The 61,114-nt window shown below is 43.6% G+C and overlaps 2 protein-coding genes across 3 annotated transcripts; both read right to left on the bottom strand.

The window, feature by feature from the left end:
• Positions 1-557: 557 nt before the first annotated feature.
• Positions 558-5,193, bottom strand: ttpa (tocopherol (alpha) transfer protein). Its single transcript, XM_056293601.1, has 5 exons — positions 4,995-5,193; positions 4,106-4,259; positions 2,937-3,130; positions 2,570-2,680; positions 558-1,729 (listed from the first exon to the last, which is right to left on the bottom strand). The coding sequence occupies exons 1-5, from the start codon at positions 5,175-5,177 to the stop codon at positions 1,409-1,411; spliced, it is 963 nt and encodes a 320-aa protein (XP_056149576.1). The 5' UTR covers positions 5,178-5,193; the 3' UTR covers positions 558-1,408.
• An 11,637-nt stretch (positions 5,194-16,830) lies between these two features.
• Positions 16,831-60,726, bottom strand: LOC130123592 (xenotropic and polytropic retrovirus receptor 1 homolog). 2 transcript variants are annotated; one of them, XM_056292810.1, is made up of 16 exons: positions 60,237-60,726; positions 42,238-42,289; positions 31,247-31,348; positions 30,843-31,066; positions 24,963-25,112; positions 23,958-24,041; positions 23,606-23,687; positions 22,446-22,532; positions 21,674-21,771; positions 21,153-21,332; positions 20,807-20,972; positions 20,138-20,332; positions 19,303-19,469; positions 18,253-18,392; positions 17,590-17,811; positions 16,831-16,885 (listed from the first exon to the last, which is right to left on the bottom strand). In XM_056292810.1, the coding sequence occupies exons 1-16, from the start codon at positions 60,303-60,305 to the stop codon at positions 16,831-16,833; spliced, it is 2,073 nt and encodes a 690-aa protein (XP_056148785.1). In that variant the 5' UTR covers positions 60,306-60,726. The 2 variants fall into 2 exon arrangements, with proteins under 2 accessions (XP_056148785.1, XP_056148786.1); XM_056292811.1 differs by lacking the exon at positions 20,138-20,332.
• Positions 60,727-61,114: the final 388 nt, after the last annotated feature.

Below are 61,114 nucleotides of genomic sequence, written 5' to 3'. Positions count from 1 at the left end.
AATGCTCGTCTCCGGGTCAGTTTCCCGGCGATATCTGACAAAACAACATGCGGCACATGGACGGGATACATAACCACAGCTAAAGCTATATTACTTCATCACTGTACAGTACATCTTTAAAAAAAAACTGCTGTTTTCCTAAAACATCTCTCACTGTTCTTCTTCAGAACAAATACACACACTACCAGAGGGTGAGTGTGTCTCTTTGCGACAAGAGAAAAGGCTTATTTTTGCCCACAAGGCGTGCGAAGTCAACAAAAACCCAAAAGCTGTAACTAACAAGTGTTTGTCGGGGAGTTGTTTCATTGGGGATCTGCCACAAGGTGGAATTACTAGAACGATTTCAGACAGCTCAATTATACTTCGCTTGTACATCTGTAAACACAAACAAGCCTCAAACGAACCACAATCTCATCAGATCACTCTGTTGAGCAGCTAGTCACAGTCAGACTTATGATAGTAACCAAAAGGAGATGGCATATAAACCCCCTTTTTTAACTTCCCTTCATGGGCCATTAATACAAATATGGCCTGATTTAAAAAAGACATTGCATTGATCCCTCTTAAGGCACGGTGTAGTTAGAAACTAGCTTCGAAGGCCTGCTTTTACTTGATCTATAATGTATATAATCATTTCAAAAGAATTGAATTATATATACATTATATATACAAATGTATATAATGTGTATATAATATACATTATAGTGTGTGTGTGTATATATATATATATATATATATATATATATATATAATCATACTATTTGCTCTTTAGTATTTTATTCTCTTATCATTCCTCTTGATTTACCGCGGATATTTTCATTTTACTCAACAGATTATAATATTTAAAATGAATAAACCATAAAACTATAAAAACAAGAATTCCAGAACAGAACAGAAAAGAATGTAACATGTTGTGTTGGATGTCAAACTTCTGATTAGCGCGTACGTATGAGTGGCTAGATGGATGGATGGATGGATGGATGGATGGATGGATGGATGGATGGATGGATGGATGATATGCCTGCAGGGTGGATAAACACACCGATGGAGCGAGAGAATCGGGAGCTCTGATTGAGACGCAGCCTTCAGTCGAGTGATTCCTTGATTCTTCCTTCTTATTGTGTTTCCCCCTCCTGAGATGTGAAGAGCACAGAGTGTTTGTTTAAAGGTGATGTTAGGCGTCACCGTGGCGGCTGAACTGATTCCTGGAATGATTTCAATGCCTTAAGGATGACGTCCATCTAGCCAAAGCTTTCGCCGACATCAACCCCTTCCAACCCCAGAGCAATACACATCCATCTACGAATGTGTACGTAAGGGTGAGTATCAGTGTATACATCAATGAGCGATGAACTACATGGGTGTTTTCAAAGTGTGCGGATAAGTAACTCGGCCAACATCTGCAACGTCACCCCTCAGAGAGTTGCACCACTGGAGGCGTAGTCTCCGTCTCTGTCGGCGTAGTCTCCGCCTCTGTCGGTGTAGTCTCCGTCTCTGTCGGTGTAGTCTCCGTCTCTGTCGGGACTGAGTTGCCAGGGTCAACGGCGATGTCACCCGTCGGATGGGTGGCGATCTGCTCCAGGAGGGCCTCTGATCGAAGCAGCTGGTTTGTCCACTCTTGACACACCTCCTCCACACTAGGCCCCTCTCCTCCGTACTCAGGAGGGAGGAGCGACGGTGTGAAGAAATCAGTCAAAGTCTCACAGAAATCAGCGCCGTGCATATGAATCTGTAGAGGTGGGGGGAAAGGAAAGCGTATTAACAGCTTTTCTCTCTGCAAGAGAGTTAATGGTACATCCACCCATCCATCCATCTCAAGGTGGAGTCTATCCCAGCATGCACTGGGTGGGAGGCAGGGACACTCTGTGGACATGCTGCCAGTCAGTCCATAAAGGGCCCAAATACAAAGTCGCACATACATCATTCACACCTATGGGCAATTTAAGGCATTTTTACACAGAGATCCCACGGCCGTAATGAAGACCCGTCTTTACACCGGCTTTGTTTTTTTACACTAAGCCAAACAAAGGTGGCATGAAGGCGCCCCAGTGTGTGATCTTACTCAGCATGGCGACGTTCCGGAAGCACAGGCGGCGTGACGTGTAACACAACAGCGTCAGCTGTCCCGTCCTGCAAAGTCCCTTTTACATAGACATCAGTTCGGCTCTGTGACTACCTCTGTTACCGGCTTAACGCCGGAACAACAATGCCCCCCCCCCCAATCCGTGTTTGTATGTTTTACACTGAAAGGCGAGGCGGATTAATGGCGCAATGTTCCCACCTTGGAAAGGCTGTGTAAAAAGGCCTCTTAAGAGACTCGAATTCACCCAACATGCACGTCTTTGGACTGTGGAAGGAAACCCCCACAATCACAGGAATAAATAAAAGTGCAAACTCCACACAGATGGGTTAGAAGTCAACCTGCCTGCTGTGAGGCAACAGCGCAAAACACCAAACCACCGTGACACCCTCCCTAGTGTGTTGGCAGGTATATCATTAAGGTTTTCATTATAAGTCCCATCATAGCTGCTAACTAGAATGATTGTAGGGTGACTGATGGGGCACTTACCCTCTGTTTGATCTTGTCCGGCAGGAAGGGGCGGATCATGGCAAAGACGGGACGGAAAAACATGGGCTCATTGATCAGATGGATGCCCCTCACCTTCAGTGGGAAAGAGTCCTGCCGAAAAAAAACACCAACTAAAAATATAAGGTGGTGTAAGAAAGAGGAAGGCAGATAGAAAAGCAGCAGCCAACAAGCCAACCAATCTGTCAGCCACCCAATTCTACCACAAGGAATTATTTGGGCTTGAAAATTATGGGGGGGGGGGGGGGGGGATTAAGTTCCCTTTACAACAATGGGTTCACTTCTACCCATCAGTTGCTACGTTTACACCAACTGTGACTCGTCCGGGTTATAGTCAACACAGGCCTACCGTAAGTACAGAGGATATCTTCCTTGCGAGGGAGGGGTTAATCTGCATGGCGTGGCCAAAGCTCCACCCCTTTAGGTCAAATATGGCCTTCAGGCCCCGCCTCTGGGTCTCAATTTCCATGGAAATTAGCTCTGATGTCATCAGGCTAACGCGGAACACCTGGAAAGCGGACCAGTCCTTAGGAACCCACTGTCCTGGAGAGAGAGAGAGAGAGAGAGAGAGAGAGAAAGGGCAATCAAGCATGGGAATGTGTATGCTGCTGCAAGCTCTATGTGGCCCGCCAACACTCCCACCAGTCCTGACCTTTTTTGCCTAATATGTAATTTAAAAAAAAAGAAGAAGCTCCTATCTCTTTCTCTCACCCATTCTCTCTCTCTGTTGGCACCTCTTTGTTGCCAACATGAGTATTTAAGATCAGAATTGCAGAAGTTAGCGCAGCATCGAACCACACGTCACCCGTCTCAGTAAGTCTTTCCACAGGCAGTCAGGTTGCTGAACAGCTGACGCACCCCTATGCACCTTACACTGTTGTGTTATTGTGTCCTGTATATTGTGTATATAATGTATGAATTCATTGCATACATAGTCTTTAAAGGTCTGTAGTATTGTCTTTATTTATTTGGGATAAGCGGCTTGGATAATGGATGGATGGATGGTGTGTCCTTGTGTCCCTTGTGTTAAAGGCAGAGAGAGACAGAATGACAGAGTTCCCCTGTATTCTGAATACACTTGACAATAAAGTTGGACTTGAGACTACGGCACTTTGCTGTTGTGTTCTTTTGGTGGCTGAACATTTTAGTTAATCCATCCATCCATCCATTATCCAAACCGCTTAGTTAAATCGAATCCTAACCAGTCATAATCAGCAGCCACACTATCTGGAAAAGATTGTTCACCTTAATGATAAGTGTATAAATATGTCCTGCGCATTTAAATAACCAGGCAAATATCCGAGTATAAAGCCATCAAGTTTTTAAGATGTTTTTAAGAGCTCTTTTGTAATGACCACATTCACATATGCGCAGGCGTTCTCTAAAACCTACTACTTTGACCAGCCATCCTCTTCACAAGGGCCCAGGACTAACTACTAAAACAAAAATCACATAAAAATAAAATGATATGCATACATAGAAGTGAAAAATAAAAGTCACACACACGCACACACTTACCAATCCGGTACACCAGCACCCTACTCCCGCTGTGATCTCTTTCAGGGAGGACAGCGTGGTAGCAGTTGTTGAGAAGGCCCAGGACTGAACTAGGAGACAGACAGCTGCTGATCTCTGGACTCACCCTACGCCATTGCTGGTAGTTCAAGAACAGCTGGGGAAGAAGACCAAGACTTTGCTTTAATGAATGAGTGAACTAACAGGCTGAGGGGAAGGCTAGACAGGCTGGCGAGACACACGCTGCTGGTCTGCGAGCTTGTCTAGATTGCTGTCTTTCTGGCTAATCAGCACACTAATGTCCATCTGTGAGATACATTTAGATATACGCCAGGAGCTCGTTATCGGTGAGTATGGAAAAGATGAAACTAGATGGACATCATCACATCGGCAACCCCAAGCGTAATGAAATATTGCATGCACTGTTACAACCCCATCTGTTACACACACGTGCCCTGTGCCAGGCTTTCTGCAAGTAAATAACTATTGTTTATAATGGTTTCTGTTCAGTGTTTGGTCTATATTAAACAAATGGAAGAGAGAGAAAACTTTAATTTATAGAAGAAGAAAAATGCAAAATGCAATTTGTGACTTCTGTTTCTTCTGGAAAAAATAAAAGAAAAGCTTATCTTGGTGAACGTTTCAAGCTGTGTTATAAGCTATGTTATGGGCCTGTCTATGCACATGCACCTGGTTCAGTCTCGCAGGCTGCAGTTTAAAATGCACCACATGGACGCAAATGGCACAGTCACAACTTCTGCCAAACTTTAAACAAACGGTTCTGTCCAGAGACGCCCACACTGGACCATTTCGCAGACACCCCTTAATAAACATCTTCACGACTTTGTAGTAAATAAAAAATAAAATAAACCCCTAGGGGTCCACCACGCACCTTTAACGCCAGCTCCACCTCAAAATCCCTGGCTCGCAGAAACCTGAGGAGAAAGCCGTCGGAGAACTGCGGCGTGTGGACGGGGTCCAGCTCAGCCTGTACCAGGTGTCTCAGCCTGGACAAGAACGGTCTCAGCGCGTCCGAGTCGTCCGGTAACTCGTTAAGTTGTCCGGTAACGTTCATTTCGGACGCGGCTTACATTCACCACCGCTGACTGCGAGGACAAAAGGCAGAACCAGAAACATTTATAGCTTCTCCGTCTCGCTTAGCGGAGGTTTGGGTGTGCCGACGCATTTCGTGTCAGCCGAAGAAACGTGTACCCCAGATATCCGTGGCGCCGCGGGACGCGCTGCGCATGCGTCCCTGTCAAGTCAAAACGCGGATCTGCCTCGGGGGGGGGGGGGGGGGGGCTTCACAGCAGCGCGAAATCCTGTCCGTAAACCCCCCCCCCCGCATCGGATAAGGATCAACTCCCTAAAAAGTGGACCTCGATTAATACGTTTCAGTTTTACGTGAGGAAATGAAAAATAGCAAGTTGTGGATTGTTTTATCTTTGGGAAATTGAGATTATCACGATGGTTTTACAAAGTACAATACCATGAAGACAGCACAAGCGTTTTTTCCCCAGCTGGAATTCGTCCACTGTTGGTGTGTTACACTAATAATAGAAACGAGGGATGAGCGGTTTGGATAATGGATGGATGGAGAATCTTTCCCGCAACGGATATATGGGAAACATTATCTTGGGGATGCAAAATTTGGCATAACGTGCGGGTTACCGTCGGGCCAATGAGTTACCTGCTTAAGTGCTGGTTTCACACGCACGCACACACGCACGCACACACACGAGTGTGATGGATTCTCCTGTCACGCTGTGATGAGCCAAAACCGGGGCAACGGGGGTACGAACACAAACCCCGCTAAATTCAGTCAGCTGAACCACTGATTGAAGGCCCATAGACACAGCGGACGTGCTCTTACAGCCAAACGGGGCAGTTTTAAAGACATGCCAAAGATCTTGGAATAAGGCCTCATCTCAGACTGCGCCCCCGGCGTCCTCCCATATCATAGACATTATAGACAGTTGTTGCGAGACAGATGCAGGACAGTTGTTGGACATGTTCCTTCATACGGAGGACTCTGGGTTGTCCACTGCTGCACACAAAGCACCAGAGCAACACTTCAAAAGGTAAAGTCACCGAACTTTCCAGATGGTGAATAATTTTTTTTAGCCAACTATCACGTTTTTTTTTTAATTTTTATATGGCTATCTATATGTATTATTCACTTACCAGCTAGCTTGAGGCTCACAGTGCCCAAATGGGTTGAGAGAAACCTAAGCGTAACATTTTGCAGCCTAAGTGCCAATATAGCAGTCAAGACAAATCAGTAAAGGTGCCAGGTAATATTTTGGTGTTCCTAAAGCATTATTTGACCAGCAGATATCAGCAGCAGAGGTTGCTGAGGGCAGGGGTCGGGAACAAACCAAATGAGCAAAGACCCCCAAATCCTGGTGTCTGCATGCAGACATGCCTGCACAACTCAGCCAACTGACAGCGTTGTTGATTTATGTGAAGTCTGCAGAAACCTCGGTGAACTGATATCTACTGAGAGCAGCTGATGGTAAAACTGGTGTATCTGCCACCTTTATTTTTGACTTTGCATACTCTGATGTAGCATCATAAAAAAAGAGTCCAGTGTTAAAGTAGACTCATGCGTAGCGCCTTCGACTTGAGTTCAAATAGCCTTTAACTGAGAGCATGTGTGAACAGTTGATAGAGGACCATTTTAACATTACAGGTTTCCATTTAGCAAAAAAAAAAAGAAAGGAGGACCTCCTCTGTGCTATGATGCTGTGACACCCACTGCTCACAATGTGGCAAAATCATACATAAATGCAAAGTAATGCAAAAACAGATACAAGACCAAACCGTTTGACTTTAAACTTCCTTTTTACTGAAAAAAAAACAAAAACAAAAAAAAACAAAAAAAATTGTAACAGGGGAGGGTTGGTGAGCCAGGCACCTACGTAGCATCACGTTGCTACTGTTCATACAACAGGACAACATCCACAGTACAGTCACCGATTATACATAGCTTATAATCAATATATTAGTTATGATATACTGTGTTGTATTACCGGCTGGGGTCACACCAACGTTTGATCACAACGTGGATTAAAATGCCGTCCGCTTTTGATCGTCAGTCCGCCGGGTCAACAGCGCGGCCATGGCTGCGGTGGCTTTTGTTCTACAGGTATCTTAACTGACTGCATGTCTCGCCTCGCCCCCCGGGCCCACGCCCATTAAAACACACCGGTATACTTGTGATGTGGGCAAACGCCGAGGTTTATCCGGGGCGTCGTGACTCGCACCCAATAGGATATAATTAAATACATACGCCATACATTTCAGCTTTACATCGGGGTCAGAGTTGTGTTATCAAAACGAATCCAGGTGATCGTTACTGAGCTACAGTGACGGAAACACCTTTGGACCAGGATGCAGCTAGCGTCTCAGAACAACACTACCGATCTGAGTCAGTTTTGCCCGTTTTTTTTTTGTTTTTTTTCCAGGATGAAGAGTAAAATTCTTGGTCTTGGGAGGACCAGTACCGCTATTCTGAGACGCCTCGTGCACGGGAGGCCGCGGCGTCCAGGGAGTAGCAATAGATGGGTTGATGCGCACGCTCTTGATGGTAAAACACAATGTGCTCATACACAAAAAGAGACAGAACAAAGTCCCACACGCAGGAGGGGACACAAGACACGTGACCGATTTCCCAGCCCGGGGTTGGGAGTTCATGGTCCTTCAATTAGGAGAAAGCGTTCAAGTAGTTCACGGCATGTGTCCACGGGGGACGTTTCAGATGTGGCAAAGGGAGGGGGGGCGCCGGCAGGACACAGGCGGCGGGAGACACTGCGAGGTGTCTCGCCTTCTTCCTCGCCCTTTACATCTGAAACTTGCTCGATGTTAATTTTCTCGCGTTTCCCGTAGAAAAAAAACAAAACAAGGGAAAGCAGCAAACACACGTGGAGCTCCTTTGACATTCCACAGACGCGCTGAACGAGCTCCCATTTTGTCCCGTCTCCAGGAGCGTCGGAGGTCACGGCTCCTCTTTGATTGACAGCTACAAATGAGGCGACGATCCAACGATAAAGCGAGAAAGGGGGGGGGGCGTGTTCCGCCCGCTCCGCCACGAGTCTCAAATCGACCCGGAGGGTTCGAGAGACACGTGAGCACCGCACGTGCAGACGTCCGCATAAAAACGCCGGGGGTGAAAATTCAAAACGGGAGCAAAATATTTACAGTGAATTGTTCATCTGGATTTTCGAGTTGTTATCATCATCATCATCATCACCTGGAATGTAGAATGAGAACACAACTGTGCAGAACAACGAAAGACAACAACAAAGGCTGTGACAGAGAACACAATGTACAGCAAAAACAGTCTGAGGACAGTGACAGCGAGTAACAAGTGGTCTTTCGTTTTGGCTGACTTGAGAAGATTGTTTGAACAGTGAACATGGTACAAGATCTGAGGCAGCACATGAGTTAACAACAAGACAACCTGTACTTTTTTGGTGCCTTTCTTAGGTTTCGAAGTACAGAGTCGACACATTTCAGCAGACCAGCAGCTTTTGTGTAAAACCCTCCCGAGTCCCGGACTCTCCCCGACCCGTCTGGAGAGATGGACTTGCAGTGCATCGCGACAACGCGGCCCCGCCAAATGTAAAACGACTCGAACACAGCAGCTGCGGAACGGTGTCTTTGGTTGTGATGATGGCGGCTCTGAACCGACAGCAAGGCGTCTAAAAACCCTCAGGTGGCACTGAACCGGGGATGGTTGGGGGAGAGAAGGAAAGAGGGCACAGGAAGGGTAGAAGATAGAAGTCAACTTGAGAGAGAGAGAAAAAAAGACAAGTTCTCTGTTGCCATAGTTACTGATTAGGCAGATTGTATGCTGTTTGGTATGTATTTGCATAATTGGCAACATCATTATCCCCCCCCCCCGCTTTTTCTCCCCAATTGTATCCGGCCAATCACCCCGCTCTCCGGGCCGTCCCGGTCGCTGCTCCACCCCCTCTGCCGATCCGGGGAGGGCTGCAGACTACCACAGGCCTCCTTCGATACAAGTGGAGTCACCAGCCGCTTCTTTTCACCTGACAGTAAGGAGTTTCACCAGGGGGACGTAGTGCGTGGGAGGATCATGCTATTCCCCCCCGTTTCCCCTCCCCCCTGAACAGGTGCCCCGACCGACCAGAGGAGGCGCTAGTGCAGCGACCAGGACACATACCCACATCCGGCTTCCCACCCACAGACACGGCCAATTGTGTATGTAGGGACGCCGAACCAAGCCGGAGATAACGCGGGGATTCGAACCGGCAATACCCATGTTGGAAGGCAACAGAGTAGACCGCTACGCTACCCGGAAGCCCCAGCATCATTATTTTCATTGGCAAACTAAAGCAGACCTCTGGCTGTGGTCAGCGGTGGTGGAAAATAAAACTTTTTGTTTCACATTCTAGGAGTGAGTGTAATACATTCATCAAAAATGGGGGACGCACTATGAGGACAACACAACAGAGCAGGGAATAAAAGAAGGGCTGAAATGTTGGAAACGTGAGTAGAAATGAACGAGAGACATCCTTTAAGCTCAGTGGGCTAAGGTGCGTATGTGCTCGCGACGTCCTGAGTTTAAATCCGACTCAACTTTTCTCAAAAATACCTCATAGCTTTACAAAAAGACATGAATGAGACTCAAACCTAAAACCCTGAGGAAAACAAATTATATATATATATATTAAAAAAAACCTCATCCCTGACCAAATATCCTGAATAAAAAAGTAGAAAACAGCTTTTTTTGGATGGAATGATTGTTTTTTTTTTCTGCAACAAGAAAGTGACATACGTTCTGTGAATCACAGTTGGCAAGTAGTAAATGGAAAGAGGGGAAACCGCGTTGCATGCATTTCCTCTCGCTCTTGGTTGGCTGAGTGTGACCCTGAGTTTCAGCGATAAGAGGCAGACCTCAGGAAACTGAGACGTACTGCTTACAGATCACACAAAGACAGACAAGTTAACTGTAGTCAGAAAACTACAGACATCCTACCTAAGCACCGCCGCCGGAGCCGTTCTGGCACACAACGGCTTCTCGGTGACCAGAGACACTTCTGACCGGGGCGTGGCCGGTTTTCTCTTGCTCGCGTTAAAACACATTTACTTTGTCCTGCGGCCTTCTCGTTTTTGCTTCATGGCTTTATCCTAGACAGACAGACAAGGATCACCGAGAGCTGCAAGACAGTGGCTATTCCTGAAAGCTCATATTTCAACAGTCTTTCCTCTCTTATTGAGCAAGGAGCTGCCAGCCCACCTAAAAATGCATGAATATTGGCTTCAACAGAGAATTTTACATGCTTTAAATAAGGTCCTGGAAACTCAATAGATAAAACCTCATAGAAATAAAGTCAATGTGTTCATTTTGGGAAAACAAATCTGCAGTAAAGAGGGATGAACTCTGGAACTGGTTCATTTTGTGGCCCCTGAAACGCAACAAATCACTTAACCTGCAATGACAAGTAGGAAGTTGCAGGTTTGCCACACCCGTCCTCTATCTAGTACATTACAATAGGCAGTAGGTGCTCAACAACACTGTACTGTACGAGCTGTGCTATGAATCAAGTTGGTCCTTCTGCACTGCAGTGTCTACAGCAACTCTACAGCCTCAAAGATGCAGAATCTTGATTTGGCCTTTCAGATATTCTTATACATGGAGAGACTACATAAAGAGAGGGAGGTTAGAATACATCTGTCCATCCCTGCTCTTGGGGTCCCACCCATACCACCTGTCTTAAGACCCTCCACGAACCAAACGCAAATCCATTTTCTATGTATTTTCGCTGACGTGCCATGATGTCATTTGTGCCAAAAGCCAGCATGACTGCCTCCGCTGCCCACACAACGCAAGACTTCTGAAAACTGGATAACATGAAAATGTGACCAGATGTTCAGCAAGACTGGAAGTGACATTTTTAAGATTCATCCAACATGTGCCCAGTGTGGACTAAGAAAGGATGGGATCCTGTCTTTACAGCAGATGCAGAAGAATAAATGTGCATGTTAAATAAACTAGAGAATAATGCTGGGGTGGGGCCAGGATAACTTGATTTTAACCTAGACTTCATTAAAACATTGTCGGGCATCACTGAGAATAGCAAAGACCAACACCCCACCGATCACTTCAGTACTGAGAAGCTTGCTTGGCTTCAACAGTCCAGCAGGGCAATCACTTAGGCCTCCTTTTTTTCAAAAACAGGAAGCTCACAGTACAGCAAGACATGTCTTAATACGTTCCAGTGAAAATAGTCAAAAACCACCTCTGGCAAAGTGGTGAGCTTCCCAGTGAAACAGATAAATGATGTTCTTGTCTGTATAAATCTAAATGACGCCCGACATTGCAACGAGGTGTGGGTTCAAAAAAAGCAAACCGACCCTTTCAGTTCAACTGGCCCGTGAAGTGGATCTTAGTCAAGAATGATTATGAAACATATTTAGCACGAAAAGGCAGTCATTTGATAAGCTATAAAGTGCATTAAACAAATAAATTAATATCAGATTGGATGTTGAATTAATGGATTTACACAAATTCTGCAATCCATGCTACATAGGTTGGTGTCCCCTTTTTCGCCAATATGCAAAAATCTTGTCAGTGAGACCCAAAAGCAACAGGCTCTCCGCCGTTTTTTGATTGACAGCTTACTGTGTAAGAAACAGATGTTAATGTGCTGAACATCTCAGTGCTTACAGGAATGTTCTAGATTTTGGCAAGCTCCATAAAGAGCATCTGATGCAAGATAATAATATATAAAACAAAACCCAAATGTCTGCGCTGTGGACATATAACCTTCATCAAGACGTGGCCAGAGACTGCTTTAGCTAGCAATAAGAGCAAAACACAGTAAAGTCAAGAGACGAAAGCGAAGTTCATCATTACAAAGGTAAAATGTCTTCCAAGTAACTTATTGCTCCCAGCTGAATAACTTTCATCTTACTGGTTTGTGTTGGAAGAAAATATCTGAATACCTTTCTTCAGTAGTTGTGGTTCTGAGAAAACGAGAAGAGGAAGGGAGGGGAAGGGAAGGGAAGGGTGGGCAGAGCCTCGTGAAGGTTTTTAGAGACAAGTCAGTGTCACACAAGTTCAATTTTGCCAACATGAGAAGTTAACTCAATCTTACTAGGATGGATGGAAAGCTGTTACACTAATGTAACAGACTGGAAAAAAAATTGGTCCATATGCAAAGGCATGGAAAAGCAAGTGGCTAAAAACAGTAGCAGCCTGAAACTGGAACTAGAACAAAACGTAAAACCAACTTGGATGATGTCGTTTGACAAGTCCATTTAAGACCAAACACCGGTGTGCTACACCAGCGTGCATCGTTTTGAGTGATGTAATCAAAACGCGGAGGCTCTGTTCAAAGCTGCTAAAGAGCACCACCTTTTACAGAGCTGTGTTAGCACATTGAAACTGTCTCCTTAAAAAAAAAACTTCTCCAATGCAACCACGACCTCCTTTTTTTAACCTTGCTTTGTCAAGCAACATGAGCATTTAAATCGACTGACAGGAATGCTAGCTGAGTAGAATGCCAGTCATATCTGTAATGATGATTTTCATTTCCAAAAACTGTTCAGACATGTGCTGGTGACCTGATGATTTGGTTTCCGAGAACCTGTAACATTAGGAAACGGGCAGCTGATTTTGGTTATATCACATCTTGGACAGCTAAGCAGAGAAAACTACAGCCAAATATAACTTAACCAATACCCCTCAGTCTTAAAAAACCTGCTCAATGAAGGAGATGTGCAGAAATAACAAAGACTGACTATTAAATATATACATACACACACACACACACACATATATAATTAAAATGACCTTTGCTTAAGAAATCTTGGAACCCAACCACTGAGGATGCACAAGCTAGTGCATTCTTAGTGCCAGCCCAAAACCCGCATAATGGGGAGGGCTGCGTCAGGAAGGGCATCTGGCTTAAAACTTTTGCCAAATCAGATATGGGGCTCATAAATCATATTTCCATAATGGATTGGTTGAGGCCTTGATTACCAACGACCGCCGCCGTACTGTTGACCAGCAGGGTGCCGGTGGAAACTATGCTACTGTTGGGGGAAGGAGAGGGGGAAGGCATGTCCAGAGGCAGCGGGAGGAGGTAAGAGTGTGGAGGTGGGAGTCGGAACTTTGAATGTTGGCACCATGACTGGTAAAGGGAGAGAGCTGGCTGATATGATGGAGAGAAGGAAGGTAGATATACTGTGTGTGCAAGAGACCAGGTGGAAGGGGAGTAAGGCCAGGAGCATAGGAGGTGGGCTCAAAACTCTTCTACCTTGGTGCAGATAGGAGGAGAAACAGGGTAGGGGTAATTCTGAAGGAAGAATATGTCAAGAGTGTGCTGGAGGTGAAGAGAGTGTCAGAAAGAGTGATGAGTATGAAGCTGGAAATCGAAGGTGTGTTGATGAATGTTATCAGCGCATATGTCCCGCAAGTTGGGTGTGAGATGGAAGAGAAAGAAGAATTCTGGAGTGAGTTGGATTAAGTGGTGGAGAGTGTAGCCAAGGAGGAGAGAGTGCTGATTGGAATCGACTTCAGTGCGCATGTTGGTGAAGGGAACAGAGGTGATAAGGCAGTGATGGGTAGGTATGATGCCAAGGAGAGGTAGTATGTGGAAGGACAGATGGTGGTGGATTTTGTGAAAAGGATGAAAATGGCTGTAGTGAATATATATTTCAAGAAGAGGGAAGAAAACAGGGTGAGGTATAAGAGTGGAGGAAAGTGCACACAGGTGGACTATATCTTATTTAGGAAACACGATCTGAAAGGGATTGGCGACTGCAAGGTGGTGACGTGAGAATGTAGCTAGCAGTGTGACAGTGGTGAGGTGTGCGGTAGGAATGATGGATGGGTTCAAGGTGGAGGTGGGATTACATCAAGGATCGGCTCTGAGCCCTTTCTTGTTTAAAATGGTGATGGACAGGTTGACAGACGAGATCAGGCAGGAGTCTCCGTGGACTATGATGTTTGCGGATGACATTGTGATCTGTAGCAAGAGTAGGGTGCAGGTTGAGGAGAGCCTGGAGAAGTGGAGGTATGCACTGGAGAGAAGAGGAATGAAAGTCAGTAGGAGCAAAATGGAATACATATATGTGAATGAGAGGGAGGACAGTGGAATGGTGAGGATGCAAGGGGGAGAGGTGACAAAGGGGGATGAGTTTAAATACTTGGGGTCAACTGTCCAAAGTAACGGGGAGTGTGGAAGAGGGGTATAGAAGAGAGTTGAAGAGAGTGGAGAAGCGTGTTAGGGGTGATTTGCGACAGAAGGATACCAACAAGAGTTAAAGGGGAAGGTTTACAAGATGGTAGTGAGACCAGCTAGGTTATATGGTTTGGAGAGAGTGGCACTGACAAAAAGACAGGAGGTGGAGCTGGAAGTGGCAGAGTTCAAGATGTTAAGATTGGTAGTGACGAAGGACAGGATAAGGAACAAGTATATTAGACAGCTCGGGCTGGACGGTTTGGAGACAAAGCAAGAGAGGCAAGATTGAGATGGTTTGGACATGTGTGGAGGAGAGATGCTGGGTAAATTGGGAGAAGGATGCTGAATATGGAGCTCCCAGGCAAGAAGAAAAGAGGAAGGCCAAAGAGGAGGTTTATGGATGTGGTGAGGGAGGGCACGCAGGTGGCTGGTGTGACAGAGGAAGATGCAGAGGGCAGGAAGAATGGAAACAGATGATCCACTGTGGCGACCCCTAACGGCAGCAGTCGAAAGTAGTAGTAGTATACTTAAGAAATCTTGGACATCTGAATTTGTTTGAGCCACTTGTGTCCAAAGCGGGTGCGTTAGGAGAAAAAGATTTGAGCTATACCAGCACATATCTTATAAGGGTGTAACACTGTATCAGCAAGTTCTATACAGCAGAACATTCAGCAATTTCTGTCATTGTGTAACTGACAGCCCATGTTCATTACTGCATACCCCGCCAGTTCCACAGACATGAATTAAACAGTACAGCAACTGTATTTTTTCAAGCTGAGATTGCGTTGACGGAGAAAAAAATTATTGTGGACCATAATAATGAATAAGGCTTAATTCCGTTACTCAACATCAGGGGGTTTTGGCAATCTAAGTCATACATGCATACATACATAACATACATTCAACGTAATGATTTGACCTTTCTGAATGGAGAACATTTCTTTTCACATGTGGCGACAGGATGCTACTCTGGAACGACAAGATAGTTTCCTTTTTCTCCCAGAGAAGTTTTATCAACAACGAAGTACAATTTCATCTTGGCGCCGTAGCCGATTAACTGATTTGATTGTTGTCACTCATGGTTTGAACTAAGGAACATATATTTTTAAACAATTAGAATATCTTATGATATTCTCTGATTAATTATTCAGAATATTCTCCTGCAGGAAGTCACGTCCTTTGCTTTTGGTCCTCCATATATTTACAAACATGTTAGCGTGTACTCTCTATGTAGGTATTTTCTTGCTTTCTTTCCAGCATTTGATGCAGAAAATAATAATGAATGATTGGTGTTTATTCTATATAGCGTGTCCATGAACAATAAAACGAACTGAATTGTCTGGGTGTGAGTGTGTGCATATGATGATAGGCATCTTTTTCCTCATTCTTTCACTATCTCTTTAAAGCATTCATGTCTCTCTTTTGCGTCTGTCTGTTTGTCTCTAAAGCATGTAAGGTGCAGTTAGGCAGCTTTGTGACGATCTGGCTAGGCAAGATGAAGAGGAAGGAGGAAGGAAGGGCTGCGTATCTGATCAGCCAGCCATATGACTGATAGGTATTGCCAGTGGACATGTCTATTATGAGGCCTGGTCCACTCAAAAGTTTCTAAACCCAAGCTGCATCATTGTGGAAGGTTCAACAGCCAAACCATGGTTTAAGTGAACTTTACCAGGTTGAGTCCCAGTAGGTTGCCAAAGAGCAGGAGGTAACCTCTCAACCCTTTTTATAGTCCTGTGAGAAAAGGGTTTTAGGCTAACTTTATGGTCCAGATTATAGTTTGTCCCGGGACCTCAACCAGCTCCTTGAGTTGGGAGGTTCCTATGGTAGACTGTATATTTAAGGGCTTCACCCACACATGATGGTGCATTGGGACTGTTGGTCCTGGGTTTTGTGCCAACGTGGAGCTGCATTTGGAGAGGAAAAGGTAGGGGGTCATTTTCAGAAGAAGTACAACAGTTCATCCCAGCAAGAGTAGACAGTAGGCTCTTGGCCTACCTCTGGGCCAGGAGTAGAATTAGGTAGGCATCCTTTACGAGGGTAAGCAAAAAAAAATATTGCAGTGTTCAGCAGAACCTTTAAGGTTGTGTACCCATGCAAGGGCTAGTTTGGGGTTGAAAATTGGTGTCGGTAAATGTAATCTAAACCCAACCTTGGATAAGAGTGGATGAGAGGGGTATAGGTCTTTCTACCCGTTGCTTAGATAACTCCTAAGCCCACCACATGGTATTTTTGAGAACAGGAGTAGGGTAAGAGTTGAAATGGCCATCTTAGATGGTTTTTTTCCCCATCAAGGGGTGGGGGTGGGGGGGGGTTCCTCCTCTGAATTAGTTCTGGAACCTGCAGAGGACAGTGGGTTGGAGACAGGGTAAGGAAGGTCTTGTGAGTTCAAAGCTCATCCTTTTCATTTTTTTGAGAGTTCAACGCCACACTCGCAGGGTTATTCCAATATTAGGAGGTGGAGTTTCCTCCTTTGAATAAATTCTGCACCCAGGCGAGGGGCGTGGCCTGATGTCAGGAATCATCGTCTGTATCCTCGATCAGGACCTTGGTGTCACGAATCTTGGACCTGGATGGAAAGAAGAGAGAAGGGGCATAAATAATCAGCTTCTGAATTGTATGTAACCTGAGAGAAGGGGCATACGTAATCAGCTTCTGACTTGTGTAACCTGTTGACTTAGAAAACAATAAGTGGTCTCTTGTTCTCATATCTGAGATCAGCTACCCAACCCAGCTCTCCGACAGTATCTGTTTTGCCTGCGTGCATCAGCCAGCCAATCAATCTAACTGATGCAGCAATCATATCACTATCTCGACAGCATTAATCAATCAGCCACAAAGATCTTCATCATCTGCCAATTTATTTTTGGCTAGTTTGTTAAAAGTTAAAGGGGAAGACAGAATTCAAACATTTACAGTAACATTAGTTTTTAAAATTTAGGTGACAGGATTGTTCTTTTATTGATTTAATTGAATGTCAAAACATCTGTTAGTGCTGTAACTTGGAGAAAGTTAAAATACCACAAACCTGAGAAGATTACATTGGCTGCACTAATGCTTTATATAAAATGTACTGAGGTACCTATTACCCATGACTGATGATGGCAGCTGATGGCTGTTCAAGGCAAATTCCGGCAGGGCATTCTTACATGATGCAATGAAAAAGAAACCTCACCATCAATTAACTTTCTGAATGAAGTATGTAAAATAAAATACCTGAGACCACTTGACAGTGAAATGTGGGTATGTTTCGCGTCCAATTTTTAAACGTACTGTGAGGCCAGCCGGGGCCGGCGTAGGCTCATGCTGTAGCTCCTCTTCCAGCTCTTCTTGCCTTGTCGGTTCCTGACTCCGTCGTCCTGGTCCATCATCTGCTCCAGCAGGGTCTGGTCATCTGCATTGAGAGGAGCCACGCTGATGTCTCTCACAGCCCTGAACTCACCACAGTTATTCAGATGCTCGTTCTCCAAACGGAAGAAGTTCCACACAAAACGCCTGGGGGAGGAAGAGAGGATGGCTCTATTTGCTTTGGCAACTTATCTATTGCAGAGTTAAAAAATGTGTGCGAGAAAGAAGAAGACTGACCCAAAATCACTGGTGGGGGGTTGGGTGGGTGAGGGGGAGTAAGGGCGAGATGGCAGGAGAGATCAGAGGGATGAACGAGACCAAGAAAATGAAACAGACGAGGAGACGATGAGGATGGGATAAAGTAGAGAAGACCAGAAAAGAGAGGAGAGGGAAGAAGAGTGGTGTTGAGAGAGGTTAAGATCAAGGGTTAAGAAGGGGAAAAAAGAGGCAAAGGTAGGAAAAAGTGAAATCATAAAGAGTGAACAGGTTTCTTTAAATTTCATACACTTAAAACGAGTGTGTGTGTGTGTGTGTGTGTGTGTGTGTGTGTGTGTGTGTGTGTGTGTGCGTGTGTGTGTGTGTGTGTACCTGAAGACTTCCAATGGGGCCAGAATAGTAGCCAGTATATCAGAGATGTGTGGATAACTACCGACTCTGGTGAGGGAGACAGTCAGAGTCCAAGCGAAACGCAACAACACATCTTCTACTATGGCGCTGTAGTAATATGCCTAGACAAGAAGACAGAACAAGTGGTTCTGAGGAATAGTAGACGGTACATTTTCACTTTTAACACAACATCTCTATATCATCAGTCACTTACGTTTACAGAGAGAAAGGCTTTTTTAGGGATGTTATGTTCTAAATGTAAATGGCCTTTAAAACTGGTCTCGTAAAAAAACATGGCCTTTGGCACCTATGAACTTTGTAAAATATGTTTCTCGACGTTATTCAAAGGCAAAGCCTAATCCTGATCCTTGATTTGTGATTCTGTTTCAGGTTTTGATGGTTTTCAGATAAAAAACCGCAAAGCTGCCTTTCAAGTACCAATTTTGAGAATGGGTAACTTTTATAGGTTTCTGTATACTGATCATTGGCTCTACCTAGTGTTGAGTTGACAGAACTACAGGCAGTTCCTACTGAGGTTAAACCTGGCGCTAACTTGTTAAGAGGAACATGACCTGTTACCTAACCAGATTCAAAGGACAGCTGTCTTCAGCATGTAGCTGTTGGTGGCAGGAGAAAGCTTCATAGATGCTGGACCGTAAAATAACGGTTTGGACTTGACTAACACTACAAAGGGTATTGACCCCCGTCTGTTTTTGTAACTTTAATCTGTTACCCAGAGGAAGCAGGTCTTGTACAGAAAGGACCTTAAACAACAATAAAAACTACAAAAAGAACAAAACTGTTGTGCTTTCTTTATTTCATCTTTCCAGTTCGTTTTTCAAAAATAAAAGTCCCTTGCTTCTGATTTGTGACAACCTGCAAGTTTCCTTTGTTTCATTATTGTACTATCTCAATGGTCTTTTAATCAGCCCATTTTTAATCTTGATATTTTGGCCAGTGTGGGGAAAAGGGGAAAGAGATGGGAGTAAGGCACTCAGTGTATGAAGCGGTATTATCCCCAAGTATACATACCTTTTGTGGGTAGACAATCTCCTCTCTCAGAAAGGTATTCTCTCCAGCATTTCTGTCAAACAAGCCCCAGTCCATCTTTAGATCCCAGATCAGTGTATAGCAGGAACTGATCACTAAACAGCTAATGTACAAGTAGAAGAAGACGTCGGTGTCTGCATGGCCTTCGGCTGGGGTTGAGGGGCATGAAGGGTAGAGTTTGTAAGTTATATTGATCAAAAAACAGGGTCATGTATTTCAGAATGTCAGTGGCAATGATGAGTGAAGGTTTTGGTGTTGTCAGTCTGTCTGTTTCCAGCTAGACCAGATTAATGTTGTTCCCTCTTGAATTGACATATTTTCAGCTCAAACAATAGAGGCTCACAAATAATGAGGACTTGCCCATCTGTGTAATATTTGGACCCTGTAGAACCTCACACAAGACCTTTTCCAGATTGCTAATCTAATGAGAAATTTGTCTTAGGAGCGATCCACCTAACATGTCATATTTCTATAAAATCTAAATCTATCAGTTTTGTTGGTTATTCCTTTGTGTTGTCTGATTTTGTATAATTTCAGGTACACTAAATAAATGTCCCCACTATTACCGATACATTCTTAAATTTAGGCCAGCTAGAATCTGAACCTGTGAGGAAGCTCGTGTGAGGTTTGGTATTAAGATACCACGATACAAGAGAGAAAGTGTTTTGAGGCCAATCTCCACCTCACTTTAAACTGCTGTTCTGTAACAAAAACATATCCATGTCTGTGTTCTTTCTGTACATGGAAGCCTGGCTCTTTCCTCCAGACTTTGATGGTGAGGTTATAATAGGAGCCTTCACGCGTGTCACCACCCTACCTTTATGAGTTTTGTAGAGGGCGCCTAAGGTGACGACAAAGAAGGACGTGGAGTATTTGCCAGCGTTGACGAGGTGAGGGAAGGCTCGTTTGGTGTCACGGTATCGTCTCAGACACTGGACGAATCGGAACCAAGCGGGAAGGCATTGGATCACGGCTCGCACGCCATAGGAGTAGGACAGGCACACATCTTTACCTGAAGAAGATGGCAAAGAGAAATTAAATCATACCATGTGAAGGTTTTTTTCTGGACTATAACCTGCAAACTCTAAAATTGGGAGTGAAAAATATTATCATGAAGGAGCAGATGCATAGAGCACACAGTGCATAAAAGGGGAGGGAGCATTTATCTGAAAAACCATATACTTTTTCATGTTTTTGTTTATCCACATTTCTTTAGTCATTCAGCAGTGGTGGGCTGCAGACAACTGCAACCACTAAATATATATACATGAACATAAAATATTTCACATAAATACAACAGACTAGTTCTTTACACCACAATAAAGCTTTAATCTGTATTACAATGGGAGCAAGACGGGGCTGTGTATAGAAAACCGATACCATAATAACTCCCACCCCTGTTGTGAAATAAATAGGGAACACTGAGGTGAAGGTGATTTACTTGAGTGGAGTAAGTGCCTATGAATTTAAACTGACATTTCTTTACCTTTACTTCTAATGAGTCCATCATGTTTGGGCCAGTCCAGCTCAAAGCTGTAGAAGCAAATCATATATTCCAAGTCCATCAGTACCACCACCAGAGAATTCAATTGGTCAGCAAGCCAGAAGTCTGCGAACTCCACTCGATGGAACGGAGCGGTCACAACGCGAAACTATGGGAGGGAGAATAAGGAATTCTGGGTGATGAGGTTGTTTCCTTTAAAATAAACCAAGGCAAAACGCTGGCCAATGAAGTTGAATTTAGCTTATTCCATAACTTAGTTTAAAATGTTCATAACAAACATAAGGCAGTTGTCAGGGATGAATTAAAAAAAGTAACATAGTGATGTTACCAGTAGTTTTAATAGCCAGAAGCGTGACTTGTAGTAGCAGGTCTTGAATGGGTTGATGAGGAAGAGGAGGAAGAAGCCGTACAGAGCCAGAGGGTTGGCCTGCATTGGCACCAGGATACTGTCACTAAACAGGCAGGACAGCAGGCTGACACACCACAACACTCCTAACAGGCCAGCAATCTGTACAGATAGCATGGAGATATACGCCATCAGCTTGTACAGTCATAATATATGAAAACGTATAGGAGTGCATTTAACCCTCAAGAAAGATAAGATGACCTTCTATTTTCATCTAAATACCGCTATTAAAGCAGCTTCTGTATTTAGCACAACCACAATAAAATCTAATGAGCAGCTATACCACAGAATGATTCGTTCTGCTTCCAAGTATGAAAAATCCATAACAAAATGACACTTCCTTGTCCTCACTTATTCACAGAAATGAACCAAAAACAACATCAAATCAGAAGGAGCCATTTGTTACAAAACTGAAATGTGTTCATGCGTCTCACATCACATACCTCAAACAGATGTTGATGAGATAGGTTATTCCTGGGATTGAGTTCAAATATGAGTACATGATTGACTCCTGCCTGTCTCCAACCATAGGTGTTGATGCCTGGACATACAGAACAGAAGGAGAGCAGAAACAAGCGTGCGCTTGTGTGTTATCATTGTACCATCCTTATGACTTCAGCAAAAAGATTAAGCTTAAGTATAATTTAAGTATAGTTTTAGTGTCTATTAAACCATTTATAACTTGCAAATTGTACATGGTTTTGCATTTTAAACGAGCCAATAAATTCATCATTTTGTCAGTATAAAATAAAATAACACATTCTCTTATCAGTGTAATGAGTCTCCTATAAGTGTACCACTAAACGAATGACTACTGTACAGAAAAGTCCTACTATATGCAGATGTTACCTTAATGGGATTTAGTTCTTACTTTTTGCACTCCACAGAAGAAATCCATCCTTCCCTTTTATACCCATCGCCCTGATTATATCTTTCATTAATTTATTTGCAAATTAAATATCTAAATACATTAACAAAGGGCATGCATGTTTTTATCACGTTAGAGATGTGTGGTATTTTCTACTTTAAAATGCTGTGCTCATGTCTTTGTGTCTTTATAATGAGCTTGCCACCTACACAAATTCCTTGTATGTCCAAACTTGCTTCAGTTGTCAATAAGAACTTGAACTTAATATCGGAGGAAAATGGTTACAGGTGAGGACGTTTGTTCGTGTATGTGTCAGTGAGTGTCCAGGTGACGGTGTGTGCACGTACCCAAGAGGAAGAGGAACTCTATTAATAGGAATCCTCCTCTGTAAATCCTGACCATAGGCCAAACATTTGCGTCACGGATCATCACAGCTCCTAAAGACAAAGATATAGGAAAATGTAGTAAAAGAGAGAAAGAAAATGAAGAAAAAAGATTGAAGACAAAGAGAAAGAAGAAGAGAGTAAAAGTAAAAATGGAAAGAGAGAGATGGAGGGCAAAGGTGAGGGGCTGGGTTTGAATGCTGCTAAATTTGACCTTTTTGTGTGGTCCTAATCGTCTATCTACGGACTGCATTTTATACAGCGTTTTTCTAGCTGCAACAGCCATTCAAAGCACTTTACAATTAATTCATGCCTCACATTCTCCCATCCGCCGACACATACCAACGGCAGTGTCAGCCATGCAAGGTAACAACCAGCTCATCGGGAGCAGACAGGAGGTAGGCGTCTTGCTCAGGGACATCTCGACACTTTTGCCAGGAGGAGCCACGGGTTAAAGCGGCAACCCTCCAGTTACCAGACGACCTGCTCTACCTCCTGAGCCACCACCATCCTCATCATCTGTGGGCTTACGGAGAACAGTACTTAACCCTTATATTGGTTGCACGTCCAATATTGTTATTAGGATCACTGCAACACCACTTGGGTAAATTTGGGTTTCCTTTCATATCCAGTTCCATTCCAGTCTCAGTTTTGAAATCATACAGCTTGCACTATTAGCATTTTGAATACTATTAAGAGATAAACACTTTTCAAACATTAAGCCTATCATTTTTTTTGGGGGGGTGGGGGTGCTGTAGTGACTTTAATGGAATTTGAAAATTATAATAGCTGTTGATTTCACATTTTCTTGACTGCATTGGCAGTTTTCTTGCTGTTGCAGAGCAACATTTCTAGACGAATGTAGAGGAAAGATATCAATTTAATATTGTGGGGGCAATTTACAAATTACCAGTAACTAAATTTTTACGTCGCGAAATTATTTTGTTGCTAGACATTGTTAGCCAAAAATACTGGAATTGTGTTTGTTGTCAAGGAATACAAATAATAAAATTCCAGGAAATACAAACTCAGAGTCTGAATGACCTAAGTGTTACAATTTTTTGAGATGTGTGGCTTTGGGATACACCACAGACTGGAAAGAGTGAGTGCGTTTGCCTGTTTACCTGTAATGATTACAGTGACCAAAAGAACGAGGAGCACACCACAGTACAACCCAACTCTAAAGGTTGTCCAAGCAGGAGCAGGCTGCAAAGACACAACAGATCATTAAAGTCAACATTTCCAGCATCAAAAATATGTGATCAAAACCATTTCAGCTAAAAACCACTGTTTTTAAAAACATTCCACGTTCAAAGTTACATTAATAACCCTGACATTTCAGCAATTTTAAACATAAGGAAACCAAGGTTTTCGCTATTGTGTTACTTTGTCATGCTAAATGTTTGTGGGACAGAGACATGGATGATTCAAGTGTGAGGCATCAAACAAAAGCTAAGAAGAGTGGGGGTTTCCAACCTGTGCAGCTCCAAGGGGGGGTACTCTGAGCCTCTTCATGGCCCTCTGCCTGTCACCCCCCTCCAGCTCTGCTGTAACCAATGCCTGCGATAGGGAGGGACACAGACGGACAGACAGACAGACAGACAGACAGACAGACAGACAGACAGACAGACAGACAGACAGACAGACAGACAGACAGACAGACAGACAGACAGACAGACAGACAGACAGACAGACAGACAGACAGACAGACAGACAGACAGACAGAGAGAGAGAGAGAGAGAGAGAGAGAGAGAGAGAGAGAGAGAGAGAGAGAGAGAGAGAGAGAGAGAGAGAGAATTTACAACAGCCCTTTATTTAACAAGAAAAAAACTTTAACAATGAATAATGACATCATCAGACAGTCTCATCTCATCTCATCATCAGCCGCTTCTCCGGGGTCGGGTGACGGTGGCAGCAAGCTAAGTAGGGCACTCAGTCCCCACCTTTGCCTGCTGCCCGGCCTGCATTGCACCCTACCCCAATGCTCATCCCCGCGGGTGGTGGGTCCACGGGGTGCATCAGACAGTCACTACTTTACATTAACATGCACAAAAAGAGTTCAACTTCCATCATTGAACCAAGATCGATTTAAAGAGAGAGAGCGAATTGAATTGAATTGAGAGAGAGAGAGAGAGAGAGAGAGAGAGAGAGAGAGAGAGAGAGAGAGAGAGAGAGAGAGAGAGAGAGAGAGAGAGAGCCAGGGAAGGGGGATGGGCAGAGAAGGTTTTTGTTGTGTTGGTACAGAGCTATAGTCACAGAAACAGTAACATGGACCCAAAGGTCTGGCTTGAGTCTGACATCACATGCTGGTCTGTTTATCTGAGTGAATACCATTATGTATGTGGGTGTATGTGGGAGTATGTGTGTCTCCGTCTCTAATCTTAACGCAGGTATAAAATAAACCACGTTGGTATGTGTTCTAGTGATTTAATTTCTGTTTGTCTGGGATGTAGGAAGCAAGCCTTTACAGCATGTGTGTACCTCAGTCTCAGAGATAATTTGCGTGATTTTCTTGCAGGTATAAAACGGAGCCACTTCAACATGGGCCACCCTCCAGTCTGCCCCCCTGGACGTCTCCAAGATTTTATCATGCTTCTTCAGAATCTTCCTGAAACCTGTGAAGTTCAGGTTCTGCAGACCGTCGCAAAGAAGAGGTGAAAGAGGGAAAACAGAGAAAGATAGCATGGAGAAAGAAGAGCAAATGCATTAAAAGGTATTAAGTGTTTCTTTTAATTGCCAGCCTGAGTTGGTGGTGGCATTTCTGGCAGAACATCTTCCAGGGTGATGCAGAAGGCTAAAACTCTCGGGCTTCTTATTCTACAAATAATACATCTACAGAGTATGTTCCCGCTTGTTCTTCATTTCAGCAGGTAGTGGTACCCTACTCATATGGCAGCAAACCATGTGTTCAAACATGATATTCAAAAAAGCTACATTTGCATTTGAATCATATAGATAAATAAAGTGAATTGGCAGAGTCAAATAGTAAATTAAAAACCAATCGTGTGCTCAAAATGGCAATTTTACAGACAAAATCCACTAAAATTGACCATACCATAATTCAAGTTTGACAATTATTTGCTTATGTATAAACAGAGATGAAGATGAGAATCATGACCAGACTAAACAGTCAACCTCACCACACTGGTGTCTATATTCCACCCCAGGCCTGTGTTAGTGAGGTGCTACAACACCTAGCTGACCAGATAATAAACATGGAGCACAAATATCCAGACTCTCTTCTTCTCGCTATCCTTGGGGATTTTAACAAAGCAAACTTCAGCCGTGAACTGCCAAAATACAGACAGCACATTAAGTATCCCACTAGGGACAAAAACACATTGGACTGTTGCTACACAATATTAAAGGACGCCTATCGCCCTGTCCCCCATGCAGCTTTGGGACTCTCTGATCACTGTCTGGTTCATCTTCTCCCAACCTACAGGCAGAAACTATGACTTGCAAAGCCTGTGGTTAAAACTGTGAGGAGATTGACCACAAGTCAAAACTGGAGCTTCAGGCCTGCTTTGACTGCACTGATTGGAGTGTTTTAGAGGCTGCATCTACAGACCTGGATGGACTTACTGACACTGACATCTTACATCAGCTTCTGTGAGAACATGTGTGTCCATCAAAACTTTCTGAACCTTCAATACCAATAGGACCTGGTTCATAGCAAAATTCAGGCAGCTTTGTCAGGTTAAGGAGGAGGCCTACAGGAGTGGAGACAGGATCCTGTACAATCAGGTCAGGAACACACTGACAAAGGAGATCAGAGTAGCCAAAAGGGGCTATACTGAAAAGCTGACAAACAGGTTTTCAGCTAACAATTCTGCATCTGTGTGGAGAGGCCTGCAGGACATCACCAACTACAAGAAACCTTCCCGCCAAACTGTAGAGAACCTTCAACTAGCTGACGACTTGAAAGTGTTTTATTGCAGGTTTGATCAGCCTACTCCCACACCCCTCACCTGCTCCAACACAGACATTACACGACCAACTACAACCCCTGCCATCACAGATGTGTGTCAGCTCTTCCAGAGACAGAAGATCAAGAAGACACCAGGCCCAGATGGCATGTCACCCTCCTGTCTGAAATTCTGTGTAGACCATCTGACCCCTATCTTCACACTGATCTTCAATAGATCTCTTGAGCTGGTGAAGTCCTCACCTGTTTCAAACGCTCCACTATCATCCTGGTCCCCAAGAAATCCTCCATCACTGGACTGAACCACTACAGGCCCATTGTCCTGACGTCTGCGGTCATAAGTCCTTCGAGAGACTGGTGTTGACCCACCTGAAGGACATTACAGGTCCCCCGCTGGACCCCCTGCAGTTTGCCTACCGGGCAAATAGGTCAGTGGGTGATGAAGTCAACATGAGACAGCACTACATCCTGCAACACCTCAAGTCCCTAGGGACGTATGCAAGGATCCTGTTTGTGGACTTCAGCCTGGCATTCCACACCATCACCCCTGAAATGCTACTCATCAAACTCACCCAGCTCACTGTCCTTGCCTCCACCTGTCAGTCAATCACAAACTTCCTGACAGACAGGAAGTAGCAGATGAGGCTGGGGAAAATCACATCCAGTACCCAGACAGTCAGCACTGCACTCAGGAGACCATCTGTTCAACTCCTGAAATTTGCAGATGACACTACAGTCACCGGCCTCACCCGAGATAAAGATGAGTCTGCATACAACGGGAGGTAGAAGAGCTGGCCCTGTGGTTCAGTCACAACAACCTGGAGCTGAACATGCTTAAAACTGGAGATGACAGTGGATTTCCAGAGGAGCCCCCCATCACTGCCCCCACCCCTCAACATACTCAACAGCAGTGTGTCAGCTGTGGATTCCTCCCGGTTTCTAGGTTCTACAATCTCCCAGGACCTAGAGTGGGAGTCCAACAGCAACACAGTCATCAAAAATAGAGTAGAATAGACTCTGTCATTGTACATACATACAATGAAATTCATTCTCTGCATTTAACCCATCCTAGCTGTGTAGCTAGGAGCATTGGGCAGTCTCCGTGCAGCACCCGGGGACCAACTCCAATTATTTCTTCCTATTACCTCAGTCAGGAGCACAGACAGGAGTATTAACCCTAACATACATGTCCTTTGATGGTGGGAGGAAACCGGAGTGCCCGGAAGAAACCCATGCAGACACAGGGAGAACATGCAAACTCCACACAGAAAGGACCTGGGACGGCCTGGGGTTTGAACCCAGGAACTTCTTGCTGTGCGGCAACAATGCTAACCACTGGGCCACCGTACCGCCCAGCAGTGGATGTACTTCTTATGCCAGCTCAGGAAACACAACCTGCCTCAGGAGCTGTTGATCTAGTTTTACACTGCAGTCATTGAGTCTTTTCTCTGCACTTCCATTACTATCTGGTTTGGATCGGCCACCAAACAGGACAGGAACAGACTACAACGGACAGTCAGGTCTGCAGAAAAGATTATTGGTGCCGACCTGCCCAGCATCCAGCACCTGTACACCTCCAGAGTCAGGAGACGGGCAGGGAAAATCACTGCAGATCTCTCACACCCTGGACACAACCTAGTTCAACGTCTCCCCTCTGGTAGGTGCTACAGAACGCTGTACACCAAAACCACCAGACAAAGGAACAGTTGTTTCCCCCTTACTGTCACACTTATGAACAGTTAACTCACTGTGGCACTATGCAATAATCCTGAACACTATAATACCCACTGTACCTACAAATAATTTCTATCTATTTCAGTCTAAAATAAAAATGTGCAAAATATTTCACTTACGACTGCATATCTGAACAGGATGTATACAGTACATCGATGAAAAAAATCCACCAACTATGTGTATATAAAGTAACTTTTTTTAACCGTTTTATATTTATCACAGGACTCCTTACACTCTTCACTTTTTTGAAACATTTGTTTCTTGTTTACAGTTCACAGAAACAGTTTCACCTGTATATAGTCATTCCTTGTATATATTCCTTGTATATATTGTTTATATTGTATATATATTGGGCGGCACGGTGGCGCAGTGGTTAGCACGGTGGCCTCACAGCAAGAAGGTCCTGGGTTCGAGCGCCGGGGTAGTCCAACCTTGGTGGTCGTGCTCTGTGTGAAGTTTGCATGTTCTCCCCATGTTTGTGTGAGTTTCCTCCGGGTGCTCCGGTTTCCTCGCACAGTCCAAAGACATGTAGGTCAGGTGAATCGGCTGTACTAAATTGTCCCTTGGTGTAAATGTGTGTGTGGGCCCTGCGATGGTCTGGCGGCCTGTCCAGGGTGTCTCCCCGTCTGCCACCCAGCGACTGCTGGGATAGGCTCCAGCATCCCCGCGACCCTGTGTATGATAAGCGGTTTGGATAATGGATGGATGTATATATTCCTGATGATTGCTGTTTGCTGTGTTTATTCTGCAAGTACACTGAGAGCCACTAAACTGGATTGTCCAATTCCTTAGATGTGCAAACATGGCCAATACTATTCTGATTATATATCAATTATGGCCTGCAGCCATACCAACATGTACCCTGGCTCTGCCGAATGATGGATGCTAAGCAGGTATGGGCTTGGCTAGTACTTGGACGGGAGACCTCCCGGGAAAACGTGAGTTGCTGCCGGAAGTGATGTTGGTGGGTCAGTCTTCCCTCTGGTCCTCCATTCATCCATTATCCCAATCACTTATCCCAATCGGGGTCGCGGGATGCTGGAGCTTATCCCAGCAGTCATTGGGCGGCAGGTGGGGAGACACCCTGGACAGGCCGCCAGGGCATCACAGGGCCGACACATTCACATCTAGGGACAATTTAGTATGGCCGATTCACCTGACCTACATGTCTTTGGACTGTGGGAGCAAAGCGGAGCACCTGGACGAAACCCATGCAGACACGGGGAGAACACGCAAACTCCACACAGAGGACAACCTGGGATAACCCCCAAGGTTAGACAACCCCGGGGTTCGAACCCAGGACCTTCTTGCTGTGAGGCAACCGTGCTACCCTCTGCGCCACCATGCCGCCACTCCCTCTGGTCCTAATTAAAAAAATAAAATTTTTATTTTTTAAAAACCAACCAAAAAACCAAATATTAAATCCCAATGCCCCAGTGCCAGCGACACTGTGCTGGAGGAGACGCTGTCCTTCGTACGAGACCGAGGTCCTGACACACTGTGGTCATTAAAGATCCCATGGCACCTATTGCAAAGAGTAGGGGTTCCCCAGTGTCCTGGCAAAATTCCCAACCTGGCTCTCTCCATCTGGCCACCTAATCACGTCCCCATGTAATTGACTCAATGATTCCTCCCTCTCCACCACAAGCTGATGTGTGGTAAACGTTCTGGCACAAGATGGCTGCCGTGCATCGCCCAGATGAGTGCTACACATTAGTGGTGGTTGAGGTGAGTTACCCTCTTCAATGTGAAGTGCTTTGGGTGTCTAGAAAAGTGCTATATACATGTAATGATTATTATTATCATTATATATATCACATACAACTGCAGGTCCTTCATATTTCTGTGATTACAATCCCTTTATTTATTCTTTTTTTTGGGGGGGGGGGGAGATTTTCCCCCTTTTTACTCCCCAATTGTACTTGGCCGATTACCCCACTCTTCCGAGCTGGCCCAAGTCGCTGCTCCACCCCCTCTGTCAATCTGGGGAGGGCTGCGGCCTACCACATGCCTCTTCTGATACATGTGGAGTCGCCAGCTGCTTATTTTCACCTGACAATGAGGAGTTTCGCCAGGGGAAGACAGCACATGGGAGGATCACGCTATTCCCTCCAGTTCCCCCTCCCCCCCGAACAGGCGCCCCGACCGACCAGAGGAGGCGCTAGTGCAGTGACCAGGACATATACTCACATCCAGCTTCCCACCTGCAGACATGGCCAATTGTGTCTGTAGGGACGCCCAACCAAGCCAGAGGTAACACACGGATTCGAACCAGCGAGCTCTGTGTTGGTAGGCAACTGAATAGACCGCTACGCTACCTGGACACCCACAATCCCTTTATTGAGATCGGGTTTCTGTGTGTGTGTGTGTGTGTGTGTGTGTGTGTGTGTGTGTGTGTGTGTGTGTGTGTATATACTGGTGCTGAAACAATTTGTCAACTAATTGATTAGCCGATCGACAGAAAATTAATCTATTGCAATTTTGGCAGTTGATTAATCGTTTGATTCATTCATCTAGCAAAAATATATTTGTTGGTTGTTGCAGTTTAATAAATGCCAAGATTTACTTGCCTCCCACTGACTTATATCATTATGAAATGAATAATTGAGGGGGTTTTTTTTGGCTGTTGGTCAGACTAACGATAATCAATAGATTAATGTGTGATGAAAATAATCGTTAGTTGCAGCCGTAGCGTATACCTGATAATTCTGCAACAGTATCAAGCTGAGGTAGAACTCTGAGAAAGCCAACTGCAGATCCTTTATGTTTCTGTGCTTGCATCTCTCCTGCTGGGACAGAGCAAAGACCGTTTTCCTCCTCCTCAGGCCCCGTGCATGGGCGAAGCTCTCTCTCTGGGCATCCAATGAGGACTGCAGCTCATTTTGCAGTGTGGCGAACCGGCGCTGGGCCTCGGCAAGTTTTTCTGGAGGGAAGACAACATTTCAATAACACTGGACACATGAAAAGTAAACTGATAAAAAAAAATGTATGAATCAAACAGGTGACTAACGCTGATGTAATCCTGCTCGTGTATTTATTTTTGTGTATCGTGCTTTTGTGTCTGTATGCGTGCTGCATCAAGAGTATTAGTAATAGCCATTACCAGAATAGAAAGTGTTGATTTTGGCCAACTCCTTTTCACATGTCTGGAAGAATTTCTCCTCAAACTTGGCATAGTACCTCTTAACTGTATCCTCATCTGTGACTACAAGAGAAGAGAAGATGCTAGATTAGAGATACTTCAGTACGTAGGCCAAGTAAGGCAATTTCTCACACAACCCAAGTCAAATCAAAAACCATCATAACAATATAGTATTGTAAAATAGATGAGGAGAGGTTGGAGAAGAGTAACAGGGGGAAGTAAGTGAACAACGTCTAACATACACCCATACTTTCAGACACACACACACACACACATCAATCTTTCCATCCCTTAAGCTTTAGTGCACCCTGCTCTTTCACTATCCTTTTTTGACCAGCAGATGGAGGAGCAAGACAGAGCAGTAAGAGGTAGGTCCTGGTTCCTCAATTCAGCCCTCTGCATTTATTGGTTCTTCCACTCTCCGAAACCCAAGAAACACCCAACATGGTTCCTTAATGGGCAACGGTAAATAAAATTGAAAAGATATTAAAATATTATCAGCTTAAGATGAGCTTGACTCAGTTTTCCTACCAAGTATGGATGGGCTGATACGATAAATCTACTTTGTCTAGTATATGCTATGTCAAAGGTATAAAACCTCCCTGAATAGAGGCTGGAATAATGAACAAGTCAAGTCAAGTCAAGTCAAAAAAAAATTTTTTGTATAGCCCAATAGAGGTCAAAGTAATTAACTTTAAGGCAGAACAGAAAACCTGCATTACCTGTGTTCCTCAGGGAACTGGTTGAGAATCACTGCTATAGGCAAACTGTAACTAGGCCTATACATGTTATTACAGTGTTCACGTCTATTGTAAGGACTAGTGCTTTTTGCACACAACCGACACATAGCAGTTCAGTGCTACTGTCTGCATGGGCTCTTTTAGTTTACACAGCCACAAGAGGGCCTTTGGTCTGATTTGATAAACGTGCAGTGCATGCACCAACAATAGAAAGGCATGCTTGTGGGTGAGTTTATGAGACTGACTCTGGCACGGGCCAGATACTCAGGTGCCAACATGAATCTGAAGGAAATCCTAACATGTGGGGTGTCTAAATTATGTTTTTTTAATGGGGAATTCAAATGTGAGTTTATTTTTGGATAGGATAACTCTAACCAACATCAATTTTTATTTCTAATTTGCCAATTTTACCCTTTTGAACCCCCTTATAAGATATAAGGGAAATCATTTATATTGACAAAGCCAAATCAAATTGACATATTTATCAACAGGTGAACTGCATGTATATCACTGGATACTATTACAAAGCTCAATCTCCTGACTTCTTGAACTTTGCCTGGTTGCACAAGTCCTGCTTTGAGTCATTCTTGGACATCAGCCTCCTGCTGGTCTCCTGAGCCCTGATCCCTCCATCCCTCTTTTCCTGTGAGAAGTACTTGGCAGAAGGCTCGGTCACCATTTTAACAACCCTCTCAATGCTTTCTGTGGCAAGGCCAGTTAAGCACCTCCATGGGGGTGTTGATGAAGTTCTTCACCTCCGAAGTGCTTAGAGAGCAGGTGAGAGGTGGCCTCCAACACACCTTCTAACCAGCTGAACAAGTCACCAATGCTGGAAGCATCACAATTGATGTCAGGTATCCTTCTGGTCCTGACAGAGGAGTCCCCCAGCTGAGTGTCTGGGTCCCCCTCTCCCCTGATGGTCAAGATTCTTTCCACCCCCTCAATCCCCCTATGTTATCTGAACACCCCTCTCTATTGATTTACAAAACATACAGAGTATGGCCTGCCCTAACGGGCCAGTCAGTGCCGTGTATAATGTATACACGTGTGTGGATTCAATTATCTCTCTTCTGATAAAATTTACATTGCAAAAAAGTCAGTGATTTTAGTATTTTTTCCGTGCTAACAGCATTTTCCAGTCAATTAATATACACAGAGGAAAAAAACAATACAAAAGTATCTTAGTAAGGTGTTGGTCACCAGAAGCCTCCAGAACATCTTCAGTGCTCCTTGTCATAGATTCTACAAATCTCTGAACTCTACTGGAGGGATGGAACACCTTTCTTCCAAAAGATATTCCCTCATTTGGAGTTTTGATGATGGTGGGTATAAGAGCCATCTGACATGTCGATCCAAAATCTCCCATAGGTGTTCAATTGGGTTGAGATCTGGTGACTGTGAAGGCCATAGCATATGATTTACATCATTTTCATCCACATCAAAGCCTTCAGTGACCCCTCGTGCCCTGTGGATGGGGGCATTGCATTGTTATCCTGGAAGAGACCACCCCCATCAGGATAGAAATGTTTCTTCATAGGATAAAGGTGATCACTCCGAATAACTTTGTATTGGTTTCCAGTGACCCGTCCCTCTAAGGGGACAAGTGGATCCAAACCATGCCAGGAAAATGCCCCCCCCCCACACAGCACAACAGAGCCCCCTTGACCCCCTCACTGTAGGGGTCAAGCGTTGAGCTTTTTCATTTAATTTGTCACCCATCTGTATATATACTATCATAATGTCAATTATCAGATTCTTTTTCAAATTACTGTAAAAATTCGAGATTGGGCCTCATTGTGTCAATAGAAGTTTTGGGCTATGATCAACAAATCAAATGCAAATCCCCCCCCCTTTTCTCCCCAATTGTACTTGGCCAACTACCCCACTCTTCTGAGCCGCCCTGGTCGCTGCTCCACACCCTCTGCCAATCCGGGGAGGGCTGCAGACTACCACATGCCTCATTCAATACATGTGGAGTCGCCAGCCGCTTCTTTTCACCTGACAGTGAGGAGTTACGCCAGGGGGACATAGTGTGTGGGAGGATCACGCTATTCCCCCCAGTTTCCCCTCCCCCCTGAACAGGTGCCCCGACCGACCAGAGGAGGCGCTAGTGCAGCGACCAGAACACATATCCACATTCGGCTTCCCACCCGCAGACATGGCCAATTGTGTCTGTAGAGACGCCCGACCAAGCCGGAGGTAACATGGGGATCTGAACCGGCGATCCCTGTGCTGGTAGGCAATGGAATTGAACGCTACGCTACCCGGATGCCTGTTCAAGCGCAAATTTTTAATTTAAAATTATTTTTGTCAATTAAGGAAACTGAATGAATACAGACGTTTTCCCCAAGTTTTATGGGGGTTTTAATATTCTACTCTTACCCTGAATTTGAGTATCATCTGGATAAAAACTGCCAATTTTAAACATGGTTATACATCATTTTTCCATGTGGCTGAGAAAAGAAATGAGTGATAACAGAGACAGACAAGACATCACAGGTGGTTTTGAGTCAGACTGTGCAGACGCCGTGATTCACCCGGTTTCAGACTGCTTGGTTTTGGAGAAGACGCCAAATTAACTACACTGGAGTGTCAGACACATGCATGTGCACTTTGGCATACATGCACAGACACACACAGAAACAGACCAGTTACACACCGCAGTAATCTCCTTATCCCTTTTTCTTCTTATTCTGCTCTTTTCTCCCGCTGTCTGTCCTTAAGTCATCATGATCATTGTGATTATCATCATTATAACATGTCTGTTTGTCAGTAATAGGCTATACTTTTCATCTGACAATTGATGTTTTTTTGGGTTCCTTCAAGTAACGCCCTGCTTCACTCTTACAGTTCCACACCTTTACAACCAGGAGCAGCCCCGTGCAACCACAGTGGCCCTCCGCTGGGGCAACTGGGAATGAAGCGCTTTGCTCAGTGGCACTTTAACTGAGGGGTTGGAGGGAAGTACTCGGTAACTTGCTTTGCAGAGCTTGTTGTCCAGTGGTATGCTTTCCAACTCTTCCACCACGAGGCTGCTTCTTTAGCTGGGGGCTACCACCATACCACCATCGTACTGTATCATTACTAAAGATGTGCTATAATGAGAATGACATAACGTTCAAAAGACCACTAGATATTCTCAATGACAGCTTTTAAATCCATCAGTTTAAATCTAAATGTCACCAAAAATAGACAATAAAAAAAATATTTTTTTTTGCTATTTTTACCCAGGGCCAAAACTTCAGAACTAAGGATGCTGTCAAAAGCTGCGTGGGGACTCTTGACATTGACCATGGCAACATTTATTAGACCAAGAAGCACTTCTGGACAGATAACCAGAGTTTAATTAACAATTATCTGTTGTACAAATAGTTAATCCAAGAAATATTTGTACAACAAAATGTACATCGGTTTCCATCAGTAATGGTGACAAGCATATCTCTCAACAGCCAGGAGGTTACAGACCAGGAGTTACTCATTAGCCTGGTTTACATCGCATGGTCAAACAGGGCTGGTCAGGGCTTATTAATGGCTTATGACACTGAATTTCCCTTGAGCTGACAATGTGGTAGAAGGGATGATTTGTGAGCTTGGTTGCTGCTTCACATTGGAGGGGGGAAAAAAGCTTTCAATTCTTTGGTATAGGCCTGTCATATTCAGCCATGTTCCATGGAAGGCCATGTGTATGCAGCTTTTCTTTGCAATCAAAAACTACTCTGACCAATTTCACTTCATCTTTCTGGTTGAGGGTGGGCTGATCACTGAAATCAGCTGGTGTGGCATTGGGCTGGAATGGGAAACATGGATATATACACGGCTCTCCATGGCACATGGTCGAGTATCACCGGTATAGGCCTTGACATTGTGAGTTGAACATACTTTTGGAAGTCTCAACTGACACAGCTGTGAAAAATGATCGATGGCTACCAAGCAAACCAGAGAATGTAGGCTAAAGTGGAGAGCTGCACATATTTGCTGGTTACATTCCATTTCTCCTCTCTTCTTTCACTTTGCTTCAAAATGTTAGGCTCGTCCTAAACTAAAAACCCCCATTTTGTTAAACGGGGGGGGTTTCCCAAACCTATGCACTAGTCAAGTCAAGTCAAGTCAATTTTATTTGTATAGCCCAATATCACAAATTACAAATTTGCCTCAAGCCGCCACAGCAGTTCAGGTTTTCAATCAAGCCTCCTCTCACAGATCACTTCAACCTAAATATGGGCTAATATCATCAGCGAAATAACACACATAATAAATATATGCAGGATGCAGACTCGGACATCTGTATCAACAGAAAGGAAGCGGATAAGACTCTGAATCTGGGTATTTAATGTGTTGAACAAAACAGACATTTGGGGATCAATAATTTATGTTAAATTTACCTGTGGATTAATTTAGTCCACTTTCTCCGTTCTATAGCAGTGTGCATGATTTTGTTTCTGCAGATCTGTCTCTGCTCTACGCCTGCAGCAATTTTCAGGGGATGTTTTAACTTCTGCTTTTATACGAGCACTCGTAGATGACCAAAACATTTACCAGGACTTCAAAACAGGTCATTCAATACCTCAGTCGTGGATAGGGAGGAAGAGAGAGAGAGTGAGAGTGAGGGAATAAAGAACGGGCAGAGGGGAAATTTATCATTTTATTTAGCGTTAGAGAAAAAAAAAAGTCTTAAATCAGATTGTGTGCATTCGCATCATAAAGCATAGGTACTCTGTAGCAATGCAGAGCATTCCCTGATGATTTGGACTGATGGAAAACATATTCGTTGTTTAAAAAAATAAAGATTTGAAATGGAGTTTTGCTTTTAAAGGTTTCTTGTACGTGTTCAGTAGCTCTGTGAAGGAACAAACAAAATTCCAGATGCCTTAACGAATTAAAATAAAACAAATGCTTATTACTCTATCAGCTAAAAAGAAAGAGTGTGAAACATCAGCTAGGTAAAAATTACCGTGTATTCAACATTCTCATTTGCTCCCATAAAAAAAAAAACTGACAATAAGTGCCTATGAGAAATGCAACTGACATGATCTAACATGTTGAAATGCAACACAATTGTTTTCCAGCATATGCAAGCAGTTACGATGCCACAAGTGAGAGCAAAACGCACACTGAAATACAAGTGTGGCGATACTTATTTTCATGCAATGAGATGCGGTTTTGCTGTCACTTTGAAATCCAATCCAAACCTGTGAATGAAATCCACATAGGTATTGCATTTCACTCTCAAAGGTACAAAGATGACAACTGAGTGCAAAGCACGTCAATATATTTCTCTGTTTCGAGACCGTGTATTGCATTTCTGAACAGACTGTGTGGTAAGCCTGCCTATAATTCAACGTAATCAACAGTCCAATCACAGTGTGGGGGGAGGGTTGTTTAGTGGTGTTACCGAAGGCCCATTTTGGAAGCTGGACTGAATTCCTCGCCTGTGACAGCCACCACTTGTCCCGTTCTCGCCAACAGTAAAGACCAGTCATCACTTGTGGCAGGATTCCCAACTTGTTGAAGCTGCGAATCTATCTCTTGCCTTATAGTTTCTTTCAGGCACACGACTGTCTGGATCACCTGCACATTTCCTCGATGTCCTTTGAGGAGTCTACTGCTGTATCTAACATAGTATCTGTCAAAACCATCCAGACAAGTCTTATAACTGTTGTAGCTGTTGTGAAAAAGCACAAAATAATGGATATTTGGGGTGTGGTGGTGGTGGTTGTGGGGGTGAATTCCCAGACATTTCGCATGCAGGACATTTTTACAGAACAGTTGCTGGTCAGTGTATATGATATCTGACATGCTCTAGACACTTGTTTTTGTCTTTGGCTGTATCTCTAAGTGGAACAGGAGTCATGGAAAATTCTTAACATAAACAGATTCTGAAATAGACCGATTAAAAAAAAAAAAAACAGAAACAAAGTAGGACAATAAGTCAGTACATGACTGGCAATGGCCTAGTGGATTAATCTATTAGTCAAACAAAAATTAACATATAACAGCCAGTGAATCATACAGGGTATGTAAATAGCCTCTATGAAAATAATGTGGGAGATTGCCACCGTAGCTAGGTCAGTCACCCAGTGCTCTACGTTGGGAAAATTACACCGTATTGATGCATTGACCTCACTGCCTCACAGCATATCATGACTAGCCTTTTGAATCATAGGTCAATAACTAGGGTATACACTGTCTGATGAAACAGAACCAAATATGTCTATATGGACATATGGCAAACTGTTTACAAGGAGAAACTATCTGGCTAGTTCCACAATGGTAAAAGCATTTTAAAATGGCAGTCATCATATTTGGATGTGGCATCCTCTTAATTTGGTGACCAAAGAAGGTAAAGAGATCACATAATGACAATTACAGGGCAATATTTTAAATTAACGTTAAATGCGCAACTGAAAACTGATCCTAAACAAAGTAGGTAGCAGTATTTGATCATTCAGCCCTGGTTTTATAACATATAGGCAACCACTATTAAAATGTGCACAATAGTCATGGGGTTCCATTTTGTGACAGCGCAACCATCTTAGCTGAAAGTCGGGAGGTGTCAACAAACTGCAGGTCTACATAATAAAATTTCCACTGTTAGTGATTAAATCTATGATGTAAAAGGTGTATGTAATTCAATGACAGCCATAGCCTTTGAGCATTGGACAGCAACGGGTGGGCAGATAGCTGGAAAAATATTTAACGGATTGCTCATTTTTCGATGACTGTTGTTTACTCAGACAATATCGTCATGATGTGAGGAAAACACCCAGTAATTAAATAACTACTTGTCCACAGCAGCTGCCCTTCCCTGTCATTCTGTCAGCCAATAATGGGCTTGTCACGGCTCATTATGTGATCGCCAGGTCAGTCTGACAGTAGGAAGTCAAGGTTGAGAAACCCCGGCTCAGAGGACTAAGCCACACTTGGTCTGTGTGAGTTTGAATCATTGGATTTTGGGACTTTTCTTTAATGTTAATCCTTCTCGCTGATCTTTAAATGTCATGAAAGCAAATTGAAACAAAAAACTGACTTCCGAGTCCCAAAATGATGTTTATGGTAAAATAGTGTACAATTTTACCAGAAATAATGTCTGAAAAATTAGACGTTCCAGCGACTACAATAATGGCTTTCAAAGAGCAAATAATGGACTTTTTAGACCTTTTAAGTTTTGATAAAGTTCAAAAGGAGAATGAAGATTTTCCATCATAACTGTACCGTCCTCAGATGACAATAACAACCGACTTTCCTTCTGGGAAAATCAATTAGATTTAGAATGAGAGAACATTTCTGGGTAAATTTCTAACAGTTTTGAAAATAATACCAATTTCTAACATCTTTTTGATATAATATCTAAGACAATAATATATCAAAATCAAATTCTGGCCAGAAACAATCTATGCACTCAGCTAGCTAAATGTTTTTCTTCGTTAATGTGTTCAACATACATTGTCTATTTTAGTCTGAGGCTGGATCCAACCCAAACTGAACCAGGAACAGCTGTTATCTGTAACAACTAAACCACATGTTGACCCTCAGACTGATCCTCCATCACTCAAACTTAGCCCAAATGATCTTAGCTGACTCGGACTGAGTCAACTTAAACTATTCTTACTCGAGGTCAACTGAAATAGCTTTTTTTCCCCTGACATGAATACTTTAGATCGTCACTGTTAACTATTAAGGACAGGCGAGGTGTGGGCGTTGTGTATTCTCAATTCACGAGCTGGACTTCAAACCATAGTGTGATTAAAACATATGTGCTCCAGGGAAGGGTTAACTTCTTTTAGTTATTGATGCACAGATGCGTTTTATAACAGCAAAAATGACCAAACAAAATGTTGGTTTGCTCTCAAACCGACTGGTAAGGTCAACGACAATAATAAAAAGAAAAACCCAAAATAACAGCTGAAACAGTTATTTGGGTTGGTGGCTAGAGTTCATTTCCATTTTCTTTTTTTTTTTGTGACTTTTTTTTAATCCTTTTTCTCCTCGGTTGTATACGGCCAATTACCCCACTCTTCCGAGCCGTCCAGGTCACTGCTCCACCCCCTCTGCCGCTCCGGGGAGGGCTGCAGACTAACACGTCTCCTCCAATACATGTGCCGTTCTTTTCATCCGACAGTGAGAAGTTTCATCAGGGGATGTAGCACGTGGAGGATCATGCTATTCCCCCCAGTTCCCCCTCGCCCTTGAACAGGCGCCTCGACCGACCAGAGGAGGCACCAGTGCAGTGACCAGGACACATACCCACATCTGGCTTCCCACCTGCAGACACAGCCAATTGTGTCTGTAGGGATGCCCAAACAAGCCAGAGGCAACACGGGGATTCGAACCGGGATCCCCGTGTTGGTAGGCAATGAAATAGACCGCTATGCTACCCTGACGCCCTCATTTCCATTACCCAGTTTAATACAGCAGGGACCCTTGGTCCAGCCAGGTTTGTAGGATTTGTATAAAGTATTGCCCCTGTCTGCCCACTGTGATGAGTGTCTCCCTGCTGGCTTTATCAGGAGTTGGGGAATCCTACAACACCCTTCCCTCAGCATCACTCAGTACGTATCATTTTAAAAATGGAGAGGGCTATTGAGGCATAGTGACTGACTGAAAGATTAACCTGGGCATGCAACGTATCTGTACAGCAAAAACACACAACACTTGGGAGGAAAGCTTGTTTGCGGTGCTGTAACCTGAGGCTCTCTGACTGGCAGCAAAGTTCATGCATAACATCAGGAACGGAATTCATTTGTGCACATATTGTTTTGTGAGTGCATTTAAAATAATTAAAAGATTAACACGTAAACAAATGTCCTTTTCCATGCTTTCCATCACTGCCATAAAAAAAATTAGGCTAATACAATACAACACATAACATGTCTTTACTATTGCAGCCAAATGTGGAAGAATAAGGCAGGTGATAATATGTTGGGTACTTGGAAGGGTGCTGAACTTACAGCATTGGCAACGGTTTCATTTCAAATGAATCTCAGATTTAGATTGGTCAAACACCAGTTTGAGTACCTACATTACCATGGGTGACAGTAAGTTGTGAGTGAGTAAGCAAAAATGACAATCTTCAGGATCATAATTTTACACTGAAAGATGTCAATGTGCAGCTGAATATGTAGATCCATGTGAATTATGTCCCTGCTTTCCCCAGCTGCTGAGAAGAGTACTGTTCTTAGAATATTAACTTGCATTTCATTTTTTAAGTGCCTTTATCACAGCATACAGAGCAAGAGAACAAAAAAATAAATTCTGTTCTTTCGCGCAGCGGGGTAGGGGGGTAACTTTCTGAAGCCACTATAGTCTGTTTGACATGAGCTTGATTAAAGATGCTAAACCGCCAAACCCTAATATAAGACAATACCTGCCTGAGTGGTTCAGTAGACAAACTGCATGCCCCCGGGTCCTGCATGTGTGTGTGTGCGTGTACAAACTAGGTTAGAGGGTTTGAATAGGCCCTAATCAAAACTGACAAGACAAACAAACAAACATGCACCCAGGCAGTTGGCAGAGGTACATGTTAATCGGTCAAAGCAAACCTCATACTGTCTTGAGTACATGGTATTTACCGAAACCCTCTGGCCCATAAGAACATCACAGAGTTACAAGCTCTTATCCAGTAATAGGACTGAATGGACTGTGTGTGCATGAGATGGGAGGGCCAAGCGTCAAGACATTACATGGGTGGTAGGTTGAAGATAAAACTGCTATGGATATTGACTATTCTAAAATATAACAAGGAGATGATAACAATTTATCATTAGCATTGTTCTTGTTCATGGATAATCGGTACCTATACACATCCACATCAGTAGTACGAGACACTGTTGGTGCCACAGATTGAAATGGGAACCCCTTGACAATCAACAGCATCCATTACTAACCTGCATGTCTCGTGTTAAGTATTGATGGCAGTTCAACGGAACATATCCAATTTCTAATAATATATGTGCCACACTAGAAACATGACATTACCATGTACACGAAGTACATGTGCACGTAAATGATCAAAAACTATAAAGAATAACCTTTTCTTGTTACTCTCACACTAATTTGCTTCTCTCTCTCTGCCCCCCCCCCCCACACACACAACCGTTTCTAGACGTTATCTTTGTTCCCTTAATGACTCTGTGGCTGTGGAAAAGGAGTCAGAGGTCATCAGCTGGCTAATAATAAACATAATGTGTGTGCGTGTGCATGTGTAACACTTACCTTCGATAGATGGGGCCTGGTCCTGAGCAGCATACAGCATCTCTTTGAAAGCCTGAGAGGAGAGAAAAAGACAATCGAGAGTGTGAGACTAGGATAAGAATTACGGCAGGATGAGCATAAGACAAGTGGGTCTAACTTCACCCTCTCACTTTGCCAAAAGACGAGTCTACAGTGAGAACATTTCATGTCATGCCTTTGACAATCCTTGATTCTGACTATCCAGAGGTGCCAATTTCATCAATATTCTATCTTCTGTGACTTTGAAAGAGGACAAAAGTGTTGCATACATTTTAATGTCTTTCATAGCAATGATAAAAAAAGGGTTATTCAACCATCGGCCAGCTGTTTTGTGTTTTAAAGTTGTTTATTAATATTACACATGAAATAACGGGTATTGGTAACAATTTTACAAAGAAATAATGCCACTGAGGGAAAAGATGATGGTGCAGGATTGTCATTTAGTCTTGCCAGCTGTACCTTTCATTCCAGGCCTCAAAGCATCAAGTCAAATAATACACGATAAACCACTTTCCGCTGATCCTGTTTCTTAACTAAAAGCCCTGCAGTTCTTACTATTTATTTTCTTACTGCAAACGCAGTGATTCTCCTTCAATTATAGACAAGCTTACTGTTCAGTGAATGCACATTCAAAGACAAGTACATTCACAAAAAGTCTGTGTGTGTTACATATACCACATAAACTTGTAACATTAAAGCCACACAGCTTCTATTCAACACGTTTTGCCTGCAGTTGTGGACGTGTGCTCGTCTGTGAATACGACGGACCACTGACCTATTGTGCAAGGCCCCTTTAAGGAAGAAATGACGAGCCAATTTTGCATTTAGGTGGAAAAATACATTGCTTCTGTGTCGCACCCCTGCGGCAGCTATGGGTTCACTGCCTGGCTAAAGGGCATGTTAGCCAACAAGTAGAGAATTAGCACGCTAGTCTGTGAGCAGTCCCACGCTTCAATTCTTTCCCTCTCAACTGTTCAATTTAAATTGCTCTATTGTGGACAGTGCACGCAGTCAGCCTGTCACGCAGTCAAGTGCCTCTCTGCCCCTCTTTGTTTGTCTTGGTCAGTATATGTGCAGTCCATTCCACAGCCAGGCTGTGTTGATAGTAGAGGACAGTCATTCTCTCTCTCCCTCCCTCCCTCCCTCTCTCTCGCTCTCTCTCTCTCTCTCTCTCTCTCTCTCTCTCTCTCTCTCTAAGTGCCAGAAGGACAGCAGCACAGTAACCCTCTTTCATTCTGTGTCTCTCTGCTGGGGTTAGCTAGTAGAAGAGTCAGTCAGTCTAAGCTTCAGAGTGCCAAGAGAGCACAAGACAACAATGTCCACACTATGCGCTAGCCAGCCGAGCAGCCTAAGCGGAGCGGAGGACTGAGACAAGATTAAGTCAAGGTCATGCAACAGCCTACTCGGTCAGCCAGCAAGCATGTTCAAACAAGGCCACGACAACAAAAACAACAACACCACCACCACCACCACCACCACCACAACAACAACTAAGCTGCCGGCATGTCCAACAGCATAAAGGTACAGATCAGAAATAATATGGCAGAAAGATGACTCCCTCTCTCTGGCTTGTCAGCATATAATGGTTCTTGGATGCGGCAAAATCGTCTTGTAGACAGGCACAGAGACATATACAACCACATGTGTGCACGCACACACACAGAAAAGACAACGCACTCCCAAGTACATGTACAGTAACAACAAGTTAAACAGATGTGACTGGAACTAGGGAGAGGGGTATAGTTTCAAAACCGGCATCTTAAAATCAATAATAAAAAATAAAAAAAGAATTTGATTTTGTCTTGAATGCCGGGGGGGGGGGGTACACTAATCAAGCATGGGAATGTGTGTGACCACTGTGTTATGATTTCTATGTGACCCACCAACACTCCCAGCAGGTCCAGTCCTGATCTTTTCCCCCCAATATTTTTCAAATAAAACAGCTCCGATCTCTCTCTCACACACACACACACACACACACACACAGGAGATGGACTCCCAGGTCTGCTCTCCTGTCTCTATGTAAACCTCTGACAGTCAGAGGGCAACATTTAAACTGTGGACAGTAAGCTGAGGACTGAATAGACTGTCAAAACATGAAACCAAGTGAAAACCTACCATAGACACATTCACATACCATTATCACCAACTCCCTATATACTAAAACTCTTACAAGATAGTCCTAGCTCAAGTACAAAGTTTTGTCTGAGGTAAAAAAAAAGTATATATATATATATATATATATATATATGTTTGCAACATCCTTTTATCTAATTTGTGTTGCCATTTTCAAGGGATGTTGCACATTTTATAGAAAGTTACCTGCCTTCTTCCTGTAAAAATTAAACTGCTGCTTTCAATGACTGACCACAGCCATAACATGCCTTTCTTCATCTCTTCACTGAACGTCACCAAGAATGGTATAGATTTCTCTTGATGCAGCAAGCGTAACATAACACATTTTTTGACATCCTGGAGCAAAGTATGAACCCCCCACATTGAAACTATCTGGAAAATCCACTGCATCTATCGGAGGTTTGAAGACTGAGCTTGAAAAGTAACGGCTGTTTTGGAGCCAAGCAAAAATGTATGATCCATACTTTGGTTGTTTATTGTGTTCTCCTAATGTTTAAACAACACTTGGAAGACCACGCGGTGGGTGTGGTTTGTTTAAATATGACAGTATGGGCGTCCAGGTAATGTAGCGGTCTATTCCGTTGCCTACCAACATGGGGATCACCGGTTCAAATCCCCATGTTACCTTCGGCTTGGTTGGGTGTCCCTACAGACACAATTGGCCGTGTCTGTGGGTGGGAAGCCGGATGTGGGTATGTGTCTTAATCGCTGCACTAGCGCCTCCTCTCGTCGGTCGGGGTGCCCACTCAGGGGAGAGGGGGAACTGGGGGAATAGCGTGATCCTCCCATGCGCTACGTCCCCCTGGCGAAACTCCTCACTGTCAGGTGAAAAGAAGCAGCTGGTGATTCCACATGTATCGGAGGAGGCATGTGGTAGTCTGCAGCCCTCCCTGGAACGGCAGAGGGGGTGGAGCAGCGACCAGGACGGCTCAGAAGAGTGGGGTAATTGGCCATGTGCAATTGGGGAGAAAAAAAGGGGGGGATACCCCCCCCCCAAAAAATGACAGTATGACAGAGTGCTTCGTTCGCTGACATAAAGTCATGCCACTGTCAATGGTCAGCACTCCATGCACACATGCAACACACATAAATACATACACACCGACACACAAATAAGTGATTTCAGATAACCGCAAAATGTTCCTGTTAAACAAAACCACACATTTTCCCACACTTCTGCTAATGTGAGTGCCGGTGCTGTGTGTGTGCATGTATGTGTGTGTGTGTGTGTGTGTGTGTGTGTGTGTGTGTGTGTGTGTGTGTGTGTGTGTGTGTGTGTGTGTGAGAGAGAGAGAGAGCTTATGTTTTGTTTGTAAGCTAGCTCAGCATGTGCTAAGGCGTAAGTTTCCAAAACAAAGCACACAGCACATCAGGACAGAAGACTATGCTGCTTATCCCGGAAAGTTGAATCGGTTCATCTGGACACAACGTTTATTGGGAGAAACGCTTCATCACTCATCCATGTGACTTCATCAGACTCAACTGACCGCAGCCCCCCCCCAACCTTATAAACAGAACAGTCGCTGCTTATTCTTTCTGATTACCCTACTCCTCTCCGTCACGCCCCCTGCTCCACCTCTGATTATATTCTCCCCCCCCCCCCATCTCCATTTCCCACTTGTTCCTCTCGCTCTGTCCTTGAACTTCTCCCTCTTTCTCGCATGCACGGCGTGCACACACACACTTAAAGCGATTACCCAGTCACCACAGGCAGGTCTGTCATCCCACATCAGCCAACCATAAGCCTGTGGAACAACCAACTATGTACAGAAGCGTTCAGCGGTTTGTATGAATGTGTGTGTGTGCTCATGTGTGTGTGACTCCACTGACTGCAATGGTATGACCATAACCCTCTCCGTCTTTATTCTCTTCTACATCTCTCTCTCTCTCCCCATCTTTTCAGCTAATTTTTTGGCCCCTCTCTCCCTTCTAAAAAAAGAGTGCAGCAACCTGCCTATATGATTTTTTTTTTTTAAGATGGATGGAAAACTGGACAGGAGATCAGAGCTGAGCATGGGAATGGTTTCTGGTGGAATTCAACGCGATGCCCCCACTCTCGCCCTCTTCACGTTTCACCCAAAATGTACCGACTGTGTTTCTCTCTCTATTTCTTTCCAGTATTATTCCCCCCGAAGCCATGTTATACCTCTAGTCTCTCCCCTTGCCCCCCTCTCCTTTGCCTAATCTCGTTTATACATTCCTCTCCCTCCATCCCTCACTCTGTTCCCTACCCTTACCCTTACCCAAAAAGGAGAAAAACAACATTATATATCTTGACACAAAACTGTCAGAAGGATTATATGACTCATAAGTGGATTATGTTCCTATGTCCTGTAGAAACCCCCCCATCCCGTTCATTTAAACATTTCTGTTAATTCAGATGACCTATTTATTGTCCCAGAATACAGCGGCTGATGACCATGAGACCAAGCAAACGTAATGAAATTGTGTTGTTTAGGTTCGACTTCCCCCAGAGCAGCCTGCTTTTTGGAGACACGTTTGTCAGTTGCTGTTTTTTTTTTTTTTTTTTTTTTTAGTACAGTGACGTTATACTTCGTGCTGCACCGATGACGCAAACTGCATGCCTGACTTGCTGTTTTTAATCCAGAATCAAAATATGAGCGAGCATTTAAAAAAAAAAGAAGCTCAGTCCCCATTACACAGGGCGTCGGAATATTTCTCGCCTTCCTTCCGAATCGGCATACCGTCACATCACTTCCCCTTGTAATGTCTGCATCCTTATAACAAGGTCAGCAGCCCACCAAGACATCAGATAAATGGTCAACACGCGGGGGAAAAGGCTATTTTATGCAGCTGTTAACAATGCTGTTACCCCTCCACATGAGATGCCCCGTGTCGAGTTCCCATGCCCAAGGAAAAGTCAGGAGCAGTGTGTGTCTAAGTGTGTGTATGTCAGCAGGTGTATGTCTGGCTGCAGTGTGCGTACGTGCGAGATGCCTGTGGGTTTCTGATCCATCTAATACCAGTCAGGTGGCAGCAAGAGCCATAAACGCTCAATCCTCATCTTCCATGTCCTTCTTACCTCTAAATCTCTACCTCTTTTCCACTCTCATTCACCCCCCCCCCCTCTCTCTGATCCTTTATCTTCCTCAACTCTACCACGGCCTTCCCTCATTCTCTCTCTTCACATTCTCTCTCGTGTGATCTGACAACGCATCAAACTCTTTTCATCCAGATTTCCCAGTCTCCATTTCATATTTTTCAAAGAAGCATTCGGCCTTAAACCGGGCTCGTCCTTGTGTTTGAAATGGGTATTTCTTGCTTTCTTACCCTTCTTGTCTCATCTTTTTTAGTTCCTTTTTGGTCTCCTCTCACCCCTTTGACACTAACTGGCATATTTCAGCCCGCCCCGCTCGGGCGGCTGTACTCAGGTGATGGGACTAATGCAGCTGGTGTCCCTCTTCCATGACCGCATTATGCTGAAGTCAGCTTTACCCAAGTAAAATAACCTCTTACATACACATATGTAAAAAAAAAAAAAAGGAAAGGAAAAAAACAAGCCTGCACGCAACCAAACAATAACTGCAGGTACTGGGAAAAAATTATCTCTATGCTGACAATAATGAACACTTTCTTATGGCTGGTTTGTGGTATGCACTCTACCAATTGTGGGATAAGATCTGGGTCGTGACCTTTGTAACATGGATGAAATGAAGACCCACCTCTAGACATCTGTTGGTAGAGGACAGCTATATCTAGTAAGTTAATCATCAAATACTGGCAGATAGTTGACCAAAAGACCCATGCTATGCTAATAATAATTCATGTCTATGACTGGTTAACTTGTGACTCTATCTGTCACTTTGGCTGATGCACGATGGGGTTGGTTTCCTGTTAGGTTTGTTCTACGTTGTCCTCTGCGTATCACCTTTCCTCTTACTCTCCATTTTATACCATTACATGTGACGTACATGCACACCCACCCACACAGACTCTGTCTTCTTGTGTCATATGTCATCCTTCACCTCCCAAAACGCTAGCCGCCAATAGTTGCTAGGGTTGAAGTGAGTCCTCAAGTTACAAAAATAGCTGAACTGGAAAAAAAACCCCGAAAGCATTTTCATTTGTGAATACTCTATAATATGGCAATTAGGTGGAGCAGGCAAAAAACACGGGCGGGAGAGGGCCCAGCAACAAAGTCTGAAAGCAATTCAAGATAAAAATAAAAAGGGAATATAGTTGTCTGCATACACTGCAAAACTGAAGTAGTCTATCATGAGGACATGTCTTCCATAGACATTTGACATGGATATGGGATTTACCCAAGATGCACCAGACACTAAGTAAGCTATGGCCTTCGTTAAAGGAGAGGTTCACTTTGTACCCGGATCTCATTAAAATGTTAGACAACCTTAAGATTTGTGCAGATCAAACCTCCAGAGACCGTTCTGTATTGAGAAGCTTACCACTAGGCTGACTCTTCTTACTGAGCTTTAATAGTCAAGGGGGGGAAATTTAAGCGTTTAAAACCATAAGCAGTACAGTAACACATCTTAATATGTTCAATTTAAAAAACAGTCACAAAGCATGCTTCCAATAAAGTAAAAGGACTCAGTTTTTTTTTACTTTATCTTGCTTTGCTTCACCCGCAGCAGATTGGGGTTTTTTTGCCCTGCAAGGCGACAGGACTTCCTGCTCTTAAGTGCAGTTTACAGGTAGGTGAAATATAGGCTACTGTGTCAACAGTAAAAAGGAGTTCCAAATCAAAATAAATGGAAGATGCGTGGCCTGACTCAAGAACAATTTGAACCTGTCTTGATTGTTCTGATGAAATACGGCTAGCCACACTTTACTAGTGACACAGCAACTTAAGACGAAGCTCAGAGTATTTCCATCCCTTAAATACAGGTATTTGAAGTAGAAGTGCACACACAGACTTTGAGTTAGACTGAGGAACCCATTCTTTGTGATAACTGGAATCAAAGACTGCAAACAAGCCTACGATCTTGTGAAAAAAACAGGCTCTACACAGCAGAACCAAAAACAGAGAGTACTGGTTTAACCCGTTAACTTTCTTTTTCTGACATGGCTGTAACACAAGGGAAAGCAAAACAAGATAAAGTGCAGGATGAATCGCCAAATATAATGCAAAACACATGGGAAGGCATGCAACAACACTGGAAATAATAAACTCTGCATGCAGAGAGGGTTGGAGCAGAGATTTGTTTCGTCACTACTGGAGTGGACAAAATGACAAGAGGCCTCACGTGTAAACGGAGCCAAACAATGAAGTAAAGGAATCGAAATTAAAAAGACAGTCCTTGAGGCTAATTATTTGTAGGTTTTATGTGAGGTTTTCCATTTTTATTCTCTATATTGCACTGTTAACCAACTCGCATCAGACTTCTCTAGACTCGAGCCTGAAAGAGGAAAAGCAAAAATCAAACAAACAATCAGGAACTGGCCAGATTCAAGACGACAAAGATCATAATCCGGAACTTTTATATACAGCATGATCATTGGCCCCTAACTAGTGGAGACTTGGATCATGAAAATCAATCATGATCACTAAACTACGGCTATAATTAGCATTTAAATTGTGAAGTGTGCCCCAAGTTTAAACAAAATTCAATATTCTCCTATTACCTAATTTCCCCTTGGGGATGAATAGTATTTCTGATTCTGATTGTATGCATGCACAACTTCATAGAAAACCTTTAATTCATCAACATAGCTCAAGTATTTCCTGAGATATGTGCCATATTTCCTGAATGTAATGAGGCTTTCTGGCAGGTCTCACAGGCAGTGAAATGTGTTTATGAATCACGACCATGATTCATTGTATATATAATGAAGTGTATGGTGTTAGTCAAACACTCTGCGCACATTCAATTTACGTTAGGAGATGCCAGCGCCAAACAGAAGACCACTAGCCAACTGTGATGTTACAGAATAGAAAGGCACAGTTTGAGATGCTGCCTAAACTAAAGGAGGCAACACGTTGGTAATTAGCTGTGTTTTTGCTTCAGAAAACTAGCAGCAATAAGAAGGAAGTGTATTGGCAAACGCTGCTTTGGAAAGAACGTGAATTTTAAAGTGAAAAATTGAAGCTTTGAGCAAATACATTGGGCATACCGAGCTTATGATGAATAAAAAAACGAAATGACATTTCATATAATAAAATGCAGCTAAAATAAATGTAGGTAATATTTTGGGGGATGCTGTGTATTTTCCATCTGTAGAAATCACATTGCTAAATTAATATTAGGGAAGCACTGCTCAAATAACCCCACACGTTTAAATCAGATGTTCGACGTATGGTGGTTTAACTTTTTCTACAACACTCTCCTCATCTGCTCCACAGTCACTGTTCATTAATAATGAAACCAAGACCTTTACAGTCGTTGGTCGGTAGCCCACGGGTAACGTCACTCCTGCCATCATGCATCCCCTGGTAAATTAAACTGAAACCTTACAAGGAGGGACAAGGATGTTGCTGCTGCAAAATGCCAGCAAGATTGGACCTGTGACTGCAAGTAAGTCTGCTGATTCACCCCCATTGTTCCCTTGGTTTTCCTGTACACTCTTCCAACAGAAATCAGCCACCATCAACAAACCATCTTCCCATGAACAAACACTCAATCATCTGTGTCACTCTTACTACCCACATCCTTTTTGTCGAAAATAACTTTAATAAAAACTGTCCTTGACGCCGAATTTGATGCTGCAACAAGCTAACCAGTCAATGAGCTACAGTTCGCCACCGTGTCAATTAGCTGTCTTTTCCATAGCAAAATAACCAAAATCCAAATATATCCTGTTTTGTAGTCGTTCTCAAAAATCACGAACTTAAAAGGAAAAACGCTTTGGTGGAAATACAGAAATCCCCTCTTCGCCTGGTGTGAGCTAGCCAATATTTTATAGGCTCAAATCACAATTATAATTTGTACACTATTGTTTAAATGGCACTTTGCACATAGCACTTGTAAATAAACATCTGTCTATGAGAGACAAAATTGTTAAATCAACCCAAATCTGTAACCTGCTAAACATTTATGATCTAGATTATAAATTGCACATCAACTTCTGAGTACAACAGAAATATTATACATAAACCAAAGAAAATTGGATCAGTTCATCTGGACACAACATTTATTGACAGAAACATTTCATCACTCATCTAAGTGAGCTCTGCAGTCTAAGGGCCCAAACACACCAAACCGACTAGCGGCGACGAAGGCCGACTGTTGCGTCGCAGCCTCACGTCGCCTGCCATCTGGGACAAAAAGAACACACCGGAAAGACTACAGCCGACGGCTGATTCGCTAGTTTAGCGCTGATTCGCTAAGCTGAACAGCCAATCAGCGTGATCGCTCTCGCTCCGCGATTCAACATGCTGAATCAGCCGAAAAGCTGCCGACAGGGGTTCAACTAGTGCCGACAGTGCGGGACACACTGCAATAACAAGGGTCACAGACGGCCTGACATTGGCCGACCATCGGCTTGGTGTGTCAGAGCCCTAAACTGACTGCAGGTATCCCACCCTTACTTGCATGATGACTGAAACCAACGATCGGTTTCATATGCAAACTGCCGTGAGCATTAATTAGAGTTACAATGGGCATGTGTACTATTCACAGAGCACTGGGGAATGTTTGCAATTACAGCATTGTAAGATGGCAACAGTTGTACTCTTACCCCCCCGGTTCAGGGATGATCATGCCCTATTCAAATAGACGGCCTCTTTAACTCCCCATTCAAACCAGCGTTTCTCCCCATCAAGGATGTGCACATTCTCATCCTTGGCCACTGGCCTGTAGATGGGTGTAGACTGTGGAGTCCTGGCCTGACGTGTTAGCTCTCCTGTGTTGTGCCATCCTGATCAGTACTTAAGGTTTGAATCTCATCATCCACTGGAGCACAAACTAGGAGTCATCAGGACGCTATACCACCAAACTGACAGTCCCCACTGACACAGCTACCGGGAAAAGGGAGAAATCCCACATTAAACAGTTCCTGGTTAAGTGTGGTTATCCTAACTTGGTGTTTGTCAAAGCCAGGAAGACGCTCAAACAGTGCACCAACCGATCCAAGAGAGAAGAACAACAGCTGCCTAAGCATAAACCAGTGGTGAAAGTCTGTATTGCTAAAAACCACATGAAATGTGATTTTTGCAGCTCGGATCTAAACCACATTTGGAGGTGGCTAGAAATGCGATTCCAGGGTGTCCAGGTGGTGGTCTAATTCCGCTGCTAATCAACAGGGGGATCACCAGTTCACGTCCCCATTTTACCTCCAGCTTGGTTGGGTGTCCCTACAGACACAACTGGCTGTGTCTGCGGGTGGGAAGCCGAAATGTGGGTGTGTGTCTTGGTCGCTGCACTAGCGCATCCTCTGGTCGGTCGGAGTGCCTGTTCGGGGGGAGGGGGAACTGGGGGGAATAGCGTGATCCTCCTACGCGCTACATCTCTCTGGTGAAACTCCTCACTGTCAGGTGAAAAAGAAGCAGCTGGCGACTCCACATGTATCGGAGGAAGCATGTGGTAGTTTGCAGCCCTCCCCGGCTCGGCAGAGGGAATGGAGCAGTGACCAGGACGGCTCGGACGAGTGGGGTAATTGGCCAACAAGTACAATTGGGGAGACAAAGGGGGGGGGGGTCAAAAAATCCCCGCCCCCCCCCAAAACTGTGATTCCAATCAGACTTCTATAGATGCGTCTCAGTCTGGATGCTCTTGGCCGCCCAAATTAGATTTCAATCTGTCTTTTGCGTCACCTGTAACGCCACACACTACGACATCAAATCCAGAGTGCCCGCCATGACTACAGTACGGAACATCCCAATGTATACCAGCCTCCTCGGTCACTGAGTTCTTCTGGTGCGATAGAGGAGTTCTGCACTGCGACTTGACAGTGCGATTGTTTGTTTGTTTGGAGGGCAAGATGATGGCGCTCCATTTCCTCTTCTTTGGCAAATTAGATGCTATAATGTCATATTACTGCTCTCTACTGTTTGTTATTGCTGATCCTTTCGACAGTTATTTATATTTTGTTATCCATCTTATTCCTAGCCCCCATGATACCTTGCGTAAATTATGGGCATGACTTCCGGCGCGTCCTGTCACTGAACCGGAACCGGCATTTTACTTGGCAACGGTACGCTAACCACCTTTCTTAGAGCGATTTGTACGGCGTCTCATTCATTCATGAAGATCTAGCCAGCCAAATTAGCTAATGATGTGGGAATACAACCTCACGGAGTTCAAAAAGGATGAAGTAAGAATGCCTTTTCCGTCTGTAATAGATGGTTGGGAAAATGACATGAAGAAGTGGCCTCGTATACAGTAGCATTTTTAGCTATTTTGTTGAGTCCGTTGCCTGTGATGGCAAAGTGATGAGCAATTTAAAAGCTCAGAGACATACCAATACCTACACAGCAATAAAGTAGGCCGGTGTTATTTAAGGATGTTGGAAACGACCTTGTCTACCGAAAAGCAGACATGGAGCTGAGTCAGAGCCTGCCTGTATCTCATCATAAGGCTTGGGTGCTAGCATCAGTGACAGGTGACATACAGACAGCGGGTTGCTCATGTATTGCAGGGCCAGGATGCTCTTGTAGTCATGCATCAGCAATTCTGTGGAAGGTCAGTAAAGGAATGACATGAAAAGACATGATTTTATTGCGATATTTTTACAAATAAATTTACTGAACCGAAAATTGTACTGTACTTCAATCAATTCACTGCTTCAATTCCCTTCTTAATGTTGTTGTGGTCGTGGCACACAACCTCAAATCTTACAACTATGTACATGAAGTCAAGTACTGTGCTTGAGTAGTTTTGAGGTACTTATACGTTACTTGAGTATTTACATTTTATACTATACTATACTTAGTGCCACCTCGACCAGCTACAACATTAAAGTAGCCTACTGCTTACGTGGTTGTACGTACAACCACGAACAGCACATGCTGTCCACGAGCTCCGTAACAACATTTTACATGTAGGTTAGCAACTTTTATCATCTTTTTTTAAACACGAACAGCAATAGCTAACACTTCTTCAGGCAAATCTGCCGCCGGTCTGTGATACTGCTTCTGCCGAACACTGGAAGTATTACCCATAATCGTTTCCCCAGTGACCCCCCCCAGGAAACTCGTGGATATAGTCCAATAATGTTCAGATATTCCATCAGTTTCTTTATTTTAGTCCGATTATCCAGGTTCAGTAAAGTGCACAGAATAAAAACAGTTTCTCCACATCTTTCAACAGCTTCCTTCTTTTAAGTGAGTAATTCTTGCACTGGATGAGGATGTTTTTTACTGTCTCTGAGCCTCCGGCCCTCCGCACTCACATTTGCCATCCGAGTCTTTCCCAATCAGGGCCAGCGCACTCCTAAACCCACAATGCCCAAACCTCAACCTGGTGACAACTGAATCTTTTCTTTTGTAGGCAAAATTGTTTTTAGCTTTTTCCACTGTCTCCTGTATTGTAATGTAAAACCTCCCCTTCTGGACCTCCATTTCTCATGCTTCTGCGTTGGTAAACTGCATCACCAGCGTACGTAGTTACTCACACCTACATTGTCACCACAGCAACCCATGCAGATAGGTTGGTGATGTCTGGACACACAAATCCGATCTGATCAGTTGCAAATAACAGTACGGACAGTTGGTCTTAACTATCTGATTTGAGAAACCACCTGGTTTGCCTGCAGTCTGAAAAGGCGAAAATGCTCTGACAAAACAAACAAACAAAAAGTCCGGTATCTGTCGCACGCCTGTAATAAGCCCGTCCAATGATTTCATTTGGTCCACATGAAATGATTGGCTGGCCTATCTGTCTATATACCTACCCGCCTACCTGCACACACTAGAGCTGTGAACGAATGCCAAAAATAGGCCTCGAACGAATAACGAATATTACACACTGAGGTTCGAATGGCATTCGAATACCTTGAATTTGCATATCACCCCCAAAAATCAATACAGAGAGAGTAAGTCTATTGTAGCCCGTGTTTTTATTAACAGCATATTTATGACAACATACAACTCCAGCACATTGTCCGCACATATTAGTCCAAAAACTGTTGTTGAGCACCCCTAAACATAAAATAAATCTGACTAGGAAAAGGCCAGATGATGTTAACTAGGGCCTACTCTAAGTAACATACAAGTAAAATAAATCTGACTAGGAAAAGGCCAGATGGTGTTAACGAATTTACCGTAAGTAACATAGGCATAGTAAATTATCCATGACCCACGGGGCTTAAAAAAATAAAATCAAGAGTCCTACTCACTGTAGTAGTATAAGAAGTTGTGCTAATAGTGGTTTGCGAGAAAAACCAAAGCGTCCACGTGTTCAGACTCGAGAGCGCTCCTTTTTTTGGTGACTATGTTTCCCGCATCAGAAAAGACACGCTCAGAGCGCACGGATGTCCCTGGCACGGCGAGGTATCTCTGAGCCATCTTCCCGAGGTGTGGATATATTCTCTCTTCGATTTTCCCATTAACAGCCCAAAACCCAAAGAATTTCCATACGTAACTTCTCAGATGTTGTGGAGTATGAATGACTCTCGCAGGAGATGTGCTAGTGCTAGTGCTAGCGCTTGGGTCACAGCCAACGTTCTTCTCGGATTCCGCCATTTCCTGTGTTCTATGAGCCCGCCCGTTCGGCGTGGGAACTGACAAGAGCTTTTTAATTTCCGGTTTTACTACGGATGTAGGCTATGCTTATTTTCATAAAATACGTTTCACGAAACCATCATTTATTTCCATTTAAACGTGTGTGCATTAATAATAATAATATTAATAAGGGGGAAAAATATATTAAAAAAATATATTACAAAAAATCGAATTTCATATTTTCATATTCAAATTCGAATATTATTACCATAATTCGAATGTACATTCGAATTTCAAATGCTATCTGACAGGCCTAGCACACACTGTGCCCATGCAATCATTGTGCGTGATCAGTCTTCCACAAGGCCTTGGAAGACTGAATGGCAGAGAAAATGCAGCCAAAATTTCCAGTTCCACCTTTACCTACAACAGCTTGCACTACTAAACAAAGCAAGAAACGAAAGAAGTAGAAAAGGCTGCGACCAAAAAGAGGTTGGGTAAAGTAGTAGGTAGTTGACAGTTAGTGATGAAAACAATGCACTGCACCCCTCTCCCCAATGTGCTCTTGTGGACTGACTGGTCCTCCAGCAGTAGTCAGGCATGAACATGTTTTTGGGGAACTGCTTTGGAGGGAGGCCTGAAAGGAGGGGCTGGGACTTTTTCAGTTGGATACTTTCAAAATCTAGCTTACTCTTGCTAGTTTCTCCAAAGTTGCCTACCCCAGCTTTAATGCTCCCTCGTGATGAGCCAGTTTAGGAGAGATGTGGTCTGGGCAGACTAGATGGTTGCAGGTTATGCATTACTGGAAATGGATTGGGTGGGTGTGAAAGAAGGCATGAGATATGCAATATGATCACTTAATTCATCTTTTTAATAAATTAAAGAGTACATTCAATGAAAGATGATAGACCTATATTTCTATACAAAACAATCGTACTGATTGCAATTAGTCTTGGGCAGCTGAGACTTCACTAACTATTTTACAATCTCAACAGAAACAGGATTGGTCCAACCAACCAGCATTATGACTTTTCTAAGCTTAAGAAATAGAAGACATATTTGACTGTTGTGATTTGTGATATTGGGCTATACAAATAAAATTGACTTGACTGTTCTTTAGTAGAAGTGGCAGCCATGAACCCTGTTCAGAAAACCAAAATGGCACACTGTGTGTCATTTGTGAAAACTATTTGTGAAAATTATGCTATGTAGAGGTTAGTGTAAATTAGTGTATGGTAATGAATGGGTTATGTGTGAATTCGGTTATGGATTTCGGTCTATTTTTGTTTTTTATACATTCAGAAATGTTGGTGTCTGAGTAAAAATTTAAAACCTCATGTTTTGTGAACAATAATTTTAATAATTTTCAATAACAGTGGTGCAGTCAATGTCAATCAATAATTTTATGTATGCTTTACAGGTAAAATTTGTTTTTCCATAACCAATTCATAACAGAGGCCTCCATCATAGTTGCAGATTTCTAAGCTCTTCGCTTTCAAAATGGTTCAGATTTATTTATGCGATGTTCAAGAAAAAGGTATAGGATCTGACCCAAACTGCAGTTGTGGAAAAAAAAATGAAATACACAAACCAGTCTAAATCCTATTATAAAGCTTTGTGGTAGATCTCTATTTAGCCAACTGCCCTGCTATGCATCTGACCTGAACCCAGCTGCCTGAGAAAACACAACACACATGGAAAGAAACTCAGTCAGCATGGATCTGCTGGATCTGAAAACATTACAAGCATGGGTCTGACTGGGTCGCACACCATCACAAGAATGCGTCGGCATGAAAAAATAACTGGGCCCAAGGCCAGATTTACAGCTGAGTAAGAACAACAAGCTAAAACTGAGCTTTGTACTACAACTGACAGGGAAGGAAAACAAACTGCAGTCCACTTCATATTGTCAGAGACAAGTAATGAAAAAGTAAAGAGAACTGTATCAATCATTTTCTTGATTAGGACCAGGGTAATTAAAATGGTGCTAATTGAATGATGTTATTGGATTACATTTAAGAACCTTTCATATTCAATACAGGCAACTTGTTCTGGTGGTACTTCGTTTAATTAATGGGACTGACATGGGGTCATCTACTGCTTGGCGCTAGTGAGGGTGACAGGCTGGTCTAATACTGCACCCATTACTCTATAGGAGATTGGGAGTGTGTGTGGGGGGGTGAATCTACCAGCCATCTCAATTCAGCTCTACTGCAAAGTACACAGAGCTGAACCAAAGAGTCAAAAGTACAGAGGACATGGCTGATGTTTCTTTAGGCCTTCCAGCTAATAAGCAGGAATTCTGGCAATGACAGCACAGCAAAATGAATACATATCTGAATAAATAAAATGCAACAAATAAAATCTTTAAAAAGGGAAAAAAGTTACAAATCTCTGTAACAATGTTTACAAGTAGGAATGCTTTGATATGATGAGGAACTATGATTCTTGACTTGGGAAAGGACCATACCGCAGTCCTACAGTGCTGAACCGATATATGTGACTGGCATAGGCTGCGACTTGTGAGAATACTGCAACAACCGTCACCGAACAATGCAGGTAGTGCTGCACGGTGCAGGATGGAAGAGAAAGGGGGAGAGAGAGAGACAGAGACCAACGAGGTAGAAATATTGCTGCTGCATTCCTGCCATTCCAGGCTTAAGCGAATAGCTTATGTGAAATAAGACATCTCCTATAAGATAAGTAGGTTAACTTTACAACTTACAAAAACACATAATTACATAAGAAAAGTAACGATGCAAATAACAACATTACATTTGATTAAGATCCTCTAAACATTATTCTGATGCCCTATTATTACCAATTAGAGCCGATACTGCACAATGCATTCCTGCCATGAGAGCTTAATAACTTGTAAGGTAACATTGGAGCACACTATTTCATAACAAGGGCTCTTTTCTAGATATTCGATCATTTTTGTTTTTCCTCCTTGGATTTTTATCTTGAGTAGTATCCACCCACCCACCCATCCATCCTTTATCCAAACCGCTTATCCTGCTCTCAGGGTCACGGGGTAGTATATGTTCCTTATAATGACCTAGTCACATTCCTTGTAGGTACAAAAATACACATCATACAAACACAAGCACACACACAGTAAGTACAATGGTTACTGTGTACAATATTAAAGTTTCTCAGATTTGCTCATGCTATCGTTTTTGCATGCATGACTACCTACAACATGACTACCTATACTAAAGTAGAGGCAGATGAAGACCCACAACCAAAAGCTGTCATTCAGTTCTACTGGCTCACATGGGGATTCCCAATTACACTGCAGAGAAGTCAGCAGTGAAAAAGACAGTCTCGCTGTCCATCATCCTCAGTGTATATTAATTTTTGACATGAACAGCTTTCCTTAACAGAGCGAACCTTCTGTGTTCCAGCAGAGCAATTATTGACAAGATATGGTATTCAATAAGACTGATAAGAAAACTTATCGTCTCAGATTCATCAGCATAGTAACAACATCAGTGGCAGTTAAACTGCAGAGTGGCATTGGATATACAGTAATCAGAACATTTTATGACTTAATCCCTCATTCAGTGGCAATTTGACTAATGGGCAAGTGTACTATGAATGCTCAGTAAGTGTATGTGCAGCTACATTCCTGAACAGTCAATGAACTGGAAGACTGGTTACATAGCTGGGTGAAGTGAAAATCTTAAAAGGCATTGATGTATCAAAGGTTGCAGCTTTGGCCTGAGTTAACACAACCTCTTTCTCGCCTGTTTGGACTCTCTGACCCCATCCTGCCTCACGCTAAAAACCAGGAACGCGTTACAGCTTTGTCAGCAGTTTGGGACAGACAGAGGGGTTAACACAGGCATCAAAATTAGCAAAATAAATGATGACTCAGCCAAACGCCTTGTCTCCGAAACAGGTTCCGAGCAGCCAGGGAACGAAGCCAAGTTGACCGCTTACCTAGCTAACCCTAGCTTGTGTTGTATTGAGATGTCACCGATAACGAAGATAAATGTCTACTTTAACGACTAACTGAGCTAGCGTCAAATTCCTTAGAATGTCTCCTCGCATGTGCATAACATCAACAAACATCCGCCGAACGAGTATTTGTATTCAATTTCATGTTACACAGCAAAACAGTACATCACCTACAAGTGATGAGAAATTGAACATAAACAAGAACCACTGGGCTGAAATTTAGGCTACACCGCTAGCTTTAGCCTCAGTTAGCCGTTAGCTAGCCAGCGATCTAGCGGCTAACGCCGCAGTTTGAATGTACCTCATACTGGATGTACTGTTTTCTCCATTCCGGGGTGATGTGCGCTGAGAGATGCTCGGTGAATTTCATCCCGACGTTTTCGGCGGGCCCCCCTCTCGGCTGGTTAAGATGATAAAAACAAAAACAAACAAACAAACAAAAAAACAACCAACATCCAACCTAAACTAGACAACCAAACTGCTTTACTGAGACAAAATTGTCAGCGGCAGATTTGGCCGAGGCGACCCGCCGACGCTCTCTCATATGGAGATTATGGCAGGATCGGTTCGGTCATGGATACACAGACGTGCCCTTTTTCTCTCTCTCTCTCTCTTCATCGACCTAGTCTTTCTATACAGGCACGTATGTCGCTGTTTCTTTTCTTTTTTTAAAAACACTCGTCGATGTGACAACTCGGTCACATCGCTGGAGATAAAATGGTGCTGAGTAGCTTAGTAAAATACACGGTCTGTTGGCGATAACTATGCCCCCCCTCCGCCGCTTAAGCCGCTGCCTGTGTGTGCCCGCGCCTCTTCCTCTGTCCTTTCTGCCTCTGCTGTTTTCTACAGGCGGTCGCCACCATTGGGAGGCGGTGACGTAGGCGTTGCGTTGTCCCCGTGTGGGGAAAAAATCGGATGGACAGAAAATGTAAAAAAAAGGGAAAGAAAATTAGATGGACGGTGCTCAGCCTCTCCGTCCTCTTCGCCCGCCTTCTAAAACGCACCTGGTGAGAATGAGAAGTGAGGATAGTCACACAAGTGGCAGCAATAGACATACAGAATCAAACGTTGCCAGGAAAGACAGGCAAATAGATAAACTCAGTCAGGTAGATTGAAAAAAATATATACATTTACGTCGATAGACATTAATCAATCAGCCTAGCTATCCGTCAATCAATT

Source organism: Lampris incognitus, chromosome 14 (assembly GCF_029633865.1).
Source record: "Lampris incognitus isolate fLamInc1 chromosome 14, fLamInc1.hap2, whole genome shotgun sequence".
Taxonomy (NCBI): Eukaryota; Metazoa; Chordata; class Actinopteri; order Lampriformes; family Lampridae; genus Lampris; species Lampris incognitus.
This window is presented reverse-complemented; position numbering and strand designations above follow the sequence as displayed.

Bases quoted from the DNA above. Each gene is read 5' to 3' on its own strand.
- ttpa (XM_056293601.1), bottom strand. From the start codon at position 5,177: ATGAACGTTACCGGACAACTTAACGAGTTACCGGACGACTCGGACGCG. The intron at 4,260-4,994 runs GTGCGTGGTGGA...CTTCTTCCCCAG, and splicing joins AGGTGGAGCTGGCGTTAAAG to CTGTTCTTGAACTACCAGCA. The intron at 3,131-4,105 runs GTAAGTGTGTGC...CTCTCTCTCCAG, and splicing joins GGTGCTGGTGTACCGGATTG to GACAGTGGGTTCCTAAGGAC.
- LOC130123592 (XM_056292810.1), bottom strand. From the start codon at position 60,305: ATGAAATTCACCGAGCATCTCTCAGCGCACATCACCCCGGAATGGAGA. The intron at 31,067-31,246 runs GTAATGGCTATT...TCTTCCCTCCAG, and splicing joins AATCAACACTTTCTATTCTG to AAAAACTTGCCGAGGCCCAG. The intron at 21,772-22,445 runs GTACGTGCACAC...CTGTATGTCCAG, and splicing joins AGAGTTCCTCTTCCTCTTGG to GCATCAACACCTATGGTTGG.